We start from the raw sequence: 72,089 nt of genomic DNA, 5'->3' as shown, positions 1-72,089 counted from the left end.
TCTTTTATAGACGAAACTAGTGATAAAACAAGAAACTAAAAGATTCCATTGCAAGATCCAAAGATATACCTTCAAGCACTCTCCCCAGCAACGGCGCCAGAAAATATCTTGATGTCTACTACGCAACCTTCTCCTTGTAGACGTTGTTGGGCCTCCAAGTACAGAGGTTTGTAGGACAGTAGCAAATTTCCCTCAAGTGGATGACCTAAGGTTTATCAATCCATGGGAGGTGTAGGATGAAGATGGTCTCTCTCAAACAACCCTGCAACCAAATAATAAATCGTCTCTTGTGTCCCCAACACACCCAATGCAATGGTAAATTGTATAGGTGCACTAGTTCGGCGAAGAGATGGTGATACAAGTGCAATATGGATGGTAGATATAGGTTTTTGTAATCTGAAAATATAAAAACAGCAAGGTAACTAATGATAAAAGTGAGCACAAACGGTATTGCAATGCTTCAAAACAAGGCCTAGGGTTCATACTTTCACTAGTGCAAGTTCTCTTAACAATAATAACATAATTGGATCATATAACTATCCCTCAACATGCAACAAAGAGTCACTCCAAAGTCACTAATAGCGGAGAACAAACGAAGAGATTATTGTAGGGTACGAAACCACCTCAAAGTTATTCTTTCAGATCGATCTATTCAAGAGTTCGTACTAGAATAACACCTTAAGACACATGTCAACCAAAACCCTAATGTCACCTAGATACTCCAATGTCACCTCAAGTATCCATGGGTATGATTATACGATATACGCATCACACAATCTCAGATTCATCTATTCAAACCAACACAAAGTACTTCAAAGAGTGCCCCAAAGTTTCTACCAGAGAGTCAAGACGAAAACGTGTGCCAACCCCTATGCATAGATTCCCAAGGTCACGGAACCCGCAAGTTGATCACCAAAACATACATCAAGTAGATCACGTGAATATCCCATTGTCACCACAGATAAGCACATGCAAGACATACATCAAGTGTTCTCAAAACCTTAAAGACTCAATCCGATAAGATAACTTCAAAGGGAAAACTCAATCCATCACAAGAGAGTACAGGGGGAGAAACATCATAAGATCCAACTATAATAGCAAAGCTCTCGATACATCAAGATCGTACCACCTCAAGAACACGAGAGAGAGAGAGAGATCAAACACATAGCTACTGGTACATACCCTCAGCGCCGGGATGATGAAGATGGCCACCGGTGAGGGATCCCCCCTCCGGCAGGGTGCCGGAACAGGGTCCCGATAGGTTTTTGGTGGCTACAGAGGCTTGCGGCGGCGGAACTCCCGATCTATTCAGTTCCCCGATGTTTTTAGGGTATATGGACATATATAGGCGAAAGAAGTCGGTCAGGGGAGCCACGAGGGGCCCACGAGGGTGGGGGCGCGCCCAGGGGGCAGGCGCGCCTCCCTGCCTCGTGGCCACCTCGAAGCTTCCTTGACTTCAACTCCAAGTCTCCTTGATCACGTTCGTTCCAAAAATCATGCTTCCGAAGGTTTCATTCCGTTTGGACTCCGTTTGATATTCCTTTTCTGCGAAACACTGAAACAAGGGAAAAAACAGAAACTGGCACTGGGCTCTGGGTTAATAGGTTAGTCCCAAAAATAATATAAAAGTGTTTAGTAAAGTCCATGATCATCCAAAACAGATAATATAATAGCATGAATACTTCATTAATTATAGATACCTTGGAGACGTATCACCGAACCAAACCCAACCTACAAGGGCAAACACTGTTAGATCACTGCCGAATTACAATTCGGTATACATGCCACAATTCACACCTGCAACTACTAACCCTACTCCTCCTATGCTACTGCCACAAGCTTCATCGTCCACTGTGGATGATGGTCTAGCTAATCTTAAAGAGGAGATGGCTAAGATGCTCCGAGAGAATTTTGGAGATGAGTTACCAAGGAACCGTATTTACTGAAAGCCATATCCAGAATACTTTGATGCAATTCAATGCCCTCCGGTGAAAGGATCGATATAGTTGACTAGAGGTGGGGTGAATAGGCAAGTAACAATTTTTAGCTTTTCTTTACCAATTTAAACTTTGCATCAAAGTAGGTTGTCTAGATATGCAACTAGGTGGACAACCTATATGATGCAACAACAACAAGCACACAAGCAAGCAAGGAATATATAACAAATAAGCTTGCACAAGTAAAGGCACGAGATAACCAAGAGTGGAGCCGGTGAAGACGAGGATGTGCTACCGAAATTCCTTCCTTTTGAGGGGAAGTACGTCTCCGTTGGAGCAGTGTGGAGGCACAATGCTCCCCAAGAAGCCACTAGGGCCACCGTATTCTCCTCACGCCCTCACACAATGCGAGATGTCGTGATTCCACTATTGGTGCCCTTGGAGGCGATGACCGGACCTTTATAGACAAGGTTGGGGCTATCTCCACAACTTAATTGGAGGCTCCCAACAACACCACGAAGCTTCACCAGGGTGGAATATGGCTCCGCAGTGACCTCAACCGTCTAGGGTGCTCAAACACCCAAGAGTAACAAGATCCGCAAGGGATTAGTGGGGGGAATCAAATTTCTCTTGGTGGAAGTGTAGATCGGGGCCTTCTCAACCAATCCCTAACAAATCAACAAGTTTGATTGGCTAGGGAGAGAGATCGGGCGAAAATGGAGCTTGGAGCAATAATGGAGCTTAGGGTTAGAAGAGGTGATCTACTAGAGGAAGAAGACACCCCTTATATAGTGGAGAGACAAATCCAACCGTTATCCACTTAACCAGCCCACGTCCTGCGGTACTACCGCCCCAGAAAAGCGGTACTGCCACAAGGGCTCACGATACTACCGCGACGGACCGTGGTACTACCGCTGCTACGGCAGGAGCTATCCCAGGCCTGAAGCGCAAAGGCTGAGGGCGGTACTGCCGCTGGCGCGGTACTACCGCTCCCCCTTGTGGTACTACCACAAGGCAGGATTGGACTAGCCTGGGAAGGGCGCGGATGAATAAAAATACATCTATGCCAACCTCCGCTGAAAATCAAACAATGCAAAAATCCGACACGGTACTACCGCACATGATATGCGGTACTACCGCGCAGGGAGCGGATGTAAAAAAATTACATCCGCCCCTACTTCCGCTCATGTTAATGTGCCAGACCAGGACTCACGGTACTACCGCGCGCATGGGGCGGTACTACCGCGTAGGGCGCGGATGTAAAACATTACATCCGCCCCTACAGCCGCACGAGCGGCTGAGTCTGGTCTGAGGCCACGGTACTACAGCTCCTTCGGAGCGGTACTACCTTGGGCACCAACGGTACTACCGCACGGGCATGCGGTACTACCGCAGGGGCCTGCGGTACTACCACTATGAAGAGCAATACTACAGCATGCCCCAGAACAACAACACTAGGAATCTTTCTCTTTGCATATATAAGAAGAAAACGGAGGAAGCTCCAAAGCACAAAGCGAAAGGCGGTGAAGAGGGAGAAAACGTGTACGTGATGATTCCACCCGAACCTTTCCAAAGCGGACCCCCTCTTAATAGTACGGCTTTCCTACGACTCAAATCCACCGAAAATAAACGTAAAAAATGCCATCTTCAATAGTCTTCGAGGGGCACCAAACCGTCTTGTGCCTAGTGACGAAACGTCTGAAATACTCAAGGCACACGATTAGTCCGCAAAAGCATTGTCATCAATCACCAAAACACCTTAGGGATAAATATGCCCTTACAATCTCCCCCTTTTTGGTGGATTGATGACAATACGGGATTTGCACAATGGGAAATAAGAAGAACATAAGCAAACCCCACATCTCTAAAATATAGACGGGCTCCCCCTAGATGCGTGCTATCTAGAAAAGTGCTTTGGACTGCATGGCACACATACTAGGATCAACAATCCCCCTATATTTTATAGACAAGGCATATCTTGCAACAATAAGGTTAACACGAAGCAAAATAGTAAACATGAGCATAACATAAATAGCACAATATAACATAAGCTCAATAAGGTACGATAGAGGGCATATGTCTTACACCATATGAAAGATAAGTCTCATGAGCAAACCAAACCAAAGAAAGCAAGGTCCAATGGAACAAACGCACGCAAAGCAAACACAAGCACGACACAAGACTCGCAAATCCCTACACTCTCTCCCCCTTTGGCATCGAGACGCCAAAAAGGCAGAGAGGACACCTACAACATAAGTGGTGGCTCAAGCGGAGTAATCACTCGCACGCTCCTCGTCAGACTCGGCAGCGGGGACGGTCTCCTTGATGTCCTCCTCAGAATCAGTCCACTGGAAGCCTTGTTTTGACATCCACTCGGCCTCTGGAGTGATGTGCTCCTCAAAACCGCCAGAAACTTCCTCTCCAAAAACCCTCATAATCTTCTTGTCGCAGCGACGACTCTCCTTGGAAGCAACATGATTCTTGTACTGCACCTTTGCCTGCATGCAGAATGTCGGATTCGTGGGTTCCGACAGACCCTTAAGGTTCGAACACTGGGGTGCGCGCGGAGATCACGCCTTCTACCTCTCCGTCTCGCAAGGATCTAAACTACTGAAAGAACTGCACAAGAGACACAAGATTTATACTGGTTCGGGCCACCATTGTGGTGTAATACTCTACTCCAGTGTGTGATTGGTTGATTGCCTCTTGGGGCTGGAGATGATGAACAATTCAAGGAAGAACAGCCTCGCGAGGGTCTGTTCTTGGCTGGGGTGATGAACTGCTAGGAGGAGCTCAGTCACCCTCTCTCTCTCTCTCTCTCTCTCTCTCTTACTTGTCGACTGTCTGGACAAGATGATCATTCGGGGGGCCCCTTGCTATGTGGGTGGCTAGTCCTATTTATAGAGGCCCTAGTCCTCTTCCCAAATATTGAGCGGGAAGGGAGCCAACAATGGCGGGCTAATTTGAAGGGGGACAGCGAGTACACTTATCCTGACTAAAGTTGGTCTTCGCCTGCCAAAGGCTCTGGTGATGACGTCGTGCTGGGCTCCATGGTGACCTCCGTCTCGTAGTCCGCCTAGTCTTGGTCTCGTTGCACCGAAATGGCAACCTTTGCCTGATGCCTCGGTACTCCGCGGCTACGCTTGCCCCCTTTGCACCAAAGAGGAAAGAAGGACGCTACGCGCGCTGGCGCCCGCCTAACACCCTCGATCGTCATGGCTTGCGTCATGGGCACCTCGCGAGGTGCCCCGCCTTGATTTCTCCGCCTCCACGCGAGCCATCCTGATGAGGCTGCGCCTGAGGATGCGCCGTGTCGTCCGCCCCGCGAGGCTTGGCCCCTCGCGAGGGTCTTGAGCCTTATGTTGATGAAGATGGGCCGCACTGGGCCCCCACTTGAGCCACGCCGCAGACCGCAGGCAGGCAAGTCTGGGGACCCCGTTTCCCAGAACGCCTACAGTAGCCCCCGGGCCCAAGGCGCGCCTGGACTTGGCCGTGCCGAGAGGCGGAAGGGCAAGGGCGAAGCGCCGCGGGCCCTAACAGCCTGCGGCCCTGGGCGCCGCGTGGCGGTTGATTGGACGCGATTGCTTCAGCAACCGTGCAGGTTGATAAAGGAGCGACATCTGCCCAGACCTTGCCTTTTGCTTTCTCCGATTGCTGCTCAGATCCCCTTTCTTGCGCCTCCCCTTTCTTGCGCCTAAACTTCCAGATCTACTCCGGCTGCGCGGCCTAGGAAGCCATGGCGCCTCGCCAACCTCCGGCCGAAGCTTGGTATTCTCCTTCCCTGGACTCGTCGAATGTGTCCAAGGCTAGCCTTGCCCGGCTGCGCCGGATGGCGACGACGCAAGGCATCAACGGGACGAAGGTGTTCAAGGCCGGCTCCGCCACCTCTGAGGGCCGAGGGAGCACCTTTTATCCTCTCTTTGTAAGCTCCGTTGCTGCGGGCCTGGTGCCTCCCTTCTCCGAGTTCTTCTTCTCTGTCCTCCGCCATTACAACTTGCAGGCTCTGAATCTCCACCCCAACTCCGTTCTCCTTCTGGCGATCTTCGCTTACTACTGCGAGGCCCACGTGGGGGTGCAACCTTCGGTGGCCTTACTGCGCCACTCCTTCTCCCTCCGGATCTCTGGCGGTTCTCCTTCCGCGTGTGCGGGCTTTGTCGCGTATGGCAGCACCATTGCCATTTCGAATCCCGGGAAGAGGTTTGAGGGATTCAGGAGCAAGTGGGTCTTGGTAGATGCCGGGTGCATCCACCCTCGGCTGATCTTGCCCACGGAGCAGCCCGTGAGCTCCAGCGACTGGTGCCGAGCGGAGCTCACGGACCCCCGCGCGAAACTGGTGTTGGAGAAGATGGACGCGGATTTGAGGCCGGTCGGCATGGCGGCGACGAAGTTGACCGGTGCGTCGCTGCTGAGGGAGTTCCTGGAGCACCAGCTGGCTCCACTTTGGCGGTACTCTCCTCCAATGTGGAGGCCTCATCCGTGCCCCGAGGCTGTGGACGAAGATGATGTGACCACGGTTCTTCAATCTCTGGTCGGGGGCAAAGTGGCAAGGTTGAAGGGCGCTCCCAAGCCCTTGTTCCTTCGCGACGACTGGAAGTAGGTGGTGGAGTCCATGCCTGTTTTTAACGGGGACGGGCTCTTGCCCGTAGCGGCTCCTGAAAGACCGGTGGATGTGCCCTCCGGCGACTCCAGCAAGGAGGAGGACGAGGGGGAGCGGGAAGAGGGGCCCGACTCTGGGGCGACCGATGGAGAGTCGAGGGCTCTCCTCCCCCGGCGCGGGTCCCGTACTCTCCGCCTGAGCGATGATGATGATGATGATGATGATGACGTGCTGGGTAGCGGGAGCTCGCCCCCGATCCCGAAGAGGGGCAAGACCGGGTCGATCCCCCGCGGGTCCGTCCTGACTCCGGGGCGGACCGTGGACACGCCTTCTGCTTCTGAGGTCGACCCCTCCAGCCGGCTTTCAGGCTTCAAGTATGGCCGGAGGCAGCTAGAGCATTCTAGCGACGACCCGTAAGTGCTTGATCCTTGATCTTTTGTTTCTCGTTCCGCCGACGAGGCTTGATGATTGCTTCTCTTGAATAGGCTGGCACCCATGGCGAAGAAGCCGAAGGGGGGTGACCGCGGCGCGCGGGCTTCTCCTGCCCAGTCGCCCTCGGGAGGCCTGGCCATGTTGGCTGGGGGGAGCTCAGCCCCCATGGCCCAAGTGACTCCTGAGGTGCCCTCGTCTGGCGCCGCTGCTACGGCTGTGGAGGCGCAGCGGACTCCGCCTCAGGACACTGCAGCCTCGCCGCCGCTACCTTCTCCTCCCGTTCTATCGACCGTTGCTTCCCCAACTCCTCCTGTTGTCTTGGAGCACAACGATGTTTCTCCGCCTTCTTCTTCCATCCTGGAGCGTGCCGTTGCTGAACTCGACGGGCTGCAGCAGGATCTTCTCGGCGCCGACCCTCGCCTGGTGGCCGGGCGCCTGGAACTGGCTTCGGGGTGGATTCGCTCTGATGCTTCGATTCGGGCGGCGTTGGTTCAGGCCTCGACGGCTTGTGACGAGGAGAGGCGGGCCATCCTCGAGGCGAAGGCTGCCCGAGATGTGGCCCTGGGAGAGGTGGTTGAAGTCCGTGATCGTTGCAGGGCATTGGAGGACGAGCTGCAAGGCTTGCAAGGTCAACTCGCGGAAGAGGTTCGTCTTCGCCAGGAGCAAGAAGAAGGCGTGAAGGCCCGCGAGGCGGTGCTCGAGGACCGGGAGGCCAAGCTCAAGAAGCGCCGCGACCGCTTAGGCGCGTTGAAGAAGGAGCTGGAGGTGACGAAGGCCGAGCTGGACGCCAAGGCTCAGGTCCTCGCCGAGGATCGCGTGGCCTTCGCGGACATGGAGAAGGACGCCCGCGCTTCGCTGAAGATGCTTTATGAGAGTGGCTTGGACATCCCGCTAGCCGGTGACGGGGACGGCCCCGCCAAGCTGCTTCCCTTCCTGGTTAAGGCCCTTGGGGATGTCGCCCTTGGCATCGGCCCCGCGGCCGAGGCCGAGGCGCGTGTCCTGTCTTCTGCTGCGCTGACGCGGGTCTTCGCCCACATCTACCTTCGCGATCCCAGCGCCGACCTCGACGGCCTGCTGGAACCGGTGAGCGGTGGGGGTGCTGCCGATGCTGTCGAAGCCATGAAGGGGCATGCGGAGGCGCTGCTGGGGAAGTTCCAGGCCTTCAGTACAAGGACAAAGCAAGGCGCTGCCGACCCTGCTGCTCCACGAGGCGAAGCCACTCCACACAGCTTCACCGCCGACAAGTGACTCCGTTCCATCCCTGTTCTTCTTTCAATTCCTGCACATGCATCTCGCCTCGGGGAGGCATTTAAACTTGCGTTTGGTACTAAGACGACGGTACGGGTTGTAATATTTGCTTTTAAATTCCTTGAACTTTATGCTTTTCTTCCCTACTTGCTTGTGTTCTACGCCGGCAGAGCCCGGCCCCGCGCGTGCCTCACCCAGCATTAGCCCTGACTGGAAACCAGGACGGGACCAAAGGAGTGAGGGGCTACGTGACAAGTTAGGCTCCTGAGTCGTGATGCTCAAGAGTCCCCCTTGGCGCGCGAACAACAAGTAGGGAGGCGTGATGTAGGTGTATCTTCTGTTCTACGTCTGTAGAGCCCGACTCTGCGCGGACCTCACCCAGCATAGCCTTTCGGAACTAAGGAGTGAGGGGCTACGGAGCCAGTTAGGCTCCTGAGTCGCGATGCTCAGGAGTCCCCCTTGACGCGCGAACAGCGGGTGCTGAGGCGAGATGTAAGCGTGGCTACCGTTCTACGTCTGCAGAGCCCGACTCCGCGCATACCTCACCCAGCATAGCCTTTCGAAACTAAGGAGTGAGGGGCTACGGAGCCAGTTAGGCTCCTGAGTCGCGATGCTCAGGAGTCCCCCTTGACGTGCAAACGGCCTTCATACCTTGGCTCCTCTCGGGGAGAGACGCGCGGCGAACCAGGCCCGAGGGGCCTGGCTGGGCGGCGTATGTCTGGGCGTGACCCAGTCGTAGCCCCCGTGCCTAGCCCCCTCGCGCGGCACTCCCGAGGGGAGGCGTTGCGATGAGGCCGGGCACTGAGCTCTGGGCTCCCTGAGGTTAATGCGGCCCGGAGGCTACCCTCAGTTGTTTATCACCAGCGCGGAGCATAGCGCTTCCGTATGTGTACGGGCATAGACGCTCCTCGGCAGTGTCGTTAGCCAGCGCGGAGCATGGTGCTTCCACTGGTACATGGGAGGGGGCTCCCCTCCGGGAGGAGCCCCCGGGGCGTGTATAGCCCCGCCCTGACACGTGGTCGGCATGGTAGGGCTAGGTGAGGTGTATCTGGGCACCCGTGAGCCAGCGCGAGACTCACGAGGCCCTACCTCTGGGCGGGTTGTGCCCGGCACTGGGCCATATCTTGAGATGTGTCCCTGCAAAATTTGGTTAGATGCCGGTACTCTACGTCCTCGGGTCCCGGCCCTCGAGCTTGTCTCAGCCGTCGCTGGTATGCTAGGTCGCGATGCCGTGGACAAGGCCAGAGGGTGAGGGCTGGAGAGCCAGTAAGAGCCCTGAGTCGCGATGCTCAGGCACCCCCCCTTTAACGTGCAAGTAGTCGACATGGAGAAGAAGGGATGCCGCGGACGGGCATCAAGCAATCAAGCGTGATAGGCGAATGCATAGTTGGAAATAAACGCGAGGGAGATACACGCCGCTGGGCCTAGCCCCAGCGGCTTGGGGATGATGCAGCCCGAGGGGCGCCCCCAACAAGGCAAACTAACGATCGAAAAATAAAACAGATACATGCCGCAGGGACGGACCCACGCGGCCTGGGAGTGATGCAACCCTGGGAGGGCGCTCCCAGCTGGGAATGAAGCTTGAAAGATGTCACCTGAGGATGTCGTCGGCGAAGTGGCATTGGTGCAGCAGACTTGGTGGGTTGCGGAAGCCGATCCTCACGAGCCCCCAGGCCCCGGGGCCTCGGGAGGCTCCGGAGGCACTGGTGACTCCTCGCGAGCTGTCTTCATCTCCGCTAGGGCCGCGGAACGCCTGTCTTCCTGAACCTCCATGATGCCCCTCATGAGGCGCTGGTACGCCGCAGCCACGCTCGGCAGGCCGTAAGGCATGCGAACATAGCTGTGGGGTGGACCTCCGCAGCGCCCCACCTGCGAGGGCCAGAGACGCTCCGTCGTGGCGATCTGATTGAGCCCTGGTACATCGACGCAGACGTGCAGCCCACCATCCTCGCCTGGATGTGGAGCCACAGCTGGTGGGCGACAGCAACCTCTCATGATCCTTGACTCCTGTAGTTCTTGAATGGCCTTGTTAACGAACTGTTGCTGGTCTGTCCTTCCTTGCCTGGCTCCTTCTCGAGGGAAACGTGCTTCAAAGCACGCCTCCACATGGTGCCCAAGCGCCTCCCTCGTGACCCTGGCTAGGTCGGTGGCCCTCCAGGTGAGAGCCCCCGAGCCCTGCCTAAGGAGGGCGCCGGGCGCGCTTTCCTATGCGATGGAAGGGGGGTCCTCCCGGGCAGACACGGGCCCAGAAGGGCCTGCCTCCTGAGGGGCTGAGCCTGACGACGTCTTCTTCTTCTTGGGGTGGTCTCAGGAAGCCTCCTGCTTCCGCGATCTGGGTCTTCTAGTGACGCGGCCTGAAAGGCTCGCTCCAGAGAACATACTGCATCCTTCTCTTCACAGGGCACCATGATGACACCGCCGCTTCCTGGCATCTTGAGGACATTGTAGCTGTTATGAGTCACGGCCATGAACTTGGCCAGCGCTGGGTACCCGAGGATGGCGTTGTACAGCAGGCGGATGTTGGCGACGTCGAAGTCGATGAGCTCGGTGCGGTAGTTGCTGCAGGCCCCGAAGGTGACAGGGAGGCGGACCTGCCCGATCGGGACTGTGGAACCGTCGGTGACTCCGGAGAAAGGCTTGGTTGGCTAAAGTTGGTCATAGGGCACTTGGAGGTTGTTGAATGTTTCCACGGACAGGACGTTGAGCCCCACCCCTCCGTCGATGAGGGTCCTGGTGACCAGCACGTTGCTGATGACTGGGGAGCAAAGCATCAGGAGGACTCTGGCTGTGGCCGAGCACTTGAGCTGGTCTGCTGAGCTGAACGTGATGGCGCACGCCGACCACCTGAGGGGGCGCGTTGCTTCGAGCTTGGGGAGAACTGCATTCACCTCGCGGGCAAACTGCTTGAAGATACGTTGGGAGGCTGGGGCTTGAGCTCCGCCCAGGATGCAGGCGATTGTGCGCGGCTCTTGGAAGCCCCCAGCCCGCTCGTCTTGATGGCGGTCTTCGTTCCTCCTTGGCTGAGGCGGCAGTGGAGGTAGGCCTGCGTTGCCATGAGGGTGATCCTCACGAGGCTGATCCCTCCAGTCCCCCTCGCGAGGCGGGTCTCGCCAGCGATCCTCGCGAGGTTGGTCGCGCCACCCTAGGGCGGGCCGCGATCTTCCCAGCATCCTGGGTTTCTTCCTCCTCCTCGGCCATAGCCCCGGTCAGCACGGTCAGGGCGACGGCCGATCCTTCCTTCTCGCACGGCACGGAGTTCTTGACATTCGTTGGTGTTGTGGGTGTGGAGGTCGTGGTACACGCAGTACCGGTTGCCTCTGGAGGGTTCGGGCAGATCCTTGCCCCGCTTGGTGTCTGGTTCGGCTGCGAGTACGGCAGCCCCCTTGCGCTTCACGTCCTTGGCCTTGGGCTTCTTCTCTTCTGGGTCCGCGGCAGGCAGCTCGAGGAGGGAGAGACGCCCCTCCTCAGCCCTGGCGCACTTGGTCGCCAAGTTGAACAGCTCCAGGGAGGTGCAGAGGTCTTCATGCATCGCCAGCTCCACCTTCATCTTGACGTCGCGCACACCATCGGAGAAGGCCGAGATGATGGCTTCCTCGGACACCTTGGGGATCTTGAGGCGCGCACTGTTGAAGCGCTGGATGTACTTTTGCAGGATCTCTCCGGGTTGTTGCTTGATGCGGCGCATGTCGCTCACGGCGGGTGGCCGGTCGCGTGTACCTTGGAAGTTGGCGATGAAGCGGGTGCCCATCTGGTCCCAGGAGGAGATCGTGCCTGGAGCCAGATTCAGGAGCCAGGTGCGAGCTCCCTCCTTCAGCGCCATGGGGAACCAGTTCGCCATGACCTTCTCATCCCCGTTGGCAGCCTCGATGCCCAGCTCATAGAGCTGGAGGAACTCTGCGGGATCAGTTGTGCCATCGTAGCGAGGAGGCAGGTCCGGCTTGAACTTGCCGGGCCACGCGACGCTACGCAGCTCGGTGGTGTAGGCGCGGCAGCCTGCGGTGGCCACAAAAGGCTTCAGCTGGTGGAGAGCTTGGCCTTGAGGGTCCCCGCGCGCTGTAGCTAGGAGCAGAGCAGGGTCTTGGCGTGCCGGAGCTGGAGCAGGGAGCGCCCGGGCAGCTCCTTGCGGGCGAGGGACTTCTTGGCAGCTCCGTTCTTGCTGCGCTGGCACCTGGCGGAGCGGGTTCCGCCCAGGGGCCATGCGCCTTGGAGCCATGGCGTCTTCTTGGAGAGGGGGCAGCTGGTACGCCCCCGGAGCTTCATTGCCCGTGCGGGGCGGAGTGCGGCGCAGCGGAGCGGACGAGCTCGGCCACTCGGTCGAGCCACTCCTCGTAGACGTCGTCGACGGGGCGGTAGCGCAGGAGTTCGTCTGCCGTGATGAGCGCAGCTCGTGCCTCCAAGGGTGCGCGGAGCGCACGGGACGAAGAGCCGGCTGGAGCGAGCGATGGGGTAGCGGTGCGGCCGTCTTGCCGCACGGACGGGTGCTGAGACGATGCTTGCTGCTCGCCCCCCGCCGGGTCTGTGGCGGTGTTGACGGCGGGTGACGGGGAACAACGAGGACGCCCACCGACAGGGGCCGTCTGGGCGACGCGAGAAGCGATGGCGGCCCGGCGCTCGGTGCGGGCCCGACGAGCGTCAAACATGGATGCGACGGTCGGACGAGAGCAGAGTGGCGGAAGACAGATTCCGGCGCACCCCTACCTGGCACGCCAAATGTCGGATTCGTGGGTTCCGGCAGACCCTTAAGGTTCGAACACTGGGGTGCGCGCGGAGATCACGCCTTCTACCTCTCCGTCTCGCAAGGATCTAAACTACTGAAAGAACTGCACAAGAGACACAAGATTTATACTGGTTCGGGCCACCATTGTGGTGTAATACCCTACTCCAGTGTGTGGTTGGTGGATTGCCTCTTGGGGCTGGAGATGATGAACTCGCGAGGGTCTGTTCTTGGCTGGGGTGATGAACTGCTAGGAGGAGCTCAGTCACCCTCTCTCTCTCTCTCTTACTTGTCGACTGTCTGGATGAGATGATCATCCGGGGGGGCCCTTGCTATGTGGGTGGCTAGTCCTATGTATAGAGGCCCTGGTCCTCTTCCCAAATATTGAGCGGGAAGGGAGCCAACAATGGCGGGCTAATTTGAAGGGGGACAGCGAGTACACTTATCCTGACTAAAGTTGGTCTCCGCCTGCCAAAAGCTCTGGTGATGACGCCGTGCTGGGCTCCATGGTGACCTCCGTCTCGTAGTCCGCCTGGTCTTGGTCTCGTTGCACCGAAATGGCAACCTTTGCCTGATGCCTCGGTACTCCGCGGCTGCGCTTGCCCCCTTTGCACCAAAGAGGAAAGAAGGACGCTGCGCGCGCTGGCGCCCGCCTGACACCCTCGATCGTCATGGCTTGTGTCATGGGCACCTCGCGAGGTGCCCCGCCTTGATTTCTCCGCCTCCTCGCGAGCCATCCTGATGAGGCTGCGCCTGAGGATGCGCCGTGTCGTCCACCCCGCGAGGCTTGGCCCCTCGCGAGGGTCTTGAGCCTTATGTTAATGAAGATGGGCCGCACTGGGCCCCCACTTGAGCCACGCCGCAGGCCGCAGTCAGGCAAGTCTGGGGACCCCCGTTCCCAGAACACCGACACAGAACAAGGCCTTCATCTTGGCCTTCAGCTTCTTAGCCCATGAGGGCTCAGTAGAGAAAAGGGCAAACCTAGCAGAGCGGTCCTTATCTGCATCCTCCGCCTCACTCTCCTCCCCATCAACAGCCATCTTAGCAGCCGCTGCCTCAGCACGAGTGGTCATGTTGGCCCACTGGGGCTTGACACGGAGCCTGATGGACTCATGACGAATCCAGTCCGGAACAAGGAACTCATCACCGGGAAACAGCTTCTCCCAAGTCTGTGAGATCAACAGAAACAGGTACGGTCCATAGATAGGTACCTTGCGGTTGAACACCACGAACCAAAGCTCACACCACATGATGTGTGAGACATCAAGTGGTTGAGACTGAGAGACATGCGCCTCCTCACACAGGAGCATCATATCCACCAGATAGGCATGCACCTTGTCCTTGTCACCAATGCGAGGAAAGAGGGAGTTGCGGAAGATGCGATACATGATGTCCAGGAAGGGGTTCAGCACCCACGTCATCTTGCCACTGGGAAGCAACTTCTCAACATAATACTGCTGGAGCTTGTTCTTGTTAGCTGACTCGGGGTTGGCATGAGGGCGAACACCAACGGGCGTGGTGAGACCCTCATCAGGTACGTGGAGCAAATCCATGAAGTCCTTCAAGGTAGCAGACAGCTGTCGTCCATTGGTCATCTAGGTCATCCTTTGTTCCTGCCCAGTGTGAAAGTGAATCGAGGCAAAGAACTGGGCAATAATCTCAGGGTCATGGTCCAGGTGGAAAGAGATCACATGCTCAATGCCAAACAGCTCCACCAGGTCCAGAGCCTCACCAAAGTAAGTATGGTGCTTGTCCTGCCTCATGTGATTCATGTCAATCCAGTGCACATCCACATAGGTGTTTTTCTTGGCCTTGATCACATCCAGATAGATGAGAGCCTGCTGCTTCGTCCAAAACAAGTCATTCCCTCTGAAGTTAGAACGGGCATTCACATACGGGTTGATCTGCCTTCGAGAGATAAACTCAGCAAGGGGTATCTTGTCCATGCCCTTTGCGGGCTCCTTGTACTTGCTAGCAGTGGTCTTGATATTGCGCTTGGGGCATTGGAGCCCTCTGGAGCTTCGTCTTGGTTGCGCATACGCTTGAAGCTAGTGTCACGACTGGGATTGGAACGGCGAGCAGGAGGACTGGAGCCACCAACTAAGACACAAAGCACAAAACACGCACGAAAAGCAAGAAGGATCAATGCAAAGACCACAGCAAAGCAGGTGAAACAAGTAGAATTAGCACGTGATAATTGCCACAAGAGGGATTTGAAACAATGGTAGTATCGCAGTGTTGCGCGGTACTAATATTTTAGTGCTGCTCCGAGTCACTACACGGTACTACTGTGGCTCGGAGCAGCAGTAAAATTTTAGTGTCGTGCCTCGGGCGGTAGTACCGCACCGGGGATGCGCTAGTACCGCACGGTTACAGATTCCAAACCACAACTTGATCTGTGAACAGCCGTGACATCAACGTGGTACTACGGTCAATCAAATCCATCACGGGGCAACGTAGCAAGTACCATCTCTACGCATTACTACTCTCCTACATCCTACTCTTGCAAAGATTTAGCCTAAAATCTCAAGAACAACATGCATCTCCCAAAAACCTAGAAGCAAAAGAAGGAACCAAAAAGAGAGAGAATTGGGGAGAAACCTTGTTCCATGACAAGAGGAAATGGTGGGGAACGATCCCACCGGTCGGAATCCTAGGAGAGCGGCCGGAGGAGATCCGGCGAGGGCCTCCGGCGCCGTTCTTGGGCAGGAGAGAGAGAGGCGGCATGGGGGGGAAGAGTGAATGGGTATGGGGGAGTTGGAACTCCCCCTGCCCGCTCTTAACCCCCACGCGCTCGCTACTACGCGGTAGTACCGCGCATCATTGCGGTAGTACCGCCCGGGCGGAAGTACCGTGCCTTGGGCGGTAGTACTGCTCCACCGGTGGCAGTAGAAAAGTACTGTCGTGCTGGTTGCGGTAGTACCATGTCCTTGCGGTAGTACCGTGGCAGGCCACGGTAGTATCGTGATCCCAAGAAAATGCAGTTTCAAACAGAAGAAAAGGGGTCTTTGCAAGGAACCTTCAAACGAACGAACACACCAACGAGCCAACAAACGAAACACCACAAGCACAAACTCGACACAAAGAAAGAAAGACAAGAGACAACAAGGACCAAACACGAGACAGAACCTCTCCAAGGAGAGGGCGGTGGCCGGAGCCACCTATGTTTGAGTCAATTGATATGGCACCGCGAAGAATTATCCTTGGGCCCATGACCAAAACTCGTCTTTGAAGCACAAGTACCATAAAAATGGCTAATGTGAAAGAGTTGATTAATTTATGCATAATGGGGGGAGGGAGAGTTCATTGAGAGAACAACACTCCCCCTATGTCCATGCCTACATCTAAACTAGGCAACAAGTTGAGTGTGGTGGGGTGTGCAAGGGTTCAAGTCACATTGCTTGAATCAATGATATTTAGCTCATGCCTTAACTCGCGAAATCTTGCTTCATCCAAGGGCTCCGTGAAAATATCTGCAAGGTTATCATGAGTGTTGACATAGTTGAGCTCGATCTCCCCTCACCTAGCATGATCCCGGATGAAGTGATACCGAATCTCAATATGCTTCGTCTTGAAGTGTTGCACCGGGTTGAGTGAAATCTTTATGGCACTTTCATTGTCACACCAAAGAGGCACTTTGTCACAAATGACACCGTAATACTTTAAAGTTTGCCTCATCCATAAGAGTTGTGCACAACAACTACTGGCCGCCACATACTCCGCTTCGGTGGACGAGAGAGACACACAACTTTGCTCCTCGGAAGACCAACTCACCAAAGAGCAACCAAGAAATTGGCACCCTCCGGAAGTGGACTTCCTATCCACTTTGTCTCCCGCCCAATCGGAGTCCGAATATCCCATAAGCTTGAAGTTTTCTCCTCTTGGGTACCATAGGCCAAAGTTTGGGGTATGAGCCAAATATCGAAAGATTCGCTTGACCACCACAAAGTGGCTTTCCTAAGGTGCGGCTTGAAACCGTGCACAAATTCCCACACTCAACATGATATCCGGTCTAGATGCACAAAGGTAAAGCAAGGAGCCAATTATGGAGCGATATACCTTTTGATCCACCGCTTTACCATTGGGATCAATGTCAAGTTGTCACTTGGTGGGCATTGGAGTGGAAGCCGGCTTGACATCACTTAGCTTGAATATCTTGAGCATGTCTTGAGTGTATTTGCCTTGGTTGATGAAGGTCCCTTCTCTTCTTTGTTTAACTTTGAAACCGAGAAAGAACTTCAACTCTCCCATCGACGACATCTTGAACTTAGAGGTCATGAGAGCGGCAAATTCTTCATTGAAAGCTTTGTTAGGGGAACCAAATATAATACCATCAACATATAGCAGGCACACAAACAACTCCCCTTTGACCTTCTTAGTAAAAAGAGTGGGATCGATTTGCCCAACTTCAAATCCACGATCTTGCAACAACTCGGTAAGGTGGTCATACCACGCACGTGGGGCTTGCTTAAGGCCATAGAGTGCCTTATCAAGTTGATACACATGATCGAGGAAGTAGGGATCCTCGAACCCGGGGGGTTGCTTGACATAAACCAACTCATTAATAGGACCATTAAGAAAAGCACTCTTCACATCCATTTGTTGTAACTTAAAGTTATGATGGGAAGCATAAGCAATCAACAAGCGAATGGATTCAAGGTGAGCAACGGGAGCAAAGGTTTCACCGTAGTTGATACCCTCGACTTGGGAGTAGCCTTGCGCTACCAATCTTGCCTTGTTGCGAACGATGGTCCCATGAGCATCTTGCTTGTTCTTGAATATCCACTTGGTTCTAATGACATTGTGGTTCCCCGTTGGCCTTGGCACCAATCTCCACACCTTGTTATACTCGAAGTTGTTGAGTTATTCATGCATGGCATTGAGCCAATTCGGATCTTCGAGCGCCTCATAGACCTTTTGGGGTTCAACACAAGAGACAAACGCGTGATGTTCACAATAGTTTGCCAATTGTCTACGAGTGATTACCCCCTTTTGAATGCTTCCAAGCACATTCTTCATGAGATGACCCTTGGTGGAGAGCTTGGATGCAATCTTGGTGGCACGACGCTCCAATTCCTCCTCGGGGGTGAGATGAGGAGCGGTTACTTGATCATCTTGCACACCGTCTTGAGCTTGTTCTTGATCTCGAGGAAGCTCTTGATCTTGAACTTGCTCGAAGGAGAGAACTTGACCTTGGGCATCACTTGATGTATCAACACCATCTTGAGATTGGTCTTGCCCTTGGTCTTGTCCATGAGGTTGAGGGCCTTCACTTTGTTCTTCAGAAGCATGTGGGCCTTGGGTTGGTGATGGCTCCACTTGAGTGGAGCATTGTCCTTCTCCTTCGGCCACAAGGGGTTCCTCAATGGGTAGGATAAAACCAACTGCCATTCTTCTTATGGCTTGAGGAGGAATTTCATCACCTACATCACAAGTGCCACTTTGCTCCACTTGGGAGCCGTTATTCTCATCAAACTCCATGTTACACGTCTCCTCAATAAGTCCCGTGGACTTATTGAGGACACGGTAAGCATGAGAGTTTGTAGCATAACCAACAAAAATGCCCTCATAGGCTCTAGCCTCAAATTTAGACAAACGAACACCTTTCTTGAGAATGAAACACTTACACCCGAACACCCGAAAGTACTTGCGGTTGGGCTTGTTACCGGTGAGTATCTCATAAGGAGTCTTGTTCAAGCCCTTGCGGAGGTAGAGCCGATTGGATGCATGACAAGCGGTGTTGATGGCTTCGGCCCAAAAGTTGTATGGAGACTTGAACTCCACCATCATGGTCCTTGCCGCATCCATCAACGTCCAGTTCTTCCTCTCCGCAACACCATTTTGTTGAGGGGTGTATGGTGCGGAATATTTATACTTGATCCCCTCATCACTAAGGAACTCATCCAAGGTGTATTTCTTGAACTCAGTGCCGTTGTCACTTCTTATTGTCAAGATCTTTGCATTGTGTTGACGTTGTGCTTCATTTGCAAAGTCAATGATGGTTTGTTGGGTCTCGCTCTTCCTCTTGAAGAAATATACCCAAGTGTATCTTGAGTAGTCATCCACAATCACCAAGAAATACTTTCTACCCCCAAGACTATCAAAGGATGGAGGCCCAAAGAGATCCAAGTGAAGGAGCTCCAAAGGCCTCTTCGAGTAGATGATAGTCGTGGGAGGGTGAGCCTTTTCATGAAGCTTTCCTTCGATACAAGCACTGCAAGCACGATCTTTAGCAAAACTAACATTTGTTAGTCCACGGACATGGTCCCCCTTAAGAATACTTTGCAAAGATCTCATATTGACATGGGCTAAATGGCGATGCCAAAGCCATCCCACGTCAACTTTAGCCATTAGGCATGTCGCGGTCTTGGTGGGTCGCTCTGAAAAGTTAATCACATATAGACCGTTCTCGACATGCCCAACAAAGGCTACTTTAAGAGTCTTGCTCCACAAGAGGGCCACGGTATCAATATCAAAGAAAGTGGCAAACACCATGAGTGCAAGTTGACGAACATAAAGTAAATTGTATGCGAGGGACTCAACAAGCATGACATTCTCGATCGTGAGATCATGAGAAATGACAACCTTGCCAAGCCCCAATACCTTAGAGGACGAGGCATCACCCTACTAGACATTGGTGGGCATAGATGGAATCTTGTGTATGTCCACCACCAAGTCCTTGCTTCCGGTCATATGATTAGTGGCTCCACTATCGAGCAACCATGATCCTCCACCGGAAGCAAACACCTACAAGAGATCAATGCTTGGTTTTAGGTACCCATTTTGTAATGAGTCCTTTGATGTTAGTGACAAGGGTCTTAGGAACCCAAATAGACCATTCAATATACTCATAAGAAGAACCAACAAATTTGGCATAAACATGCCCATCACTAGCACGGCACAACACATAAGAAGGGTTAAAGTCGCCGGCTTTGTTGGAAGGGGTGGCATTGCCTTTCTTGACACCACCACCCTTCACATTGTTCTTCTTCTCCTTGGAAGCACCCTCTCCCTCCTTCACAAAGGTTTGCTTGAGAGGGGGAGGTCGTTTGGTCTTGTCATTCTTCTTCTTGTTCTTGGGCATGGGTGCAAACCCAATCCCTTCCTTGGCCACAACTTCCTTTTGATTACTCAAAAGTTCATTGAGGTTCTTCTCACCTTGTATGCACGACACAAGGCCTTTCTCAAGTTGCTCCTTCAACTTAGCATTCTCCTCAACAAGATGCACATGCTCACAACAAGGGTTAGTAGCATTTGCATTATGAATTAACACCATATGAGGAAAGGTGGCTTTCTCCTTGGTTAGCTTCACTTGGAGTTGATCATGAGACTCCTTGAGGTTAGCATGAACACATTTCAAGGCCTTGTGAGCCTTGTCAAGTATATCAAACTCCTCCTTGAGTCTAGCAAGATCAACCCCAAGTTTGGCCTTCTCAGAATTTAGCACACGAGATACAACAAGAGCATGATCAAGATCTTTCTTCAATTTAGCATGATCATCGTTGTGTGACTCCTCAAGAGCCAAACGAAGACCACACTCTTCCTCAAGAGCATTGGAAAGATCCAAAATCTCATCGGCATAGTCACGACTAGGCCCCTCCATCTTAGAGATGGTATCTTCGTGAGCCTCGATCATGTCATTGGCTTCACCAAGTTGTTCCAAGAGAGCAACGAAGTGCTTCTTGGGTTTACCCTTGAGTTTGTTCATAAAAGACCCAAACTCATTCTCCTCCACAATAGACCCCTCATGTTCATCAATGCAATCTGTCAACAAGGGATTATTAATGATGGTAGTTTTGATGTTGGGGGTTACCTTGTTGGTGGCTTTAGCCATGATGCACTTGGCGGTGATGTTCTCACTAGGTGAATCAAAGAGAGACACCCGTGGAGTTGCTGCAATGGCAACGGAGGCCATGGCAACCGACTCACCATCTTCATCATCATCATCATCCTCATTGTACTCTTGTTGTACCACCAACGCCTTGGGAGGAGTGTTCTTGGTGAAGTTGCTCTTGTTAGAGAAAGACTTGGCCTTGTCCTTCCGGATGAGCTTGCCACCATTGTCTTCCCTTTTCTCATAAGTGCATTTCGCAACAAAATGGCTCACATTGCCACAATTATAGCAAGTCCTCACACGTTGCTTGACCTTCACGCCACTTGAGTTGCTCTTGTTGAAGTTGGGCCTTGTTTTCTTCTTTCTCCAAAATTTCCTTGAAGCAAGAGCCATGTGTTCATCATAAGCATACTTTGTATCTTCGGGGTTGCTTTCCACTTCTTCCTCTTCTTCTTCTTCTTCTTCTTCTTCTTCTTCTTCTTCCTCTTCTTCTTCCTCTTCTTCTTCCTCTTCTTCTTCTTCTTCTTCATCTTCCTCTTCTTCTTCTTCTTCTTCTTCTTCTTCTTCTTCTTCTTCTTCTTCTTCTTCTTCTTCTTCTTCTTCTTCTTCTTCTTCTTCTTCTTCTTCTTCTTCTTCTTCTTCTTCTTCTTCTTCTTCTTCTTCAACCTTGGCCTTCAATGCAAGGTTGGTCTTCTTTGCCCTTTGAGAGCGTAGCACCGCATTGTCGGCGGTCTTGTCCAAGATGCTCATAGCCACAAACTCACCCAACACTTCACTTGAGGACAAGGTGTGGAAGTCCGGCCTTTGACGAATGATGGAGGACATGGCCTTGTGGTAAGGCATCATTGCCTTGAGGAATTTGCGCTTGATCCAATTGTCATCCATGTCCTTGCTTCCATGATCTTGGAGTGAAACCGCGAGTTTGGTTACTCTCCGATAAAGCTCACGAGGTTCTTCATCTTCTTTCATTGCAAACTCGTTGGCTTCATCTTGCACCACTTCATAGTTGGAGCGTTGAATGATTGCGCTTCCTCGATAGAGGGAAACAACTTGGTGCCAAGCATCTTTGGCCATGGCGTAAGGTCGAAGGTGAGGAAGATCTTCGGGTGGAATTGCATCTTGGATGATGAAGAGAGCATTCTCATTGAATTGATTATCTGCGGCTTCTCTAGGAGTGAAGTTGCTTCGGTCATGCGGATAGAAACCTTCTTCAATGATTCTCCAAAGATTAGTGTTCACATGATTTAAATGACGCTTAAATCGATAGACCCAAGAATCAAAGTCCTCATTTTTCACAATCTTAGGGGGAGGACCAGCATGATTCAAATGAGTAGAAGGAATCGGTCCACCATAAACAAGTGGAGGTTCCACATGGGCAAAGATGCCGGTGCCATTCTTACCACTAGAAGAAGGAGCCTTTTCACTAGTAGCTTCCCCCTTGTCGGAGTTAGCATCCGTCACCTTGTTAGTGGGATCACCCACTTTCAATAGTGTGGTAGATAGTTTGAGCCCTTCAATGAATTTATTAAACATGCTTTCAACCTCGGTTGTCATGGAGGTTTTCAATGTGTCCAAAGCCACATTGAATTCCTCATGAGAGACCGAGTGTCGGTGTCAAAACCGGCGGATCTCAGGTAGGGGGTCCCAAACTATGCGTCTAAGGTGGATGGTAACAGGAGGCAGGGGACACGATGTTTACCCAGGTTCGGGCCCTCTTGATGGAGGTAATACCCTACTTCCTGCTTGATTGATCTTGATGATATGAGTATTACAAGAGTTGATCTACCACGAGATTGTAGAGGCTAAACCCTAGAAGCTAGCCTATGGTATGATTGTTATTGTCCTATGGACTAAGCCCTCCGGTTTATATGGACACCGGAGGGGGCTAGGGTTACACAGAGTCGGTTACAATGGGAGGAGATCTTCATATCCCTATCGCCAAGCTTGCCTTCCACGCCAAGGAGAGTCCCATCCGGACACGGGAAGAAGTCCTCAATCTTGTATCTTCATAGTCCAAAAGTCCGGCCAAAGGATATAGTCCGGCTGTCCGGATACCCCCTAATCCAGGACTCCCTCAGTAGCCCCTGAACCAGACTTCAATGATGATGAGTCCGGCACGCAGATTGTCTTCGGCATTGCAAGGCGGGTTCCTCCTCCGAATACTCCATAGAATATTTTGAACACAAGGATAGTGTCCGGCTCTGCAAAACAAATTCCACATACCACCATCGAGAGAATAATATTTCCACAAATCCAATCTGCTGACACATTTGATATCATGACATCATACCACGGCCCGGTCTTTATTCGAACCGTTTTCCCACAGCCTGCCATAGCTCGTATTGCGAGGCGGCTTCCTTGGCACGTCTTGTCGAAGCAGAGATCGTGTCCCCTTCACTACAAAAAAAATACACTTCTGTGATGATACGTGTTTGTCACGGTAGGTCACTTTTTTTGTCATGCATGTACATCCATGACAAATTTATGACCGAATCAAGATAGTCATACATGTGTTGTCGTAGAAGTCTTCCATGACATTACCAAAATTATCATCACGGAAGTGTCCACTTCCATGACGATAAATCATGCGTCACAGAAGTGCTTTCGTCAAGGGTGACCGACACGTGGCATCCACCGTAACGGAACGCCGTTAAGCTATCGGGTCAGGTTTTGGATCCGATAACCCGTTAACAGCCCCGACCAATGGGGATTTTCCACGTGTAAAATCATCATTGGCTAGAGGAAACACGTGTCGGCTCATCGTTGGGACAGATGTCATCCACTCACTGGACAGAAGGCGCCTATGATATGTCGACATGTGGCACGGCCCAACAGTGGCCCATTCCTGTGAAAAGGCCGGCCCATTTGACTTGGTCAAAAGCTGGCGGGCCGGCCCATGGAAAGCCTATTAACGGCATGTTCGCATATAGCCCATTTACAGCCCGCTAACCCAAGGCCCATTATGCCCTATCCGAATTAGGCCCAGTAGCGTCATTTGGGCCGTCCAATATGATTCCAGCCCGTTTTCACTTCCGGCCCATGTATAGCCCATGACGTCTTTCGGCCCATATGAGGCCCTTTGTAACTCTTGGCCTATTAGCGGTCTGTGCTGAAAATGGCCCGTAATGAACAGTGTATTACTTTACACCCATTAACGGCCCGTGGTGAAACAGGCCGTAATGAACAGTGTATCACTTTATACCCATTAACGGCCTGTTATTCCGTTGGGCCGTTTCCAGCCCAAGTTAACTTTCGGCCTTCTGAGGGACCATTTATTCTTGGGCTCATTTGCAGCATTCGGTTACTTACGGCCCGTTACTGTCATTTTCTGCTTGTGGGCCAAATTCAGCCCGTCGTTACAGTCGGCCCGTTTGTGGACCATTAGTCTGTTGGGCCATTTTCATAGCATCACCAAATACGGCCTATTAACGGCCCATTATGGTTAGCCCATAAAATGTACGATTTCCATTAAAGGCCTGTCTACGGCCCATTAAAGGCCCGTACAAGACCCATAGATGAGCCGGCGGCCCATGGATCCTACGAGGCGTACAAGGCCCATGGAACCTACGAGACGTAGAAGGCTCATGGATCCTACGAGACGTAGAAGGCCCATGGATCCTACGAGACGTAGAAGGCCCATGGATCCGACGGCCCGTGAAGGGCCATGGTTGGGCGAGTTGGCCCCCGTTTGAACGATATAACATATTCAAAGAATTATTCTACTCAATACTATCGCCTCTAAAAAGCACACACTATTACAACAAAGAGATCAAGGCATAGAAAGGTAGAATAATCCTACACTATACAATAAAGAAATTACAGCCGATTATACCCACTGGGCATTATGGTTCGGCACAGGTGATAATAAAGCATACACAAACAACAAATTACATACACTGGGCAAATACAGCTCATACATCATGGACACGCATCAACTTAACTCCATTTGAACTATAATCTCTTCAGAAAATAGGATTGGCCGGATTCAGATAGCACAAATTTCAGTCTGCAAAATCTCCAATTCCTTCATGGTTACCTCAGTGTCTTGTTTCATTTTTTTGACTCTTGCATATAATACTTGCATGTCCAGTCTCAACTTGTTGATTATAGGTTGACAATCATGTACATGTTGTCTTGCCACCTCTAGTTGATGCTCGAGAACATTAGCACATTCCAATTTCAATCCATAATCATTCGGTAACGGCCATGCCGCACTGCTCGCAGATCTTTGTGTTGATGTCACTTCATCCTAAAATGTTTCTGTAAGTGCACATGACTAGGGCAAAAATATAGTTACAACAGTGAAGCGAACAAGACACTATTTTGTACTACATGGCAAAACAGGACTAACAATAATGTTACATGTCACTTTCAAAAAAAATGTTACATGTCATGAAGCATAAACAGGTGATATTTTAAAAATTATAAAAAAGATAGTCTGTGCAGCCTGCATACAGAAATCCCTCTTAGCTCACCAGAGGAGCATGATGTTGGGGCCCAATCGAAAACACATACAAGTTACAAATTTAGACAGCATGTTGCGTATAAGTAAGCAAGCAGTTGGCCATTCTGTGCCTCAATTAAAGTCATAGGGAGCATAATGAACAGCAGAGGGTTTCATACAAACATACTATAGCAGGCAAAACTATGTAATCATTAGCGTAGTATAAAGTAGATTGTGAGCCTCATGCAATAATAGTTGGTTAATAGACTTCAAAGCTTCAGCCACTCTTCGGCAGAGTAATTAAATGGTAAGGCCTTTAATTATGTCAACTAATAGTGATACAAGTAACGAACATCAGGCATGATTATTTGGGCATCTCATTAACTAAGGACAAATAAAGCAATTGAAAAGAGAAAATTAACTATGCCCGAAACAAACAAGGAATTGAACTTTTGAGTTGCATACAGTGACTTACCTTAGCAGGTTGAAGAGGCTCAACGCAGCTCCTACTTCTCTTGCAAGGCTCCTTCCTAACATCTTGTACTTGGAAATCCTCAATCTTATCTTCATTGCACCCCCTCTGCAAGGTGACACAAACTAGTTACTCGTCTCCTTGGAAGATAAATATGCATACTTTCCAGTCTGTGAACACAAAAGGATGAGATTATAACAAAACAACACCACATAATGAAACATGCCGCATCTCTTGCACTTGCACACAATGAAATGAGCATTTACTATGTCTGCACTATGTAAAAACTAGGCATACCTTCGAACTGGATCTCCAGGTACTCTTGGAGAGCCTACTGTAGTGTACAGCCAAACCTTTATGTCACCTATGAGTTAGACAAGGCCCCACTACAGCAGCCCTTAGTGTTTAAATCGTTGACAAGCTCTGTTAGAGTGTTAGGTCAAGAACAACAAGTAATCAAAGCAAACAGTCCTAGTATGGCTGGCTGATGCAAACAAGCAATTGAACAAATGTGTGAGCAAATCTTACATATCAAGAAAAGAAGCAAAGAAGGAGGCTTAAAGACCATCACTTGACTGACCAGATTTAAGGGGCATTTAAACATCATGTGCAACGTATGAACTAACATAAACATTGCATATTCCAGATTCTACAATGGAATGCACATGTATTAGGTTATGCCATGTATGATGATGCCTAAATGTACATATAGCAGGCAGGAGTGATTCATCATTGCACGCACAATTGAATTGCAGGTTAAGGGCCAGTTCGATTCCGCCTTTTCAGGGCATATTGTCAAAATAAGCCATAAAAGATGTAAAGAAGTCATTTTTGAGTTATGGGCTTGGGCTTAACTAATTTCGCTTTGGAGGGGGGTGTTTCGGGTAGAACCTCACTAAAAATTGAAGGGAATGGGAATAGTGAAATGACTCGGTTGTCTGCCTATATTACACTCAAAATGCAACTGCTGACGCCCGTGTCACACCTGACCCTCAAGTAAAAACAAACACGCAAGCATTCATTGCCCTGCCCGCTTGCATCTCCTCTCCCCTTTCCCACTACCTCGATCCCCTGCCTGCAGCACTAGGGTTCCTCCAGCGAGCCATCGCCACTGGTCCCATCTGGCCTAGTCCTCGACAATGCTATGTCCAGCTAGGCTACATGGCCGGCGGGTAGGGGAAAATCTCCCTGGCTTCTCCTCCCTCTGGCGCCGCCCCTCATTCTCATGGTCTCCAGCAGCTGCTCCACTGTCACTACAAGAAATATGTCAACTTGTGACCACCACTATTGGTCACTGAATGGTAACAAATTTCCATTTGTGACCTTTTTGTGACCAAAAACATAAGGTCAAAAGTTGGCCGTCGTAAACTGACATTAGCGACCATTCTTCTGGAATGGTCGCAAATGTTTACAACCAAAAAAAGGTCGTAGATTTAATGACCAACTGTTTTGGTCACTAGCAATCCGACCACACCACGTCAGATCCACCGTGGCAAGCTGACGTGGCAGACTTACGACCAAATGAAAAGGTCGTAAAATAGAATCAGCCCGGTCCATTTCAGCCGTCTTGATGGGCCAAGCCCAATAATTCAGCCCATTTAATTTTTTTTCTCTTTATTTTGCTTATCTGCATGGGCCTGGCCCAATAATTTGGCCTTTTATTTTCTGGGAATGGAGCCTTTTTCTGATGATTTTTTTTATATTCCACTATTGTTTTGGGCCACAGCCTTTGTAGTCTAGTTCGAATTTGGGCCTTGGCCTTTTTATTTTCTGTTATGCAGCCTTTTATATTTTTTTTCTTACAATCATTTCATTTTTTAGGCCCAAGCCTTTTTGGTCTAATTCTTGTTTGGGCCTTGGCCTTTTTAGAGCCCAGGTTCTCGTTTTGCATAACTATAAACAGAAAGGCCCAGGTGCACAAGTGATCCACAAGTGATCCACAAGCCCAGGTGCACAAGTGATCCACATAACTTCACAGAAAATAAACAAAATGATCCACAAGTGATCCAGGTTCACAAGATCACATAACTTCACAGAAAGGCCCAGGTTCACAAGTGATCACATAACTTCACAGGATCCATGTGCTCTAGTTTAAACAGCAAAATGCAACAAAATGCAACAGCTCTCAGCTCAGCTCCCTTAGCTCAGTTCACAGGTTCAAAATGCAACAACTACCTTAGCTCAAAGACAAAGAGGTTCACAGCACAACCATCAAACTACCTTAGCTCCAAAGAGAGCCATCAAGTGGGCTAACTTCTCTTCCTGTTCTTGAGACTTCTTGCGCAGCAGCTGAAGTTCCTTGTCGTGTGCAGCTTCAGATTCTTCCGCCTTCATCTTGATTGCCGCCAATTCTTCTTGCACCAGTTCAGCTTGAAGCTCGGACCTCTCCAGCTTCTGCTCAAGGTCACGAACATGAGCGATACTTTGTTGTTCCTAGATGACTAGAGCCCAACATTCCTGAGGAATGTGCTTTGCTTGAATTCGGTCTTGAGGACTTGTTCGACAATTTCAACAGTAGACTTTGGCTCTTCACCTTCTGGTACCGGCGCTTCCTTCATTTTTTCCATCTCAAGCTAGCATATGGAGGAAAATGATAGGCATTAGTGGGAGATCTATTTCACATTTTGCAAACCAAACCAAGCAAGAGAAACCAAACCAGCACACAAATGGATTATTTGAAGTAACCAAACCAGCACACAAAATCTATACAAGAAGATGATGACTAGTGACCTGGAGACATGCAATTGGAACAATATGATCACTTCATTAAGCCTAGAATGGTGGTTCTATATAAGATGGCTTCCCGAGTGAGCCGATCATCAAACTAACATTTCAAATCAAATTTCATCATATCACAAAAAATGCATCAAATAGCTACAGCAAGTTCTGATATCTTTGTTGAACTATCAAACAACATCAAAGCATGGAACATAGCATGTGTTCTTGACTGGCTCCGAGTCAAACAACATCAAATCATCAAAGCATCAAAGTTGGTTGTTAATCAAACAGGGCAAAGCATGGAGTGACTTACTATAGCAGTCTTGACTGGCTCCGAAAACCCGTGCTTCTTGCTGTTGTGGGTGGCCTTAAACAAGTCAATCACAGACAGCTCCTCACCCTTACGCTCTTCTTTCTGAAATGTTTTTCAACAAAAATCAAAATGTTATTCAGCAAGAATCAGAAATGTTATTCAATGAGGATCAAACGGTAAGGTCTCTAGAGAAGAGTTCTCACAGTGGCAAAAATGTGTGCTGTGTAGTGCCTGGAACCAGTTCTTTGATTGTACACGACTTTTTCTCGATTCATCTTGTTCGACAAACAGGTTTCCTACAAAAAAGCATACTGTTAGCATCATCTTGCACTAGCATATCATGTGCAGAACATAAAGCATCAAACAAAGCAGAGACAAACCTTGTGTCTTGGGGTAGACCACATCTCCACCAGAGCTTGCCATTCACCATCCATTAGATCAGGCACCGGAGACTTAATGCTGACTTTATTTGCGGCTACGGTATCAAAATACTTCTTCTTGATCTGATGGCGTCTGTTCTTTGAATATTTCTGCAGAATATCTTTGCACGAGGTCTTGATGGTCTCCGAGTCCGTGTTCATCTCAAAATTTGCCTACCAAGATAGCAAACAAGGTAGGAACAATATTAGTGATCATGCATAGGTGTAACAGAAAATAGATAGCACATTAACTATGAAACAAGTAGCTTACAGCAACTTTCCCAATGTAGTTCTCCAATAGACTAGCATTTTTTTGTATAGCTTGAAGTGAGGAAGAACCGGAAGATGGCTTTTTGCAACGAGTCCACACTCAGAAGCAAGCTTTGCTGCCTGCAGAGGCTTCTCTGGACGAATCATCCCTTCGGCAATTTGGATAGGCACCTTGCTACCAAGCGACTTGGTGATCCTCTCTAGCCCTTTGCCCTTTCTAAGTCTAGTCTTGGGAGTCATTGCATCTGAAAATGAAACTGGACTCATAAATTAGAATAGAAATCGACAAATGCAGGAATCAACAAAAGCATACATGATCAATCCATTTGGAAAATGCACTAGTAAAAGATAGCATTGCAAAGGTCAACTTGCCTGATTGAAGCACAAGCTACTGTTCTTCTTCATTGATGACAGTGTTCCTGTCAATAGAAGGTGCAACAGGGCTGAGGTCTGTGTGGACAGTGCCTGCTTCATCAATGCAGATGGTTCCTGCTTCATCTAGGCAGACAGTGCCATTTCCATCCATGCTGAGAGTGGTTCCTTCATCCATGGGCGGCAACTCATCACCCGTTTGCACCGAGGTCTGAGAGTCCATGTGCAGCATACTTTCCTGATGGTCCATCGCAATCGCCATCCTTGCTTTCTGCCTTGTGACTCTATTAAGGGCAGGTTCATCAGGTTCCAGGATCCTCTTTTTTGTCCTGGAGCTGGGGCCATCACCCTTCCTGGAGGCATTGCAGGAGATGTTTCTGAGCTCTTGTGCTTCTTGCTGACTGTCTTCTTAACACTAGGCCTCTTCGTCCTAGATTCCTTCAGTGCCTCGTATAAACAGCACGGAAAAAAGCATTAGATCACAAGAGAAATATGTGAGCACAAGGAATAACATAGAATAACAAAACCCCAACCCTCCAAGCAAGACAGAGTTTGCACCTTAACAATCTTGTTGACTACAACATCATCCACTTCCTCTCCATCAATAACTTCATCCTCCTTAGGATTGTACTCTGGATCATCATTGATAACTCCACTACCCTCTTGAACCTCATCACTTCTACCTTCTTGTACACCATTTGTTTTCCTAATCATCGACGCTATTGCACCGATGCCAAGGGACTGGAACATCTGATTGCTCCTCATGATATTTCTAGCCCTAACCTTCTCGTACTCGGTGAGAGGCTCTTCTTTGCATGATAAAGGAAACATAACTATTAGGTGAATGTTTGGAATGCATGGACAGGCAGCCAAACATATCTTATGAAATTTTATTATCATTTAATCCTAGTTATTCAGGTAAGGAAGACTAACAGCACACAGGCACAATTAAGCCAGCTTATTCAGATTGCAGCAATACATTTCACTTAGCATATTAAGACACAGATTTTATGAAACTGGCCACAAGGAGCAAGTTGCATACCAACGGTTGGCCTCATGCTTGACCTTGTCCTCCTTGCCATGGATGATCTTGAGGTGGTGCTTGCAAAATAGAATAAACAACAATCAGATACAACAGGGATAAAGTAAAATGATGCACTTGTATCAATAAAGGAAAGCATTTGGACCATCATGCACATACATGTAATACATGTGAAACAAACTTGATGGATAAACAATACAGTGATCTAGTGTTATTAATTAAGAAAACATGTAAGTGCACCAAACAAGCATGCATGTACACTAGGAGCAAGTAAGCAAAGTGCATAAGTGCTACTAATACAAGCAAGCAAGCAAAGTGCTACTGATAGAAACAAGCAAGCAAAGTGCTACTGATAGAAACAAGCAAGCAATGAAGGAAAATGAAGAGAAGGAAGCAAGTACTATTGATACAAACCCTAATTAATAAGCAAGCAAGTAGATTCTTCTCCTAGTGCTAGTGATACAAGCAAGTAATGCTGATGGAAACCCTAATTAAGCATGTATGCCAGCAAGCAACATGTATGCTAGCAAGCAAGCAACATGAACTAGTGAATTGGTGTCATGTACACATGCTTAGACAGTCTGACAGCAACCTAGACGAGTATATCATGAGGACCTTCAAAACAACTAGATGTTGCCACTGGTAAAGCATGAAACAACTATACTTGCAGCAGTACAAAAGCAGATGAAAAAACCATACTCAACTATTGATTATGTTGTCTCTACACACCAAAAATGGCTACAGACTAGATGACACAAGTTAAGACATTTTGACAATTAGAATCAACCTTGTATATTACAGCAATCAAAATTATCTAGCACCAATCTAGTATATATTAAAACTAGTCATACTGCCTTAACACACTAGGAATTCCAATACCACAATAAGTACTAAGCATTCCCGTGTTCACTGGAAAGAAGAACACAAGCATCATGCACATATCATGAATGAAGAACACTTCTACAAACCCTAGTAGTGCTACAGATAGCAAAGTGCTACAAGCAATCAAGTACATGTTCATACTAACCCAAGTTGCAAGCAAGCAAAGTGCATAATACAAGCAAGCAAGCATGGAAAGTGCTACTGATAGAAACAAGCATAGTGCTACTGACAGTAACAAGCAAACAAGGAAGGAAATTGAAGGGCAACAAACAAGAAAGTACTGTTGATACAAACAAGCAAGCAAGTACCTTCTTTTCGAAGTGATGTTGGAAACCTAATTCACCATCTATGCTAGCTGATTAATTGAACCATACACAAGCAAGTACTGATACAAGCACCATCAACCAGACATCATCCACTTCCTCATCCCCTAAAATCATCCACTTCCCCATCCATCCCCATCTCCTAAAATCATGAACCCTAAACCATGAAGCAGACCAAACGAACCACCAGGAGGTCCTAACCCTAACCCCATGAACCCTAACCCTGACCCCATGAACCCTAACCCTAACCCCATGAACTAGAGGGAGATCATCCCCACGCAACAATAAACATGAACCCTAACCCCAAGAACCACCAGGAGATCCAGGAGACCTACCGAACTAGAGGACCTACCGAACCACCAGGAGATCCTAACCCTAGAATATCCTAACCCATGAGGGGGATGTACTAGAGGGGAGATGGATCCACCAGAGGGGAGGTGGATCCACCATAGGAGGGGAGATGGATCAAGGGAAGAAGTACCTAGGGGGAGATGATGTTGACGATGCAGCGGTGGTCATCGTCGATCGCACCGTCGTCGATGTAGCCGTCGTCGTCGTTGATGTAGTCGATGTGGCCGCTGTCGTCGTCGATGTAGTCTGCGGCGTGGCGGGGCGGCACGGAGGAGGGGAGGGAGTGGGAGCGGGGCGGCGCGGAGCAGGGAGGTGCGGGGCGGAGCAGAGGAGGGGCGGCGCTAGGGTGGGGAGCGGGGCGGCGCGGAGCAGGGAGGTGGGGAATGGAGGGAGAAGCTAGGGTTTGTCGGGGAGAAGGGAGGGGAATGGGGAAATTTTGGGAGGGGAGGGGAGGGGATCCCGCGTGTTAGTGGGAGAGGGAGTGGTGGGTCCTGCCTGGTAGTGGGAGAGAGAGTGGAGGGAGTGGAGGGAAATTTTTGTGGAGGGAAAATTTTGGTGTGGGAGGGAAATCCTTTTGGGTTTGGGTGTAGAAAAAACTATGGTTTTTTTGTAAACTTTGTAGAAATCATGGTTAAAATCATACTGAGTAGCTCAAGAAAACGCCGGTATTGCAAGTTTAGTATTTTTGCGAGTTGGTAGGCCACATTTGATGATGTGACGCGGAGGTCTCCCATTTTTTGTTTTTTTTGAATTTTTTATGGTGTTTTCAAAAACCGGCCGATTTCGTCGCGGCGACCGTCCGTGGCTAGGGTTTGAGCTGTGCAAATTTGTTGTCGATTTTGTGATGAAATGCCTACCTGTGAAGCTAAAAGGCATTTTTAGTGAAAATAACGGGCAAGCTATGGAGGACCCTCAGTTCAAATTCCAGCCGGTTCCAGCTGAATCGGCCGAAGGTGATCCGAATTGCCGGGAGTAGCTACGAGGGTTGGAAATGCATGCTTTTTGGCGACCATCCGTAAAATAGGGTCTACTTTGAGATAGACATGGAATGGCGCCGTTTGGGGTGCCCCTCCTTGTAGCCGCTTCGCGAAAAACGCATGTCTTTTGCATTCAAAAAATGAAAAACGGTTTTTTTTGTTAAAAAAGTTGGAACCTCGCTTTGGCAACATTGTTTGCCATCACAAGACGGAGGCATGCGCCCAATTTGGGCATATTATCAGAAACTATTCAACGGATGCGGCCATATCATTGCTAGTTTGGCTTGAAAGCCATGAATCTTCGTTCATGGTAGGTCGTTTTTGAGAACACTTTTTCAAGAAAATGCCGGTATTGCAAGTTTAGTATTTTTGCTAGTTGGTAGGCCACATTTGATGATGTGACGCGGAGGTCTCCCATTTTTTTGATTTTTTTTGAATTTTTTACGGTGTTTTCAAAAACCGGCTGATTTCGTCGCGGCGACCGTCCGTGGCTAGGGTTTAGCCGTGCAAATCTGTTGTCGATTCTGTGATGAAATGCCTACCTGTGAAGCTAAAAAGCATTTTTAGTGAAAATAACGGGCAAGCTATGGAGGACCCGCAGTTCAAATTCCAGCCGGTTCCAGCTGAATCGGCCGAAGGTGGTCCGAATTGCCGGGAGTAGCTACGAGGGTCGGAAATGCATGCTTTTTGGCGACCGTCCGTAAAATAGGGTCTACTTTGAGATAGACATGGAATAGCGCCGTTTGGGGTGCCCCTTCTTGTAGCCGCTTCACGAAAAACGCATGTCTTTTGCATTCAAAAAATGAAAAACGGTTTTTTTTTTGTTAAACAAGTTGGAACCTCGCTTTGGCAACATTGTTTGCCATCACAAGATGGAGGCATGCGCCCAATTTGGGCATATTATCAGAAACTATTCAACGGATGCGGCCATATCATTGCTAGTTTGGCTTGAAAGCCATGAATCTTCGTTCATGGTAGGTCGTTTTTTAGAACACCTTTTCAAGAAAACGCCAGTATTGCAAGTTTAGTATTTTTGCTAGTTGGTAGGACACATCTGATGATGTGACGCGGAGGTCTCCCATTTTTTTATTTTTTTTTGAATTTTTTACGGTGTTTTCAAAAACTGGCCGATTTCGTCGCGGCGACCGCCCTTGGCTAGGGTTTGAGCCATGCAAATTTGTTGTCGAGTATGTGATGAAATGCCTACCTCTGAAGCTAAAAAGCATTTTTAGTGAAAATAACGGGCAAGCTATGGAGGACCCGCAGTTCAAATTCCAGCCGGTTCCAGCTGAATCGGCCGAAGGTGGTCCGAATTGCCGGGAGTAGCTACGAGGGTCGGAAATGCATGCTTTTTGGCAACCGTCCGTAAAATAGGGTCTACTTTGAGATAGACATGGAATGGCGCCGTTTAGGGTGCCCCTCCTTGTAGCCGCTTCACTAAAAACGCATGTCTTTTGCATTCAAAAAATGAAAAATGGTTTTTTTTTGTTAAACAAGTTGGAACCTCGCTTTGGCAACATTGTTTGCCATCACAAGACGGAGGCATGCGCCCAATTTGGGCATATTATCAGAAACTATTCAACGGATGCGGCCATATCATTGCTAGTTTGGCTTGAAAGCCATGAATCTTCGTTCATGGTAGGTCGTTTTTGAGAACACTTTTTCAAGAAAACGTCGGTATTGCAAGTTTAGTATTTTTGCTCGTTGGTAGGCCACATTTGATGATGTGGCGCGGAGGTCTCCCATTTTTTTGATATTTTTTGAATTTTTTATGGTGTTTTCAAAAATCGGCCGATTTCGTCGCGGCGACCGTCCGTGGCTAGGGTTTGAGCCATGCAAATATGTTGTCAATTCTGTGATGAAATGCCTACCTGTGAAGCTAAAAAGCATTTTTAGTGAAAATAACGGGCAAGCTATGGAGGACCCGCAGTTCAAATTCCAGCCAGTTCCAGCTGAGTCGGCCGAAGGTGGTCCGAATTGCCGGGAGTAGCTACGAGGGTCGGAAATGCATGCTTTTTGGCGACCATCGGTAAAATAGGGTCTACTTTGAGATAGACATGGAATAGCGCCGTTTGGAGTGCCCCTCCTTGTAGCCGCTTCACGAAAAACGCATGTCTTTTGCATTCAAAAAATGAAAAACGGTTTTTGAATTTTTACGGTGTTTTCAAAAACCGGCGGATTTAGTCATGGCGGTCGTCTGTGGCTAGGGTTTGAGTCGTGTTTTTACCATTCAAAAAATGAAACTTATATTGTTTCATACACGAGCATGCACAAAAACCCATAATTTTATCTTTCATCCATGAGCATGCATAAAAAATTTCAATTCCCATCAATTACCAAACTGAATATTCATTGTTAAAAACATGACTTGTTTAGATGACACTGTCATACATCATCCATGAGCATGCACAAAATTAAACCTGACATACTTAACATTGACATGTTCATATTACACTAACAAGCTTAAACCTAACATGCTGAACACCTTCTTAACATCTTCACTCCTCCTCCTTCTCCTTCATCAACCTGATGCGCTCAGAGTGGCGAAACCCGACGTGGATGTACTCCTCTACCACAATTGGCATGGTCCTGTCACCAAGCTGTGGGATTGCAGGCGCCGCCACCATCACGAGGTCGTCGTCCGCCACCACCATAGCAAGGTCGTCGTCCGCCACCACCATCGCGAGGTCGTCATCCGCCACCACCATAGCAAGGTCGTCATCTGCCACCATCATAGCAAGGTCGTCATCCGCCACCACCATAGCAGGGTCATCGTCATCCACCACCATAGCATGTTCATCGTCAGCCAGAATAGGCTGCTCCTCGTCATCCCCGCTCTGCTCCTCGTCATCCCCGCTCTGCTCCTCGTCATCATCCCCGCTCTGCTCCTCGTCATCCCCGCTGCTGCTCCCATTGCCTGGCCAAATGCAACAAAGTGTGAACATGGTGTTGTCATCGTGCGGGTAGAGGAAGCCAAAAGGACAGGAAGAAGAGAGGCAGAGAGCTTACTGGCATCGTCGTCGTGCTGGTAGTACATGCGGCACATGGTGTTGTCGAACATCTTCACGGTGAACTGGCGTCGCCGTCGTAGCGGAAGACAAGGAAGTTTCCGAGCTATAGCTCATGGGCGCGGGCGAAATGCTCCCAACCGGGCCCTAGGTACATGTGGCCTTCACCATCAAACACCACCAACACTTCCCACAGCCTGTGAAGCCCGCTGCCGGCCTCCCGCAGCTTCACTTTGTGGGGCTCACGACCGGCGAGCATCTTCGCAAACTTGTCAGGCAACCTCTGCAGCGAGGGTCAAGCAGTGGTTAATTGTGGCAATCAAGCACTAGACAGCAGAGTGATGATAAAGAAATGAGTGATGATAAACATACCTGCCTACTGCAAGATTTCTTAGTTACGAACACGAAGAACTCGAAACCTTCCAAGCCAGCCATCTCACTTCTCTGAAAAGCAGCATTGTAATTAAACAACAAGTTACCATAAACAGGACTGGACATAAATAGGAACAGAACCAAGTTTTTGATGGCAAAAGTGATAAAAATGAGAAGAGCAATGCACTTGTGGATATTTATGATAGCAAAAGTGAGAAAAAAAAGCAATGCACTTGTGAACATTTGGAATACTACTACTCTATCTACAATGGACCATATCTGCCCATGTGCCCATGTCTACTATAAATGGCAAACACAGCATCAGGATCATATCTACTATAAATGGACCATATCTACAATGAACCATATTTACTATAAATGGACCATATCTTCCCATGTGCTACATTTTGTTAGAACCTAGCACTTAAGAACTGAACCCTAGATTCTCAATTTAAACACACCTACCCAATACAGTCATGTACAAAACTGAACAGCTTTCAGTTTTGTACAAAACTGAATTTAACACTAGAATTTCAGAGATTCAGAGCTATTGGCTTAATTTGCTTTTCTAGGGTTTATATAGCCAAAGGCCACTGGAGGCTAGATCCCCTACAAGTTTAACTGCTCCAGTGTGCCGCTGCATCTTTTTAGACAAATATAAACATGTTTATTTTAAAAACAAACAAACAAAATTGGAAAATACTAATACACTTGCAACATTATAAGTGTTGGCATCATTTTTCCCCTTTCAGTCTGCCTTTTCTATTTCTGATGAATTCTACGTCACTGTGAAGAGAACCACAGGGAAACTAGCATACCTAGCAAGGTAGCACCACATCAACTGAACATGGCCAAAAGGGACCTAAACCTAAATGCCTAATTCAGTCTGCAAAATCCCTCTGAATGTGGTCCAATCGCTCGACAGTTGGGCTGGAATCAACAGAACGCACGCGCAGGCACAATACGACCATTAGCCATGTAGTATACCACAATTTCAGTAGGGACGCACGCGCAGGCACAATACGAGTAAATCCTAAATCAGCATGCTTGTTGGCCTTGTTGGCCTTGTCGACAAAGAACATGGGGGAAACAAAGCAAATCAAAGAACACGGGGGGAACAGAACGGACCTGGGGGGACGGCGACTGCTTGAGCTTGTTGGCCTTGTCGGTGTCATGGACGGCGCCTCCTCTTGATCTACTACTCTATCTACAATGGAACCCTAATCAGCATGCGCTGAGGAACCCTAATCTAATCAATAGGAAGAGGAACAGGAAGGACTCAACGGATTCATACCTTAGGAGGCCTTCGCTGTCGATGGAGGAGTGGTTCGCCAGGGAGGTCATCACCGTCGATGGAGGAGAAGGGGATGGCAGCGGCGGAGAGGAGGAGTGGGTCGAGTGGATAATGGAGAGGAGGAGCGGGTCAAGTGGACAGGAGGAGTGGGGAAAAGAGTGGGTCCACTTGTCAGCGAGTTCTGTTTTGATATATTGAAAAGGGTTGGCATAGAGTACAAAACCAACAGCCTCTAACTAGCCCAGTGGTAGAAAAATAGTGGAATAAGCGGCAGGTCGAGGGTTCGAGCCCCCGCTCGCCCAATATTTTTTGGTAGCTTAGGGGAAAAGGGTCGAGTGGGTAGAGTAGCAAAATGGCCCACTTGTCAGTGAGTTGGTCGAGTGGCCCACTTGTCAGCGAGGTCTGTGTTTGATACTTGACTGGTTTGATGATTTGAAAAGAGATGGCATAGAGTGGACGACCAGTAGCCTCTTCCTAGCCCAGTGGTCGAAACACAGTGAAATAAGCGCACGGTCGTGGGTTCGAGCCCCCGCACGCGCATATTTTTTTGCTCACAATGAAATGGGTTTAGTTGAAGCAAAATTCAGTTAAAATAGCATCTTCAGTTCTGACCAAAATTCAGTTAAAATAGCTACACGGCAACATTCTGACCAAAACAACTACAAGATGATCACAACAACTACTAAATGATCACAACAACTACAAGACAACATTCTGACCAAAACTTGAACTAAAGATGTTCAAAAAATCTTCTGTATGATCATTTTGCAATCTTTCGCATTACAAGACAACATTTTGACAGCAAGCATAACAGCTACAATAACATCTCAATTCAGGTCAAAACAGCAAGCATAACATCTCAATTTTGCTGCTGGAATCTTAAAGCACTGTGAATCAGGATAACTACATCACTGTTGCTACAACCATCAGGATCATCATTTTGCTACAACCATCAGGATCATCATCTTGCTACAACCATCAGGATCATCATTTTGCTCCTAGAATCTTCAAGGATTTTTCTGCCTGGAGAGAAGATTGATCACATCAGGTCACTAGTCCCATAGATACCAAAACAAAGAACATTAAGTAATAGTATTTACCTTTGCCAGTCCATTCGCTACTCATCGTCGTCGATATGAAAACAAGGAACTCTATGCCCACTCCTGTTTTCCTCATCATCACTACAATATTGCAGCATAGTATGATCAGTCAGGTTTTCCTCATCCTCGCTTTCATGTCCATCCTCTACCACCTTTCTTACTTTCTTGATGCCTTCAACTGTTGCAGCACCAATGATCACACGTTCCCGGTCCCTTCGCACTCTGCTTTGCACCGGAACTTCCATAGAGTCATCATCAGCTTGCAACGAAACTTCCGTAGAGTCATCATCTTGGTATGTTAGTCCACCATCACCGGGGCCCTTTTCCACTTCAGTTTCAGTCACACTCCACAAGTGTCTGTGCTGAAAGTTTTGCACAACTCGCCATTTTCCGTGCAAAAGAGTGTCTGGCAGATAAAACACCATTGTTGCTTGTGTTGTTAGAATAAAGGGATCACTCTTATACGAGCACCTTGCAGTGTTGATGCTTTTGAAGTGGCCATCATATTTGACAAAAGAGTCTCTCCTCTTCTTGCTACCAAGCTCAAACCAGTCACAGCGAAATAAGACAACCGAGCGATGGATGCCTCCACTAGAGTTGTACTGCAACTCTACGATGCTTCTCAACTGACCATAGAAGTCAATGATCTCACCATCATGTGACCCCTCAGTGACGATTCCACTATTCTGTGTCTTCCTTTTTTCCTCGCGGTCAACGGTGTGGTACCGGACACCGTCAGCAATGCATGCTGAATACACTCTCACTCGCTTATCCGGTAAGCATGCCAAAGCAAATAGATCATCACTGACCTTCTTCTCCTCATGCAACTTTCCAATCTGCACAAATAAACCATTTAGCAAACAATGGTATTTAACAATGGGTGAATAACACAGAAAACATAAAACATGTGGCTAAAGATCTCACATGATTCTTAAACCACTTAGCAAACACCTTGGCAACCCTTTTATCAACATTGATATTGCTTTCTTCCTGATTTAACTCTTCCTTGCATTTCCTGCAATGCCAACAAAACATGTGAATTAAAACATTAGGCTGGTGCCAACCCAAGCAAAAAAATATATATAATGAGTGCACAAGATATAACGTACTCGATATATGGTAGAACCTCGGCGCAATTGCTGAGCACAAACAAAACCATCTTGTCATACTCATCACCAGCCTCCAAGTATTGTGAGGCTCCAAGAAAGTTCACACCATGGTTGAAAACAGAGACATCACCACTTTGCGAATCAGACCGCTCTCTATTTCTGCCCGGCCGGTTCCATCTTGTTTCCACATCACCAAAGTATCTAGAGCAAAAAGTCAAGCACTCGTCAACGACATATGCTTCAGCAATAGAACCTTCAGGTCTTGCCGTGTTTCGCACATAACGCTTACAAGTAAGCAGCCTTCTTTCGATTGGGTACATCCAACCGTATTGCACAGGGCCTCTAAGCATTGCCTCTTTGGGTAAGTGCACCGCCAAATGGACCATCACGGTGAAGAAAGCTGGAGGGAAAATCTTCTCGAGCTTGCAAAGAATAATTGGGATTTCTTTTTCAAGTCTTTCCAGGACAGTTAACTTGAGGGTTTTGCAGCACAGTTCTCTAAAGAAATTTCCCAGCTCAGCAACCGCTTCATATATATCCTTGTGCATGATTCCTCGGAGGCCCGCCGGTAAAATCCTTTGGAGGAGGATGTGACAATCATGGGTTTTCAGTACTGAAAGCTTGAATCCATCAGAAGTAACACACTTTGCTAGGTTAGCAGCATAACCATCTGGAAATTTCACCGCTCTTAGGAATTCACAGAATGCAAGCTTTTGTTCTTTATTCATTGTATACCATGCTCGTGGAATTTCAAATGAATCTTCATCTTCATTGTGCTGTAGATGCAAATCTTCTCTTATGCCCATGTCCTCCAAATCAAGCCTAGAACTAACCGTGTCCTTTGTCTTCCCTTCAATGTTCAGAAACGTCCCTAGCAGATTCTCGCATATGTTTTTCTCAATGTGCATTACATCGAGATTATGCCTTAATTTCAGATCAGCCCAGTATGGCAGGTCCCACAAACAAGACCTCCGGTCCCAACATTGACCTTCCTCACGCTTTCTTTTCTTCGCCAGCTTTCCTGGTCTCACATCTTTCACCTTTTCAAGTTGCTGCTCCAGCTCTTCTTTAGTGAATTCAGCTGGCTTGTCACGGGTTTCATTCTCACCATTAAAATCTTTGCTTCTTCGCCAGCGATGGTTTCGGTGAAGAAAGCGGCGGTGCCCAATATAGCAGATCTTGCTCCTTATTCTCTTTGAGCAAGGGTCTTTGTCACAATGGACACAAGCCTGATAACCCGCTGTGATCCTCCCAGACAGAATGTGCAGAGCCGGGAAATCATGGATGGACCATATGATCGCAGCACGTAGATTGAACTTTTCTTCCGGACTCAAGGCATCGTATGTAGGTACACCAGTCCAGAGCTGGAGCAGTTCTTCTACGAGGGGCTCCATAAAGACATCAAAATCCTTTCCTGGAGAATCTGGACCCGGGATAAGCAATGACATCATGAAGTTGGACTGATCCATGCATGCCCATGGTGGCAGGTTGTACGGCACCACAAAAACTGGCCACATGCTATTAGATGTGCTCATGTTCCCAAACGGATTAAACCCATCTGTGGCAATGCCAAGTTTTATGTTCCTTGGATATGCAGCAAAATCTAAATGTATACGGTCAAACTCTTTCCATGCCTCTCCATCCGCTGGATGGCTCAGCTCATTGTCCACAGGTTGCTGCTTCAGCTTGTGCCACTGTACCTCACGCGATGATTTCTTCGACATGAACATCCGTTGCAGCCTTGGTATCAAGGGAAAGTTCCTCAGTACCTTCTCCGGTATTGACTTCTTCCCATCAGCATCTTTCCACCTAGATGCATTGCATTTTGGACAGTTGTCATGCTTTGCTAAATCCTTCCGAAACAAGACATAGTTATTTGGGCACACATGTATTGACACATAACCTAACCCCAGCCTGCGGATTATGCTCAATGCTTCATCATAAGATCTGGGAACACAACTATCAGGGAATTGCAAGCTCAAAAGATGGAGTATTGCGTTGAATGCGGCATTGCTAATCCGGTAGAAAGACTTGATGTGGAGTAACTTCACGGTGAAGGTAAATCTTGAAAATTTACCCCCTTCATGAGTTGCGCGCTTCGCCTCCTCTAACACCTCAGCAAACAACAATTTTTGTCCATCAGCACGATCTCCAGCATCGTACAAATCCTTCAATAGGTCAGGAATCCTATCATCTTCATGCCCATCCTCTTCCTCCAAAACAGCATTATCTCGCAAAACCTTTTCCATGAAATCAATGCCAGCATCACCACCACCCATCATATGAGGGGCCTCTGTATCAGCTACAAAATGTTAAGGTTGTCTGTCTAAAGGTTCTCCATGATATATCCATCTATCATATGTGCTGGACATCTCATTAAGAAGCAGATGATCTTCCACTCTTCCTTGAGCCATTCTTGGACGGTTGAGGCATTCACAACATGGGCAAAGAATGTGAGCATCGTTGGCAAAATTTGCCCGAACAAATGCCATGAAATCATCAACTCCTTTCATATGTTCTTTCGAAAACTTTGTAACTCCTTTTCTAATCCAGCTTCTGTCCATCTGCCAAAGACAACAAATTGTTGCAACTTAACAAATCAATTTCAGTGCATCAAAATTAATTAATAAAAATGGATGGAAGTAATGGAAGCTAAAATTCCAGAAAATTTTATATGCTAATTGCCTAACCACAAGGCCTGAAGAATTCTTAACAAACAAGCTGAACAATTCCTAACAGTACATCAAGAAAATTCATCTATGCATTATCAACCAAACAAGCAAGCTATCTCCTAACTACTAACAGTGCATCAACAAAATTCATCTATGCTGAAGAACATCTAACTAAAATCCATCTCCCACTGCTCGGGTGACGAGAGAGGAGAGGGGGGAAGAAGTGAGGGGTGCATACCGGGAGGTGTGCTTGCGGCGGCGGCGAGTCCCCCATGCTCGGTGAGCCCCCACCACCGTCGGTCGCCTATGCCCCTACTGGCCCCTCGCCTCCACGCCCTGCCTCGCCTCCGCCCCCTGCCGGCCCCGCCCCCGCCCCCGCCTCCGCCCCCTGCTGGTTGCTTCCGCCGCGAGGCCGTGGGCGAGGTCACCTGCGGCGAGGCCGTGGGCGAGGTCACCTGGTTGCTTCCGCCGCCGCCCGCCAGCACCTGGTCCGAAGACCTAGAAAAACGCTAAGTGTTGCTCTGTTCGATGCCACCCGCCGCCACCTGGTCGGAAGGTCCCACTTGTCACTGATACGTGAGAGCCGTGGTTTTATATACTATATGGAAAACTACCCACACATTAGCAACAATCTCTCTCTAGCCCAGCGGTAACGAACGAGCGAACCCAGCATGAGGTCGTGGGTTCGAGTCCCCGCTAGCGCATATTTTTTAGGGAATTAAACGCTCGCTCACCCACCTGTCAAATGGGTCCCACCTGTCAGTGTTGCAAATCGTTGCTTTGTTCGATGCCACCTGGTCGGAAGGTCCCACTTGTCAGTGATACGAGAGAGTCGTAGTTCTATATAATGTATAGATAAACTCCCAGATGTGAGCAACTATCCCTCACTAGCCCAGCGGTAGCATGCGAGCAAACCAAGCGCGAGGTCGTGGGTTCGAGTCCCGCCTCGTGCATCTTTTTTGGGCGAATTAAGCGCTCAGCCCCACCTGTCAAATGGGTCCAGCCTGTCAGTGTGTGCCCCGTCTGTCTGTTGAATAACTAAACTCAAGCAAAAATGACACCTAGATAGTGACACATAAGCGAGGTTGCTGAGGTGGCTGCCTAATCATCCTAATTCATTCAAACTCAAGTGTAGTGACCATTTTATATTGGTCGTTATCAGCTAGGCATGAGGCAGTGGACAGTGCTACTAGCTTTACGACCATTTCCTCTAATGAAATTATGACCTTTCTGACCAAAATGGTCGTTGTGGTTTAGGGTTTAGAGCCCCCCAGACAGCTTTTGACCAATTGGTATAAAATGGTCATAAATTTATGACCAATTCTTTGAGGGTCACTGACAGAAGGTCATAAGTTGACATATTTCTTGTAGTGTGTGGTTCGTCCAACGCACTACTCCGGCGGGCGCTGCACAACTACGGCTGATGCCACACTGCGGCAGAAGGCACCTTATTCCCCCTCCCCTCCTCCCAGGCCATGGCCTTGAGGTGCTGTTGAAGGATGAGCTCATCCAACAAGGTGAGGATCTCCTCTGATTTTTTTGCCAAATTTTCATTCTGATCCACTATACGATGAATTGCTATGAGCTGCTTCTGCTACTGCTATATGATGCATTGCTATGAGCTGCTCCTGCTGCTGCTATATGATGAATTGCTATGAGCTGCTGCTGTTGTATGATGAGTTGCTATGAGCTGCTGCTGCTGCTATATGATGAATTGCTATGAGCTGTTGCTACTGCTATATGATGAGTTGCTACAAGTTGCTCCTGCTGCTGCTATATGATGAGTTGCTACAAGCTGCTCCTGCTGCTGCTATATGATGAATTGCTATGAGCTGTTGCTGCTGCTATATGATGAATTGCTATGAGCTGCTCCTGCTGCTGCTATATGATGAATTGCTATGAGCTGCTGCTGGTATATGATGAATTGCAGACTGTTGCTGTTGTATGATGAGTTGCTATGAGCTGCTGCTGCTGCTATATGATGCTTTCAGGTGGTGCTGCTATACGATAATAACCAACCACTTGGACCATCGAATTTCAATAATAATTTTTCTTCATTTAAATGTGGGTCATGTGTTCTTTGTTTAAATTAGGCAATGGGATCTCTATGGAAAACATTGACCAAAGTAGATTGTGCGAAGTAGATGGTATCTTTGTATTTGCATTTTGAGCAAATAGTGATGATTTGTTTTCCTATCATATTAATTACTGCACTGGGTTCAATTTGTGATGTTTGCAAGTCAAATTAATTTCCATATGGGCAGCAAAATGAAAAAAATACAATGCAATCTAGACTTTCCACTGATCATACCAAAGATAAGCTGAAAACGCAATGAAAAGAACTGGTTGGCTTATTACATGGAGCTTATATTCACATGTGCTTATTTTCTTAGGATAACTCGTAATAAATGTCCCTAAGAAACTTGGCTAATAGAACTGGCATACAAATAACATGTCATGATGATTGCAATGGAGGAGTGACGTACCATAGCACACTGTATAGGCTCACCGCTGCCTCTCCTTTTTTTGCGATGTTCCATGAAATTGCCACATACATCTTGTACTTTTTCATTGTGTAACCATATCTGCAAGTTGACACGGCTAATTTCAGACATCTCTACATGATACTACATTGCATATCATATAGCAGCAGCAGGTAACAGGTGAAAGCGACCAGTTAGTATATTTGAAGTACATCGGGTAGGTGATGCTGGACGGGTTTAAAGGTGACAAGTACCTAGGTCATGGCGGGTGTTTGGCATCTCTCCAGACGGTGGGAATCAGGTAAGAAACATCGAGGGTGATGACGTTGCGCTGGCTGTCGGGGTCCGGTAAGGAGATCTAGAACCGTCGAGTAGGGTGTTTGTGGAGCGGCTCCGGTAGGGTGGACTATGGTGTGGGCGAAGCGGATCTGTGGCCGTGGACGAGGGCGTAGGTGAAACTGCTCCGGTGGTTGGGTTAAGGATGGTGTCGACGACGCGGATCTGCGGCCGTGGACGGGGGGTCAGAAGCTGCTCCGGTGGTTGGGTTAAGGATGGTGTAGACGATGCGGATCTGCGGCCGTGGACGGGGTGTCAGAAGCTGCTCCGGTGGTTGGGTTAAGGGTGGTGTCGACGATGTGGATCTGCGGCCGTGGATGGGGCGTCAGAAGCTGCTCCGGTAGGTTGGATGAGGGTGGGAGGAAGCAGATCTGAGGCCGTGGACTTGTGAGTTGGCAAAGTGGCCCCGGTAGGGTTGAGAATGGTATAGGCGAAGCTACTCCGGTAGGGTTGAGGAAGGTGTCGGCGAAGCGGCTCCGGTAGGGTTGAGGAAGATGTCGGCGAAGAGGATCAGAGGTCGTCGACGGGGGCGTCGGTGGGGCAGCTTCGGAGGGTGTGGATGAAGCGTCTCCGATGGGGAGTACGAATGAGCCGCTGCAGATGCGCGGCGGTTCACGAGAGTACTGGCGAAGCAGATCCGGCGCCGTGGACAAGGACGACACTGAATGGGCTGTGGTACAGTGGTGGATGAGCAGTCTACTTGTTTCTAGGGGAGGTGGGAGGGGTAGATCCGGCCGCCGAAGCAGATCCGGCGAGGTGGACGCCGCTGGCAGTGAATGGGCTATGGTACGCCGGTGGATGAGCAGTCTAGGGTTTCGAGAGGGGAGGGGAGAAAGGGCGATGAAGTACGGACGGCGTGATGTAAGATGCTCTGGTGCTGTGGAGTTAGTCGTTTTTGCGGGAGAGGGAGAGGAAATGGGGGTGCCATGTAGTGGGGGAACTGGAAGTTGCCAAAGCAGCCCCGACCTATCATGTAGATGAGGGCGGTATTGTAACTGTTGGTCTCTGTGCACCAAGGACAAAAGGGGGATTTCGCATGCTAAAGACTAAGGTGGTGGAAATTTTAGAAGGAGGCAGGAGATTTTGCCGCCCGTGGGATCGTTTGTATCCAGTTTCAACTAATTTTGGACCATGCTAGCGGGAAGGTCATGCTAGACTGTGTGCACGGGGCATGCGTCAGCAGTTAATAACTGGTGTGAAGTCCACCCCAGAGAAAAAGACAATAACTCGGGATGATGCGCCGATAACTTGGACGTTCACACGGGCGCGGCCAATCATACGGGTGTAGTGGCGCGTTCACAAAAAAGGGATCAAACGCTCAGCCTGTGTATTTCTCATATAAATAGATAATTTAGTGCCATTGGTTATTTACTTTTAACATAATGCATTGCCGTGTTAGTGTAGAGGCGCACAAAAAGAAATGGATATTGTAGTCAGCTACTTAAAAGTGTTACCTCATATGATTACATAGCCTCCATTTCATAAATTGCGTACCCGTTGAATTCATATATGAATATTACATATATTACTTCAAAATAGAAACTTAAATCATCCAAGACTAATGAATTTGAATGCAAGAGTAACAATGGTGCATGTACATGATAGCTACATTGGTTGTTTGAAGAAACATCACTGTAACTTTGGCATGCACAACTTAAAAGGTTTATTTAAATAGAAAAAAATGCGATATGTGAGTGTCCAATCTTTATAGCGTTGAATCGATATTGTACCTTTGGCCACGATATGAAGTAGATATTGACTTATGTTCAAGCGATGCACGTCCACGATCGCTAGATAGTGATACGTGAATGAATTGTGCAATCTCTCTCACACGCATACATATCTCATTTCCCTGTGGGCATCGGAATCACACACGCGCACTTCGTGTATTTCTCTCCCTCCGTCAGGGTTAAATTTGTCTTTCTACCCCGTCCTACAAGTCTCTCACACAGAAACACACACGCTCTCTATGTCTAACACGCCCACCCCTTTAATTCCGCCCACCCACAGCCACTAATGTCTCAAAGTATAATAATGTCTCTCACACATCTGCTATCTACCTATCCCTTAATATAGATAGATATGTGTCACACAAACTCCTTCTCCCTACTAGCAAGATGCCCATGAGTTGCACGGAACATCAAGATGCATTTGTATGAGAAGTTTATCTTGTGGGAGAAAAGGATGAACGAGGGAATGCCTTATTTGCAAATGCGGAGAGGGGTGTGGGTATCTTTTTGCAAAATTGCCATAGTTTCCTTCCTGTCCGTCGGATATAAATCGGATGGCCTATATTGCAGGATGACAGGAACATCATCATCACCAACTCTATTTTTTATAAGAGTAGAGATATGTGAGTGTCACTGCCCCCCCCCCCACACACACACACTTCCCAACACCGAAGGAGTAGGGTGACACCTCAATCTTGATACTAATCTATCGACTGGCTTCTCTCTCAAATATACACACACACACTACCCGGCACCGAAGGAGTAGGGTGGCACATCGACCTTGATAATAATCTATCTAATCCTCTTTCAAACACACACACACACTCGCTAGTTGTACCTCTATGCCAACCGCGCACACTCTCGATACCTCTTTCTCTCCCTCCCCCCCCCAACAATGACAGCAGAAGGGTGACAACTCGATCTGATCATAATCTGTCAATTGGTTTCTCTCTCAAACATTGTGTCTCGGTGCCTCGCTCGGTAGCCCCCTCGATATGTAGACTTCTCGCGCGCGCACAGCTGTAGTGACGATGACGCTGAACCCAGTGTGCCTTATTTTGACGGGCCTCATGTGATAGTTTTCACCCTATTTTTTGTTAATTAACAAGGCAACCTTTTCTTTGTTACTACTAGTGAATCTGAAATCATTCAGGATAGACATAAAATATATCACTTCAACCCAATTATCGCAGCAACTATTTTAAAAGAAATTAGCTAGCTGCCCGTTCGTTGCACGGAACATCGAGATGCATTTGTATGAGTAGTTTATCTTGTGAGAGAAAAGGTTGAACAAGGGAAGGCCTTATTTGCGAACGTGGAGAGACGTGTGGGTATATTTTTGCAAAATTTCCATAGTTTATTTCCTATCCGTTAGATATAAATCTGACGGCCTATATTGCAGGATGGCACGCACACCATCATCACCAACTCTGTTTTCTACTCCCCCCGTCCGAAAATACTTGTCATCAAAATGGATAAAAATAGATGTAACTAAAACTAAAATACGTCTAGATACATTTTCTTTTATCCATTTTGATGACAAGTATTTCCGGACAGAGGGAGTATTTGTCTTTTTAGAGATTTCAACAAGTGACTATGACCGGACCTGAACAACATACTCAAAAAAGTAGTCCATAATTTTGATGTTACCCTCTTTTCTTGGCGGTGCAGTGCCATCTAGATACCTCATAAATAAATCAAGGACAAATCTGATCCCTTCCTGAAAAGACATACGGAGCAAAATGAGTGAATCTACACTCTAAAATATGTCTACATACACATCTGTATGTGGTAGTCCATTTGAAATCTGAAAAAGACAAATATTTAGGAACAGTTAGCGCCGGATGCTCGCAACGCGATGACATGAGTTCGTATTCTGTCTTTTAACTTTATGTTTTTATATTATATATTACTCTACTTATTTGATATATACTTCTTTCGCCACTGTACTGACAGTTGAACCCACAGAGTACTTAGAATACAAGATTACGGATGGACTTGTTTCTTTTTAACTTTCTGTACGAAGCTGTAGCCACCCTGCAAGTCACGTGTACACTGTGCATGCAATTAGCTTTTTATAGAGGGACAATCATATAGGCAATTAACTCAAATGGATTGGATGTCACTCTATTATTTCCAGCATAAAGAGCATCTCCAATGGCAGCCGGCAAATTTCCTCCCGCTTCCTTAAGCCGAGGACGACATCAAACGCCAGCGGCATACATTTTTACAACTCTGACCAACCAGATAAAATTCATGCAAACACGGATGATTTCATATAAGCATGAAGGATTTCATATAAAAAAGCCGGACCTTCATACAAACATGATGGAGTTCATTATATTTACATGAACTAAGAGGTGCCAATCCGGCTCTCTTGTATAATTAATACTCCCTCCGTCCGGAAATGGATGTATCTAGAATTATGTTAGTTCTAAATGGCTGCCCGCGGATCCCTTTGTCTTCCTCATGTCCGTTAGACACTTGCGGGGTCGACGAAGGTCCTCGGAAGAGACGAAGCAGCAAAGAAACCACCTGAGTCCGCGGTCGTCGCCTCAGCGGTGGCCTTCATGGGTCCCAAGTGGCGGCGGCCTTCCGTGTTCTACTTCTCCTCGATGATGGCGGCGGACACGAAGAAGCTGGCCACCAACTCGTCGCTCTCCACCCACCCGGCTTCTGTCTCTGCCTGCATGGCGCTGCCGCAGGCACGGGAGGCGCGCCCACAGACACGGGAGGCGCGGCCACCGCAGACACTGGTGGCGCGGTACGACGCGGCAGCGACGGCGCCCGTATCCGCATGCTTGCCGCCGTGCCGGCATGGAGCAACTCGCCACTCCTCATCGAGCTGAACTGGAGCGGCGAGTTGCTGAACCACGCGCCTGCTTGGGGCGGCAACTGGCTCCGTCGGGCCAAGCGAGGTTACTGAAGCACCGAGCAGCCTCGCCCGTATCCGAAGGGCTCGGCGGGCCACCCAGCCGGGTAATATGCCGGAGAACGGCTCATCGGAAGCCATCGGATGAGTGGAGAAAATGGTGAAGGGGGAGATGGGGGAGCGGCGGAGGGGTGCGATTCTTTCCCGCTGTCTGTCTGGCCTCGTGTAAATAGAGGGCGGACGGTCAGGGCCGGTCCTGAGAATTTGGGGGCCCGGGGCGAAACTAAAACCGAGGCCCTTAACATAAACAGCGAAGTAATGGCCTACGAAGGAAGTAGAAAAATGTGCACGTGGCTATCACAAAGGTACTCTTGGAAATGCAGAGCAATGTTTAACGTGAGGCTTGTACTGCAACTATAGGAGAATATTACATGTATGAGGTACGAAAAGGTTCATACACATGTGACTCCATGAATATACCTACAGGAAATTTGCATTAAAAATGCTGAGTTTTTTTTTGAAATTGCATTAAAATACCGAGTTGGTATGCACGATTTTTAGTTCTTTGCTACTTCAAATAGAAATTAATATAGATGAGCAGATCGGTCTTATGAGTGAGGTAAAATAATTCCCTTCGCATCTTCAAAAATTATATCAACAGTACCATCATAGTGCAAATTTATTCTTACCTAGTTGTGTGAATGAGTAACTCAATAGTTAATTACCCCATTTGTGTTGTCATTGCTCAGTTCATCTGAAAACTATATGCCGTGATCATCATCCAGAGCCTCGCTCTTTGTCTTGAACTCTTTCAAATCTACACCACAACGACATCACTATTAATCCTCCATCACAAAGAAAAACATCACTATTAAACCGCAGAAACTGAAGGTTAATAATACAAACAGCGGAAGACTGGATCGGCCGCAACACTCACCTCCACAGAAGAGCGCAGCACCGGTCCGCCGCCGAGCTCCGGCGCGCCGCAACATCTCTTGCGATCCAGGTATCCCGATTCATATGCCGCGTCTAGATGGGAGGCGAAAAGGCGGCGTGATGCGTGCGTGACGCCTCGCTCCAAGCTCCTGGATTCCGCCCAGTCAATGCGTGCGTTACGGGATGTATCAGATTATTTTTAGGCAAGCGGGATGTATCAGATGCTCCATCTACGCTAGCTACCTGGGCCAGGCCCCATAAATATTTTTATGGTGCTATAAATTGGAAGCCTAATGTGTATACGGGGGCCCCTCCACTCGGGGGGCCCGGGGCGGCTGCCCCCCTGCCCCCCCCCCCCTCAGGGCCGGCCCTGCGGACGGTAGAAGCTTGGCCGGCGTCTGGCCTCGTTTAAACTGAGGTGGACGGGAGGAGCTCGGCCGGTGTTGCGTTTAATTCCGGCCCGCTCATGAACGGACATGTGGCCGAAGTAGGATTCTCGGTTTGCATGCGGGTTTAACGGAGGAGTTTAATGGAGGCGCCGGGCGTGCAGCGGGTGGCGCAGTACTATTCGATTTGACAGTAGTAATGAGTCGTCAAATCACAAAGGCCCTCGCCTCTCGTGAAATCGACCGAGCTAGACTGCCCCGCCCTCTAGCCTTTTAAAAAATGTATATACTCCACTTTTGTACAGTAGTAGTATCGATGAATTGCGCCATGGAGCAAAACATGAAATTAAAAAAAAGGTGATACATATAGAGAGTGCTCGCCGCCAAATTATGCATATAGTACTATTAAAAAGGCTTGTCACAATAATGGTGTTCAGCACAAGTGCACAACCCACCCCTCAAATAAAACTAAGCACCCTGGAATTATTTGACAAAACTAAGCACCCTGAAATTCTTTGACAACTAAACTGCTGGCTATATGATGTTGGCCATATATATTGTACGTATATAATGTGAAGAAACGAGTGGTAGTACTATACCAACTAAAAGATGAAATGTAAGAAATACTAGTATGTACGTACTGAAGAGTTAAAGTAACGAGTAGGAGCGAACTGCCAGCGTGCGAACGACAGGGTAGTGGCTTTCCATTCTCCCATGATACGGGCTTCCGAGAGCCCTTGGATCTGAGATCGAACGGTTGCATGGCGTGATTCTAGACCTATGGGTGAATATCCTATCCTGGAGGGTTATTCTGCAAATTTTCAGCAACTTAGCATGTGACCGTTTGATCTCAGATCCAAGGGCTACCAGCAGCCCGTATCATGGTCGCGCCTACCACGACCGTCGCGTCGCTCGCGCGATCGCGCCCTTGGAGATTTAACACGGTGCGCTAGGATATCTGATGTTGGCATGTCATACATAGTCATCACTTAGTCACTCATACTACAACAAGGTTGGCTATAAGTGTATTTTTTGTTACTCCTCTCTATCTCTTTCTTCATACTCAAGGAAGAAATGGTGCTAGTAAGCGCGTGTATTTATTGCATTTGCCAAGGAGTGACCTCTTCCAATGAAATGGTGTTGCTAAGTTTGCTTCATTTAATTAGCTATAGACTCAAAATTGTCTTTTCACCTAGGTACACGCGCTTAGCACCGTTTCTTCCTTGGTTCACCAAACTAGTCTCTCTCTTCTTGATTAACTTGCCACATTAGACTTTATGCCTATGTGGCAAGCTTAAGCACATGTAGGAGCAAGTAAAAGTAAGTACAATAGTGCGCTTTACATGGCATTTTTGCATATGTGGAGGAAAGAGAGGCAAGGAAAAAGTGGAGAAGTGGGCTCTCATGCAAGAGCCAGCCTCTACTACATGGTGGAGCATTGGGAGAGGCACCTGTATGGAGGTGGTCAGGAATCGGGAGACTCACGCCGGTCGTAGCGCCGTACTTAAAATGATAATGGCAAGTCAAATCACGGGGCCCCACCTGTCCAGCAGTAACTCGCTGTCAAATCACACAACCCTACATTTGCAGCAGCCTACTCCCTCGTCTTCTTGCGTCTCTGTCGAAGCGACTAGGCGGAACTGCCCCGCCTACCGCGCAGGAAAAGCCCGCGCAGTATACTCCCTCCGTCTAGGTGACCAAGGTGGAGAGGAAAACGAGAGAACTTAATGTTTAGTATTTGCTAAGGCTAGTTGTAATGGTACTAGCCCTAGCAATTTTGATGAGGTGTCATAGAATTAAATGAAGAAAGAGAGAGAGTTGAGTACTATGTGTCATACATGGCAATAAATAAAGTACTACATGATACTAATATATGATACATGGCGCAGGAGTACTAAGTATAATTAATACAGTTTTGCTAGAACTCATCTAGATGAGATATAATTTGGTCTCATTCATCTTTTATAGCCATTGGATGTGATGTTATATAAGATGTGTGTGTGCTGACGTGGGTTGTATTTGTTCTTGTGCAACGAACTGACCACTGCATGTCATGTTTGATAGTCTCAAGTCATTAAAAGCATACAAGCCCCACATTTCTTCTTGGTTGATTCCTCTATTTATGTCAAAAAATAAGAAACAACGTGAGAGTTAATGCACCACGCCTATGTGTTTACTATTTGGTTTTCGTAAGATGACTTAATACTCGCCTAGACGGAGGGAGTATTCGATTTGACAGCGGGCAGCGCAGTTCCCGATACAGCTTTAATGCAGATGAGGGAGGGAGTAGCGGTTCCCGATATGTTGAACGGCCAATGCATCATCCTTCAATTAATGCATGAGGGAAGTAATGGGAGGATGTCCAGGAAAAGAGGCTGCACGATGTGAATGCAACGCAGTTTGCCCTCATTGCCCTCATATAAAGGCGCCCCTCCATTCCAATGCATCTACCACATCGTATGCACCTAAGCATTTGCCTAAGCACCTACACTAAGCGCAAAAGGGCTCACTCCAGACCCATGGTGGCGATGCACGTGAGCGGCCAGCGGCTACGCCAGATGGTCCACGATGCCGGCCTGCGGCATGGCGTCGAGGATCATCTCCAGACGGTGTTGGAGACCGGCTGGTGGATGGCAGCCGTCGACGCCAACTACGACTCTCAGTTGGACCAGATGATCGTTGCCACCAGCAACAAGTTCACCGTCATCAAGAAGCTCGCGGATGACATCGCCGTACTCCTCCAGCCCGCGTGCCCGGGCTCCTCATTGCCTGCCACCCTAATCGGCCTCCATGGCCGGAACCTCTTTCAAGCACTGGTGGCCCTGCGACTGCCCGCCGACGCCACGAAGAATGTCCACCTGGAGGTCACGCTCGCCCCGAGGCGCCTCGCCCTGCAAGAATTTGTCGACCTACACATCCACGTGTACGAGCAAATCGTGTACATAGGTATCTACAAGGCCAGTGAGGATGCTACGACGTTGGCCTTCCTCAACCGGCTGGAAGCCTTGGATGCCTTTGCTGAGAAGCACCTCGACCTCGCCACAAAAGCCGCCGCTCCTTAGCCGCCGGTCGGTGGCCCGACGCACTAAGTTGAGGAGGAGGAGGTCGTACGTTCGTGGATCCATCTTTCTTCTTGCCTTCTATAACCACCACTGCGATCGCATCATCATGGCCTTAATTCTTATTGTGTTGTTGCACTCTCGTTCCAGCCAATACCGACATGTGCGATCCCTTTGCTTAATTATATGCATCACTGTAACTAGTACTCCATCCGTCAATTTTATAAGTTGTGCTTACCTTTTCCATCAACTTCGTGCAACGCGCGAGCATCTTGCTAGAAACACTAGAATATGTCTATATAATCCGTATGTGATAGTCCATTTGAAATCTCAAAAAGACAAATATTTAGGTACGGAGGGAGTAATATATTAGGAGTATATCAAAACAATAGTGATTTCTTTCAAGTTTGTGAACAAATACTACTATTCTACTACTTTGGATCCCTCGCAACGCACAGGCACATTGCTGGTAAAAGGAAAAGGCCTGCCGCGTTCGCGTCGCACCCCCACACGCCCGGGAATCGGGAGTACAACACGGCCCGTCCGGCACGACACATAGCTTAGGGAAGGCGTGTTGCCTAGCATTTTCACTTTCATGTGGGACCGCCGTTGAGCAAACCGACACCCCGCCCGCCGCCGGGTTGGAAAACAGAAACGAGGGGAAGATCTAGTTGTAGCACGGAAGCCAAGAAATTTGGTGTCAGACGGGGCTCGTTGATAGAGTAGGAGCATTCCGTACTAGTACTACTCCTACTAGTACCAAGTTTGTACTCCTAATACTATATTACTAGTACTACCACTATACAACTAGTAGGTACGTGCACGGCACAACATCGTAGGAACAAAAAATGGGAAGATCTTGTTTTGGGTGATTTATCTTTTTTTCAATCAACGTAGTATGAATAATATGATGTGGGGGGCACCCATGAAGCTTATGTGGCTTGGTTGCATGGCTACGGAAGGTTAGAGAAAATAAATAGATAATGTGTTTAGAGTGCACTCCACTAAATAGATACTAATAAGGTACACATGCATTGCACGCATGAGATTTGGCAACCAAATTAGGAATAAATACAACATTATAGCATGTAAGCTTTCAGTCATATATGCATGATGTAGATGTTCGTTTAATACTTATAGTTCATCTCATTCAAAATCATTTAGTTTTCATAAAAAATCTAATCTATTTTAAGATTCATGGAATTGTGCGTTGTAAAGCATAAAGTAAAAACAACTAATGGCAATTCATGTAGAAAAAAATTTGGGCAATTATGATACGGAAGATTCTAGAACAAAGGAGAAGTGCTTGTGTTTTGAGGTTTGTGCATTATGCTTAACTTCAACCATGGAGTCTTCTAGATTGTACATGTGGCAAAATCTGGTGGAATGTAGATGATATCCAACGACCAGTAGTGCTTGGATTTGCCATCTCTGCACCGTCGGATTGGCTTCATCCAACGACCATCTTTCAAAGTTATTCGCACACTATATAGGGGTATAGATATACTTTGGATCCATTGCAATGGGCCGGCACATCTATATCTATACCCCCTATATAGTGTGTGAAAAACTTTGAAAAGTTGGTCGTTGGATGAAGCCAATCCGACGGTACAAAGATGGCAAATCCGAGCACTACTGGCCATTGGATATCATCCACCAGATTCTGCCACATGTATAATCTATAAGACTCCATGGTTGAACTTAATTCATGACTAACTTTGCCACAACTAAGCTTAGGCAAAGTTATTAGTTCTTCAAAATGAGAGCCACAAGTTGGCAAGCCTAAGGGAATCAAGCCAAAGTCATGTGGGGCCTTAGTGTGGCTTGCCTAAGGTGTGGCTTGAACCAAACACTCACCTAAGTTAATCAAACTTGCCTAACCTTACATTCCACCAGATTTTGCCACATGTTAGAATCCAGAAAGCTCCACATGTAGAAGCATAATGCACAAACCACCAGAATCTCATGCGTGCAATGCACGTGTACCTTACTAGTACTAGTTGGTAGTAGTAGTAAGAAACAAATTCCAGTTTTGGCACGAGCTTGTACTACGGGAGCACCACAAGGCCTACCGCAGGAGTTACATTTCCCTCTCGGGGCCCACGGGACCGAACTTCAGTGGCTTAGTGCTCGGCCTATGAGTCAATGACATGCGGACCTTCATTAAATGTGGCTGGCCCTCATGTCATTCTCATGGTGGTGGTGTGGTTCGCGACTCACTCGTTCGAGATGAACCGGCCGGTGGTAGCGTGTCTGTGGCGAGGGTGCCATAGCTGGGCGTCGGGGCGTTACGAGGCGTACATGGCCACACCGGCGGGTACTACCTGTAATACATGAGTACTCTAGCTGAGGATTGATGCCCGGGACGAAATATGTCAGAGCCGCTGGATGAAAATTCGATGGTGTGGGAGTACGGATCAGAGCACAGCAGCGGAGCAGGCAAACCGCGTCCAATCGGGTGTGTCTGTGGTAGAAAGTTGATGATCGCCGCAGTTCAGCTGGCCCGCATGTCATGCACACAAAGGCAGAGGAGCGGTGCGGCCGAGAGGGATGAGGGGCACGTCGGGGGATGAGGATCCCCTAACACGAACAATCCTACCATTCTGTCACTGACATGTGGGACCCATAAGCGTGGGTCCCACCTGTCAGCGAAGGAAAGGCAGGGCAAGGCAGTGCTAGCCACGTCAGAGGATCCATGTCCACATCGGGGGACGTCGTGCCGTGGGTTGGAGCGGCGTCGTGGGAATCGTGTGTGGGTGTGGCAGTGGTAGAAACAAGAAACGTGATGGTCGCCGTGGTTCAACTTCCATGGACAAGCTATCATGTCTGCTGACACATGTATATCAAAACTAGAGTGTTTATATTTCAAGCACGTGAACAAGTATTATTCTACTACTTTGGATCCATTGCAACGCACGGGACAGCACATTGGTAGTAGTAGTGTCCATCTCTATCTCTAGAGGCCTTCCCTCGTTCATCCTTTTCTCTCACAAGATAAACTACTCATACAAATGCATCTTGATATTCCGTGGAACGCACGAGGATGTTTCCTTGGGGCTCTCCAGCGCGGCGTGGCCGTAGTTGCAAGTTGACGCCCCTTGAGATGCCGACGTTGAGGGGCACTCGGATTTCCTCCAATGAGCAGGTAAGATGAGTTTGATCACGTAGTAAATGCATTCTAAAGACTACTTCCGTGTCCATTTCCTAATTCTCCCCCTGCCCACTGTTTCACAAGTTAGGCTCGGTGCGAGTGGAGATTGGCTTGCATATGTACGGGAGGGTACCAACATCAATTTGCACAACATTTACAACGGTGACACCGTTCTCGTAGAACCTTTGTCCAACATTGGGATCAGCCATGCAACGGGCCACCGCATGAATTGGTACGATGGAACCACTGTGAGATTGAATAAGATAGCACGAACCTTGCACATGGCGGTCAAAGGCGGACCATGCTGTCTGCGGCCGATTTGTTGCCGTACGAGTAGGAAGACATTGTGTTCCTTTCTAACCGCATCTTCGCGGTGACAAACCAGGGGACTTATTTTGTATGGGACACATCCTACGATATACTCCCTCTCTCCTAGTTTATTTGTTTTGAATCTTTTCGTTTTATAAGTTTCAAATTCAAATTTAGAGCTCCCCATCACATGTTGAGATTACAATGTCCATTAAATCGTTGCGTGAATGTATAGTAAAGAAACAAATCTCGAGTTTGGCACGAGTTTGTGCCGCGGGAGCACCACAAGCCCTGGCGCAGGAGTTACATTTCCCTCTCAGGGCCGTCGGGACTAAGCTTTAGCACCTTACTACACCTACCTTTGAGTCAATAACATGTGGACCCGATAGGTGATTGGTCCACATGCAATTCTCCCGTAGGCAGAGGGGCAGTGGGGCCAAGAGGGGTGAGCCGCAGGTCGGGGGACGTGTGGTTTCATGGGTTCGAGCGGCGTCATGGGAATCGCAGGTGGCCATGGTAGAAACTTGATGCTCGCCGCATTTTAGGTGGCCCACATGTCATGCACACAAAGGCAGAGGGGCGGTGCGGCCGAGAGGGGTGAGGTGCACGTCGGGGGGCGTGGTGCCGTGGGTTGGAGAGGCGTCATGGGAATCGCGAGATGAAACGTGATGGTCACTGTAGTTGAACTTCCATGGACAAGCTGTCATCTCTACGGACACATGCACTGCATACCGATCACTGGAAGGAGTAGCAGAGAAAGCTATATATGCGGATAAATAATTCCCTATAGTCAAGCGGACCCACGCTACTACTCTGTTCCAACGACATGCACACCATCGAAATAGTCCATCTATATCAATATACACCGAGAGGGAATAAGTTTTTTTACAAGAGAGGAAATAGTTCATCCATCCATAATGCCCTCCTGCTGGGGCAGCCTTTTCTTCTTCTTCTTCTTCTTCTTCTTCTTCTTCTTCTTCTTCTTCTTCTTCTTCTTCTTCTTCTTCTTGTTCTCATTCTCTGTGGGAGACGGCTTCGCAACAAGCTCTTTGGACCTTGCAGCTATCTCGAAACTCACACGGGCATCGAGGGCAGCATATTTTATCCGCTCGTACGTCAAGGGATAATTCTCCCATCCAGATGACCTTAATGCCACCGTCTCGTCACCCTTCTGAAGATTTGTACCGAGCACAAAATTTGCTACGTCGAATAGGGATGGTGTCTGTTTATCACAATCTTCTACAGGAATTTTGATTCTAGTTTGTAGGTCAGCGATGCTTTTCAAATCTAGGTTGTACGGCTCCAGCTTCTGTTTGTCCCCTTCGATGGCTGCCCCACAGAAGTATACGTCCTCCCGAGACAAGAAATCGTGAAGCTCACCTGGTATGGAGGGCGAGTGTATGATGTGGTACACCAAAACATCATCTTCGAGGCACAGCTGAAGGACGGCGGTGCGCTGGATCTTCCCAGGGGCACGCTTCGTGTACTCTGCGTTGAGACCGATGGCCCTCGTCTCTACCTTTTCGAGGGAGTTGGATACATTGTTGATCCACTGCCGAACAACCCTTGGGTGGACGGTGGCAACTATGCGCATCGAGCCTTCGACGAGGACATGTTGGACGCTAAAAACCTGCATCTTGATCTCTTTCGCCATTTGGAACTGCTGGAACGGAGGGCTATGGTTTGGAGAATTAGGATTAGATGGCTAGTCTAACTGAAGTAGTAGATGATTATTTAAAGAGGTTAAAACAATGTGAATGCAGTGGGGTTTGGATGCAAATGAAGATGAAGGGGAGGTAAAGAAGCCGAGGAGAATCGGTTCCCGATGGAGAAGTAAATGGGAGAAGTGGCGTGTAGGCAGTTGATTAGACGGCTAGGTAGACTAAACGAAAAGGCTATGCGGGTAGACTGATGAGTCGTACCTGTTTGTGTACGTGTCCATCCTTCCTGATAGGTGGGACCTATGCAAACAGATAAAAAAATCCGTCGCATTTTTGAGCGGGTGAGTGGGAGACACAGCATTCTCTGGTTAAGGAATACTCCCTCCGTTTAGGTGAGTATAAGTCACCTTATGAAAATCAGGTTTTCCCAAAACCTTTAGGCTTGGAGCATTAACTTCCTGCTTGATCCCCTCCCAGCCTCGTTAGCCAGCGTTCTCTTCCTCTGTTGTCGCGTTCTACCTTTCCATTTTTCCTCTTCTCAAGTGTGGAACGATCTGCATGCCGTCCTTGATGCACCAGAACGACCACTACATGCATCGCAGCAGAGCGTTGATTGGGCATGCACGAGAATTTGGTTCTGCTCGCAATATGGATGATACCTGAACGATGAAGTGAACATGCATGCTAGCACGGGAGACCTATTTCCGCTATACAATACTGGAGTACTCATGTACCTACTACTACTACTACTACTACTACTACTAGTAGTAGTAGTAGTAGTAGTAGTAGTAGTAGTAGTAGTAGTAGTAGTAGTAGTAGTAGTAGTAGTAGTAGTAGTAGTACAACTGTGGTACACTTGATGGTCAAAATACTATTCATCCGGTCCTCACAGTGAAGTGACAACACCCTGCGCCTGACACTAGTCCAGGCGGCGTGTTCGGGTTACCAAAGTCAGCCTCACCCTGTGCACTGTGCAGTCTGTCACCGCCGATGTACAGCACATTGGCGCCTCGCCTCGTCTCCCTCTCCGCTCCCATAGCACCACTCCATCTCCATCTCCTTCTCCGTCTCCGTCTCCGTATCCATCTCACTGTGCACCCCTGTACCGTCGCCTCACTCGCCTCCCCCAGTACCACTATTCCCTCGCTAGCCGCTCCAGCACCGACATCCTTCTCCCCCGTAAATCAAGCCCCCTTCCAAACTCCACCATGGCCGAACGCGAACCGCGCAACATCCATATGAGCCGCGATTGGAGCAATCTCCCCAGTGACATCCTCGACCTCTGTTGTTCGTGTATGGATATGTTGAGCGCCCTGCGGCTGGCTGCATGCTCGAGGGACATGCACACGGCCATCGTCGAAGCGAGGCCTAAGCTTTTCAAGACACCCTGCTTGCTGCTATCTGGTCTTGCGAGATTGGCTCACCATGATATGGAGGCGTGCATGATGCCCCTCGACTTTAATCCGATCTCCATTAGCCGAAACTTCTTTGCAGGTATGTAGTGGGTCGCCGTACATCATTTCCCTCGACATCGATCCGATCACCATTGCCCGAAACTTCTTGGTAGGTATGTACTGGGTCGGCATGAACTCCCACTGGATGGCTGCCTTCAGAGAAGACGGTTGGTGCTCGTGAACTTCCAGACCTCCCATGAGAATATCCTTCCTCCGTTGGATTATATAGAGTATTACCATCGCGGTCCAAGTCATCTAGATTACTACGTCAGTTGGATGGACCTTGTTTTGCAGAAGATTGTAATCTGCCAAGTGCCCACACGACATGCGAATTACGTAGACTTCAAGCTAATTGCCTTGTTCAACCGCGGACTCGCCTATCTTTACACCGGTGCCTTCTTTAGCTGGAGACAACTCGGCTCGTAGTGGATCATTGTCAAAGATGATACACACTTCTGTGATGCTATTGAACACAATGGCATCATCTACGCGATCGACAAAGCAGATGGCACCACGTATTGCTGGGACGGCGCATGTAAGTTGTTTCCATCTCATGTTAATGATGACGCCATGACACTGTTTGAACTTTTTGTGATGATTGTCATATCCCTGTTTGAGCAGAATTTGAGTAGAACTATGGCAATGTATTAGAGATGCCGTAAATCAGCTATATTTCGAATGAGTTAATTCATGCAATTGTGACCATGTCATTACAGCCAATTTGTACCCTGAATAATCAAACGGTTAGGAATATATGGATATTATCCTTATTTTACAGTAATCTATATTCTACTACTAAATATGAGTGTGTATCAATGGCCATGTTAGTTTCCTCATTTTCATGATGTAGAAACATGCACCACACTGTTGGTTTCATCTAACCATACATTAGGGAAGTAAATGTGCATATGGAGAACTCTATATTTGGAAGTAGTGAAATCTTGCAATGCTTACCATGTGTACATACCTATATTCACCCTTCAGCAATCAATGGCTAGAATAATATCCTCACAAAAAATTTGCCCACAGAACACGAGTATATAACAATGCATGGTCTATTAGTTACCTTGAAGAATTTGTTTGTGAGGACAGAACATGATTACATAACATGCATGACATGGTAGTTTCCTGTGAAGAATTGATTGCGAGATAACATGAGTATAACCATGCATGGCACTTCTATATTTTCGAACCCAGTATACATTTCCCTGTATTTTCCTCCCAGTTCCAATAGGGACATATCAATGTTGTTTCTTGCATTATCCTACTCATACTCTGAGCAATGCTGATCTTACATTAACAATGCCTGTCCTTTTTGATATGATGCAGTGTCCCTACAGTTACTGCCCTTTGTAATCACACCACCTTTGCCAAAAACAGGGAAGCACAACTGGTTCCTCGCTCGATCAGACGACGACAAAAGACTGATGATCATTCGGACACATGAGCCGGAAAAGTTATATTGCAAAAACCCCACTCTATACAAGCACCGTGTAATACGTGAGTATCCGGACAGTGGCTGTTACGTCTATGAGCAGGATGCCAGCTTGTTGGGGCCTTTAGGATTTTTTAGTTGGAGGCAGGTAAACAGCCTTGGTTCACACTCTCTGTTTCTCGGATTCAATTATTCGATTAACCAGGAGATCACCGTTGGCAAGGACCTTGATGGCAGAGAGGCTCTGTTTGCTATGGAAAACTGTGTCTACACGGCAAGCCCTAGGAGTTCGGGAGAAAACTCCCCTGATTGTCAAGGATACAGCCTGCAGCCAAAAGAAGGTGAGAATGACAAAGGCATCCGGATTAACTTTGATCCTTGGATGTCTCAATTACGATAGGCAGTGATGTGGTTCAAGCTTTCAGGTTGATAGGTAATTGGGCTGTTGCATCAAAAGGGTGGAGTACTGGTGTCTCCGGATCACTGGTCGCTGAAGCGGGGCTGCAAATTATGATGGTGTTGGATCATCTCTTTGAATGACTTTGTTGTCTTTGCTGCTGGTTCTGGATGGGTAGTTCTTTCTTTTGTTATGCATATTCCTTATCATTTGGTCATCCTCGTCTATGTCATTCTTACTATGTAATAGTTGCTTCTGTTTAGAATGTCATTCTCGTCTGGATCCCGAGAGTCTGAGCGTTGCAGATGGGTGCGTTTTGGTGGTGTAGCAAGACTTCTTATGAACTATCATGTCTTGTTGTTTATGTCAGTAGTAGTCACTAGTCAGTGTTTGAATGTTGTATATATCGTTGTTTCGAACTGTTTATTGTCTCGAACTACTGGTGGGCTAAATGAGGGCATCACCATTCTCCAGTGTTCAGAGTATATCTCCTTTTTTCAAGTTATATAATTTGAGCTCAGTGTCTTTTCAATGATGTACACTTGTTTGGGCCAGTGAGTGTCGTTGAATATGGGCCGAGTAGTAATGCAATGCCAAATAGGTCAATTATGACTCTCAGGCCGGGCTCTCAAAAGATCCTGAAAAAAAAGGTCGGGCTCTCCAAAAAAGAAAGAATAAGGACTCTTAGGCCGACATGTGGGCGCCACCGGTGTTTTCGTGCGCTTGCGCGCCGAGAGCATATTGGCGCGTGCTCGAAATTCATGCTACCTTTTCATCCCCAGTCTCCCGCCCCCCCCCCCCCACCTCTGGAATCTCGATTCCTACTCTAGTTCCCCCAAATCCCCCTCCTGTACTCCCTGTACTCAAGCGTACTATCATGTCGCCGGTCAACGCGGATCGCCGAGCCGGAGATCCTGAGATCCGTCCTGCCTTCGGTCGATGCGTGCTGTCGCTCAACAGTGGCATGACGGCGCTTGACGACCAGTTTGTCGGCAAAGTGTTGATGGTAACCATCAACGGCGACCGGCCTCCCGTCTCGCCGGACGACCTTGTCAAAGCTCTTGGCATTGCGCACGGCATCCAAATAAGTGACTTGCTCGTCGAAGTCTGTCCGCCACCGGCTGATTTCTTCGTCAGGTTCCGGACAACTTTCGACTGCAGTCGTGTGTTCGAATCTTCCCGACGTTTGTTCTGCGATGGCGCGCTGGTGAGCTTTGATCGGTGGCACCCAGGATGGGGCTCGGTGCCCTCTGAGCTTGAGTTTTTAACAAATCTTACCTTCCACGGTATGCCTCGACGTGCTTGGAACAGCGAGTCCATGAACGAGCTTATCAACGACCTTGGAGGTGAGCTCGTAAGTATGTTTGTTCCTCCAGACAGCTGGGCTTTGACGGTTATGGCATGGATGAAGAAGCTGTCCACCATACCGAAGGTGATTGGTGTTGAGATACCAGTGCAGGAACCGGGGTTGTACTATTCATCGCCACCAAGCCGCCGCGGACCACGTTAGGGATGTACCTGTATCGAGTGTTCGTGCATGTCGAAGAAGTGGTCAATCCATCAATCGAAGTCTTGCCGCCGCTGCTGGTGCCAGGGTCCGTCAACGATGTCCATTACAGGAGTCAACGTCACACTTTCCCCATGTTGCTCGGAACGATGGATGGCACAGGGCCTACTCCATCGCGCGGCGGAGACCACTGCTTCTTTGGGAGAAGAGGCAGGGCTGGCTACCTGGATGTGCTCTAATTTGAGGTAACAACTGAATCTTGTCAGATACTGGTGAAATCCGAGCTATGGGTGTGAAGCACTGATATGCCAGTACATTTGATTGTGACCTGTTCTAATTTTGTACCTGATCTTTTTTAGAAAGGGTTGTACGTCAACTTGATGTGCTAGCAGAACTTATTGTGTTGTCTGTCTGTTTTCTTTGCACAACATTCAAGATATTTCCCTGTCATTGATAAAGACGATGAACTGTTATGTACGACTTCGTTGGTTTCAACATAGCCCTTCCCGTAGCGATTCACTGCTTCCATCATGATTGTGCCGCCTGCGTGAAATTTTTGTATGCAAGTTCAGTGTGCTATGATGTTCTATATGATTGTGTCAACTATATAAGTTTTTACTGAGCATCAACAATGCATATGGCTGAAAGATGTATTCACGAGCATCGCCCGATGGGTCTCTCTCTCTATCTCTCTCTCTCACACACACACAACAGCTTTTAATTAGGTTCCACTGTAATCTAACTTTTTTCTTAAGTTATTAATTGAGCTCAGTGACTTCAAAAAGTTGTACATAAGCCTTGTTTGGGCCTTTCCAGTGTTGCTGAATGTGGGCTGAGTAACCATGTTAGGTTGTACTGTACTACACATGACTTTTTTCAACATCAGCAATGCAACTGGGCCGACAGTTGTACACATATCCGGGTCAACTTGTTATTCTCCGCCCCGCTGAGCTGCAAACTTTCCTAGGAGGTATGCATTAGGCTTAACAAGAAAATGAACTTTAAGAAATAATAAATGGGATGTAATTATAATAACTCGACAGTTACTATGCACCAAACACGTAATTAGTTTGAAAAATATATTATTTTTGGAATTTGAAAATTTTAATTTCATTACTTGTTGCGCGCGCAATATTTCGTCGGATTTTAACGTAATACAACTTTATTTTGAAATTATATTTAACCTGACTAGAAATTTTGGATAAAAATATTTCGGATCCCATCAAAATGTGGGATTTTTTTTGAATTCTGTTTTGAGCGGTTGTTTGAAATTACTAATCGTTGTCCTAGCTAGAAGTTGGGATGTACTTTTAACAAACTGTAAATGGGCTGTACTAAATTCCATTAGAATTAAAAAATGGGTTGTACATTCTTACAAATTGCAAATGGGCTATATGTTCTCTGCCAAATCCAAGCTGTGGGCCTACTAAGTTGACGTGTACCAAGGGCTTTGTCAACTTAGTCAATATAAACGATTCTAGCTGCAGTGATCGTACGATGTCCATCCAACGGCCATGGTGCTTCTTCAACCTCTGGTCTTCTTGCTCCAGCCGCCCAAAGCAGCGCCGGTCGTGTCGCGTGCTCCTGCCTCCCGTGGCCGGTTGTGATGCCGCAGAGGCCTCACCGCCCCGTACTACTCCCACCGCTGGCCAGGACATCCCTCTACTCACCCACACCCCTTGTTATTCTGCGGCGACGGCAGCCTCACACCGCAGCCGAACCAGTGAACCCTCGTACTCCTCTTCGCGTGGGCATCCACTGCTGCATCTTCCCCGGCTCCGAGTCGTCCCCTTCCTAGTCCTCGCCGTCGTCCACCGCCCTGGTGCTCTCGGCGCGGCGTGGTCAACGTGGTCAATGACCGACTTCCATCGAAAGAGTACTGTACGTGGAGAGGCTGACAGCTGGGTCCAGGCGGCCGCAAGGAAGTGCCTCCTTATTACGCGCAAAATAATTATTCCTCCACCTGACAGCAGGGACCCACCGGACGGGCCACCTTATTTCGCGAAAAAAACGTTCCTCCCTGACTGCTGGGACCCATCGGACGGGCCAGCGTATTTCGCGAAAAATACGTTCCCCCCGCTGTCAGCTCGGACCCACCGGAAGTGCCTCCTTATTACGCACAAAAAAATGAATACTCCCCCTGCGATGGAGGCTGACTTGTGGGCCTACTAAGTTGACTGGGATGGGGGCCTTTGTCAACTTTAGTCAATATGAACGATTCTAGCTCCAGTGACCGTACGATGTCCATCCAACGGCCGTAGTGCTTCTTCAACCTCTGGTCTTCTTGCTCCAGCCGCCCAAAGCAGCGCCGGTCGTGCCGCATGTTCCTGCCTCCCGTGGTCGGCTGTGCTGCCGCGGAGGCCTCACCGCCCCTACTATTCCCACCGCTGGCCAGGCCCTGCAGCGACGGCAGCCTCACACCGTAGCCGAACCAGTGAACCCTCGTACTCCTCTCCGCGCGGGCTTCCACTGTCGCGTCTTCCCCGGCTCCCTGTCGTCCCCTTCCTAGGCCTCGCCATCGTCCACCGCCCTGGTGCTCTCGGCGTGGCATGGTCAACGTGGTCAAGGAACGACTTCCATCGGACGTGGATTGTACGTGGAGAGGCTGACAGCTGGGTCCACGGCCGCAGCAAGGAAGTGCCTCCTTATTACACGGAAAATAATGATTCCTCCACCTGACAGCTGGGACCCACCGGACGGGCCACTGTATTTCGCGAAAAAAACATTTCCCCCTGACTGCTGGGACCCACCAGCTACGTCTTCGCACGCAAGGAAGTGCGTCCGGGCAAAAAAAATGATTCGCCCCCTGACTGTTGGGACCCACCAGCTACATCTTCGCAAGCAAGGAAGTGCCTGACAGTCGGGACCCACCTGGTCGAAGCGTACGTAGCGTTGTCATTCTAGTCGCGAACGTGTGCGTACATCCTGGTTGATGTAGAGGCACGCACGTGTCCTAGTAGAGGCGCACACGTGTCGTAGTAGAGGCGCGCACGTACCATGTACACGTACGTACAGCGGCCAGGGTGCAAGAAAGAAAATACGGCCACGTATGTGTACATACGGGCGGGGTCTCGAACGCCTACTCGCGCATACATACGGCAAGGGCTCGTTGACATGGCTGGGTCGGATCGGAGAAACAGCGTCGTCGTCGTGTTCATGGAGAGGCAACGGAATGCGTCGTGTTCATGGGGAGGCAACAGAACGCGTCATGTTCATCGAGAGGCAACGAAACGCGTGGGAGCCAACCCGCTGGGTCGGAACGGAATGCGTGGTCGTATTCATCGGAAGGGCTTGGATGGAACAGGCGATGGAAACGAGGCCTGGCGTACCGCAGAACGAAGGAAACGGCCTTGTGTTCGACCGGCCATGTTCGAAACGAGATCTTGTTCATCGGGAGGGGTCTTGCGTACCGCAAAACGGAGTCAATGGACCTCCTACGGTTGAAACGGGGGTCCTGTTGATCGGGAGGGGTGTGGCGTACCGCAAAACGGAGGAAACGGACTTGTGTTGGAGCGCTACGGTCGAAACGGGGTCCTGTTCATCGGGAGGGGTGTGGCGTACCGCAAAACGGGACTCCAGGGGATACTGTTCATCTCCACCGTCGACCCCCTCCAGCCTCCACGGGCTACTGTTCATCCACTGTCGACCTCCTCCAGCCTCCACCTGCGACTGTTCATCCACGGGCTCCTGTTCATCCAGCCTCTACCGCGCGCTACTCCACCGGCTACTGTTCAACCACCCCTCCATCGTCTACTGTTCATCTAGCCCTCCACACAACGGGGTCCTGTTCAACTACCCCTCCACGGGCACCCCTCCACCGTCTACTATTCATCCAGCCCTCCACACCACAGGGTCCTGTTCAACCACCCCTCCACGGGCACCCCTCCACCGTCTACTGTTCATCCAGTCCTCCACCACACCACGGGGTCCTGTTCATCCAGAGGCAACGCCACCGCTCACTGTTCATCCAAACCCCCCCCCCCCCGCAACGCTCACTGTTCATCCCATCGATCGGCTTCAGTTAGCAGTAGTAGCGAAGGAATCGCTCGATCGGGTTCAGTTAACAGCCATCGATCGATCGCCCGGGTTCAGTAACGCGTAGCCTGCAGTGCAATCGCTCGGGTTCAGTTAGAGCCCAACGCCTCGCTTGGGTTTAGTTAGAGCCAACGCCTCGCACACACGCGCGTACGTGTACGAGAGAAACGCGCATCGCTCGGCCCCCGACCTCCCACCTTAACCGAGAACTCCCTGAAATTTTCCTCCCCCTCGCTTCTACCACGGTTTTTTCCATCATGGATGGCCCAAAGAATGTCATGCAGCTGCGTCTCCGGCCCGCCCAGGATGAAAAACCCATTTTCTATCATGAATTTTGTCATAGAAGTAGGAGCCTACCACATCTATGATGATACCGGGTTTTGTCACAATTATCGTCACGGATGTGTCTTTTTTTGTAGTGCTTATCACGAGATTCTCATCAATATGGACGTGGGTAACCCAATCGTGCCCGTTTGGTATGACTCCTCGATTATAGGCAAGTCCCAAATGGCCACGAGGAGGACGCTTGGTATTCACCCTCTTTATAAAGAGACCAAGGCTTTTCCTTTTTCCTCCTCGAATACAATCGAATCCTTCCCCCGCCTTGAGTTCCAACACCCAAATCTCAGGTCAGGCGCATCGGACCTTCAACCATGTCCGGATCCAACCTTCAAGGTCGGTGGGTGCCTTCCTCTGTCACAGAGGAAGACGTCAAAAAGTTAAGAGAGGCCAGGTTTCTGACCGGCGAAATCCCACATAGATTACCTGCTCGAGGGCAAGTCATTCCCACTCCCAAACCCTGCAAGAGTGTTGTGTTCGTATCTCACTTCCTCCGAGGGCTAGGCCTTGCTCTAGACCCCTTCGTGAGGGGGCTCATGTTTTATTATGGGCTGGATTTTCATGATCTGGCTCCGGATTCTGTCCTCCACATCTCGTCGTTCATCGTCGTGTGTGAAGCTTTCCTCCGCATTGTCCCTCACTTCGGCCTGTGGCTCAAGACCTTCAAGGTGGAGCCGAAGATGATCGAGGGGCGGCAAATAGAGTGCGGAGGTGCCGTAATAAGCAGAAGTGTCGATGCCCCATGGCTCGAGGGTTCTTTTCAGGAGGTGTCCAGCTTATGGCAACGAGAGTGGTTTTATATCACGGCCCCTAGGGGTACCAAGTGGGTGGCTGCCCCTGCCTTTCGCTCGGCCCACCTACCACGACTAACGTCATGGGTCAACAAGGGGCTAGACTGGGGGTCAGTAAAGGATGTGCCGATATTACAGAGCCGTATCCAAGATCTCCTCGAGAGAGATATCAGTCTAGTCACGGTGATGCAAGTCATGTTAATTCGTCGAACTCTGCCCTGCAAACATCGTCCCCTCCGCATGTGGGAGTTCAACCCGGAGGGACCGCGAGCTATTCATCATTTCCTCGGCATGACGCTCGAGGAGATGTACAAATTGTTCTTCGGACCATAAATAATGTGTCCGGACATCACCGAGGATGCGGGTCTGAACTGCAATCGTCCAGATACCCAAGTAAGTAGTCCTGCAACCGAACATGTTGTATTTTTATTTATCACATCATCATTCTGAAGAGCTGCTCTTTGACCAGGAGTGGATAACAAAGGCAAAAATGATCAGGTGTCCGGCCCCCCTTCCCGAGGTCTCACGGATCCTGTACTGGCCAGGATGCTGGAGCTCGCGCCTCATCAAGTGCCCTCAAGGGAAGATAAAGGGGGGAAGAAAGAGACTAGCACCTCCGCGAAGGAGGACAACCGGGGGGAAGAAACTAAAATCCCCCCTTCTCAAGGAAGGAAAAGGACCACCTCTGGGGACCCGGAGACAATGATCTCCAAACGGGGGAAGAAATCTTCGCCAGAGGGTCCTGCCCCGGGGGATACCCCGGCCGCACAATGACCGCAAGGGGGTCAGCCCTCTACGGAGCTGTAAGTGGAAAGGTATTTGATAATAAAAATATCCTGCATCACTCCTGAGAAAATAACCAAGGTATTTATCTTGTAGTCCGGATCATAGCCCCTCTCGGCAGAGTTCGTCTTCGGGGGATCTTCTTCCGGAGATGATGGAGAGCGAAACGCCTCCCCATGCTATCCCGCCTTACGAGGCGGGCGACCCCGAGGTGTCGTCGCGGAGGGCTTCTCCTGATTCGGCAAGGCCAAAAGGTAATCCTTCGGCCACCCGAAGTCCTCAGTATCCGGCTCTTGAAGCGAGCAGCCGAAAAAGTCTGGCACCGTCTAGTATGCGATCGGACGCACTGAAGGATCTGCTAGAGCAAGCGGCTATCTCAGAGGCACATCGTACACTAATGAATACGGTGTTTGAGAAGATTTCATCCGCCGAAAGCGGGTTGCATGAAGCTTCTATGAGTCTGCTGAAAGGTTTTGAGGTACGTGAAATAGTGTGTATTTTTAGCAGTACCGCACATATTAAGTGTGCCCTATGCAGATAGTAGCCCCTGAGACTCTGGTTGCTGGCGAGAACGGCAGCAAACAGAGGATCATAGTCCCAGGTAACAAATAGGCCGCCTTCATATGCAGATGGCGGAAGGTCCGGTGGATGGCCGGACTGGTGAATTTGCCGAGCTGAAGAAGCAACTTGATGCGGCAGATGCCGACATGGCGCTTGTCACCAAGCGGCTCGACGAGGCACAGGGTATGTTATTTCTCCAGTGATCAACACATAATAAGAGGAGCTTGATGCTAGTATCTTTAATATGTGTGTGACTGTAGATGGAGCTGCCGCGGTGGAGACCCTTCGGGCGGAACTTGCCCGAGCCAAGGAACAAGCCAGGAATAGCGATGCGGCCGCTCTAAAGGCGGTCGAAGAGCTGAGAGCCGAACAGGCTGCACATTGCCGAAACAAAGAAGTGATGGCCAAGATGGCTGTTGAGTTGAAAGATGCCGCCGACCGTTACTAGCTCCTTGAGAGAGAAGACCGAGCGAAGGCGACGGACTTGGAGAAGGCCGCGGCAGCAGCCAAGGAGGCCCGCTCTAAAATTAGAGCGGCAAAGGAAGAGCTGCGTCAAGCTGGAGATATCACCGCTGGGAAGCCCTTCTTGTTGCGGACAAAATTCGGAGATCCAAAGTACGCCTCTCTTGATAAGCTACGGAGTTTTGCAGATGCATACGTGGATTTGGCAGCCAGTGCCGCTGATGCGACCAAATACTTCAGGGATCAAAAAGATCGTGAAGCGGAAAGGCTGTTTTGGTCACAATTTGATGGTCTAGTGCGTCCGCTGCTGTTGAATGAGCGCATGACCGAGTGGGCCGAGCTCCATAGGTTGTCCGGGCTTGCCATGAGGTCTGTTGTGGATCATCTGTGGCCGGAAGGGCCAAGGCCGAATAGTTATTTTAGTTTAGTGCAACAGTTCCTTGGTGTTGTGCCGCACATCAATGCCATAAAGAGGTCGGCGTGCATAGAGGGCGCGCAGATG

Source organism: Triticum aestivum, chromosome 1A, assembly GCF_018294505.1.
Source record: "Triticum aestivum cultivar Chinese Spring chromosome 1A, IWGSC CS RefSeq v2.1, whole genome shotgun sequence".
Taxonomy (NCBI): Eukaryota; Viridiplantae; Streptophyta; class Magnoliopsida; order Poales; family Poaceae; genus Triticum; species Triticum aestivum.
The sequence above is the reverse complement of the archived record's forward strand: the minus strand, read 5'-3'. Positions refer to the sequence as shown.